General features: G+C 25.3%; 2 protein-coding genes across 2 annotated transcripts; one reads left to right on the forward strand and one right to left on the reverse strand.

Annotated features, from left to right (window-relative positions):
• Positions 1-45,947: 45,947 nt before the first annotated feature.
• On the reverse strand, positions 45,948-46,755 carry LOC135927193 (translation machinery-associated protein 16-like). Its single transcript, XM_065463145.1, has 5 exons — positions 46,704-46,755; positions 46,406-46,659; positions 46,216-46,367; positions 46,119-46,161; positions 45,948-46,075 (listed from the first exon to the last, which is right to left on the reverse strand). Exons 1-5 carry the CDS (start codon positions 46,704-46,706, stop codon positions 46,003-46,005), a joined length of 525 nt encoding a protein of 174 aa, XP_065319217.1. The 5' UTR covers positions 46,707-46,755; the 3' UTR covers positions 45,948-46,002.
• Positions 46,756-47,374: 619 nt separating this feature from the next.
• Positions 47,375-56,497, forward strand: LOC135927090 (small ribosomal subunit protein uS5m-like). The gene is made up of 9 exons (XM_065463027.1): positions 47,375-47,501; positions 47,543-47,668; positions 47,716-47,836; positions 53,254-53,546; positions 53,696-53,800; positions 54,068-54,130; positions 54,307-54,446; positions 55,540-55,665; positions 56,083-56,497. The coding sequence occupies exons 1-9, from the start codon at positions 47,375-47,377 to the stop codon at positions 56,329-56,331; spliced, it is 1,350 nt and encodes a 449-aa protein (XP_065319099.1). The 3' UTR covers positions 56,332-56,497.
• Positions 56,498-62,198: the final 5,701 nt, after the last annotated feature.

A 62,198-nucleotide genomic window follows, 5' to 3' on the forward strand; every position in this document is an offset into this window, starting at 1 on the left:
CTCTCTAAACTTAGTCAAACCAAACTTACTTCTATTGCTTCCTTTTCTATTGTTGAAAATTTTTATTAATACTGTTATACTGTCTTGACAAAAATAAAATAGGCTCTTCTACATTATCAGCCATCTGTAACAAAGCTCCTCCTATACCTTTATTAGACGCATTTATTGCTAAAATAATATATAGTTTCTCATTTAAACAATTCAAAATAGGTTTTTCTATCATCTTTATTTTCAATTTAAATTCAAACTTTTTATTTTTCTTCAATAAAATAATTCATATAACAGTGTAGCTATTTCAGCGAAATTCTGTATAAACCGATGATAATAATTAGAAACTCCTAAAAACGCTTGTAATTCCATCATGTTCAGTGCTCTCATGTTCACATCTTACCTATATTCTTTGCAATCGGAGAAATTTCATTTCCATTTATTATATGTCCTAAATACTTTATTTCTATTACTCCAAAAACACTCTTCTTTATATTAACTCTTAAACCATTTTCTAAAATTATGTCTTACACTTTAATTAATCTAGTATTATTTTCCTCTTCAGCTTTACTTAATATCAAAACATCATCTAAATTATACATTATTCCACTTAATCCTTGAAATAAAGCAGCCATAGTTCTTTGACAAATCGGAGCATATTTCAACCCAAATGATAATCTGCAGAATGCAAACAACCCTCTATGTGTCATAATTGTTAACATTTTACTTGTATTTTCACCTTAATCTATAAATATGCATTAGAAAAATCTATCTTTGAAATGTCGCTCCTTTTAGACTAGCCAATAATTGCTCTATTCTCGGATTTATCGAAATTGTATAATATGTACATAACCTTAAGCTTTCTTATGGAGACTAACGATCTCGCCCAGTCGCTATGAACTATTGGTCGTATTATATCTTCTTTTAACCATTTATTTAATTCCTTATCTATTTCTTCTAGCCAAGAAAATGGTAATCTTCTTAATCCACAAAATTTAGCCTGATAATTTTCTAATAATTTTATATCTAATTCAACATTTCTTAGAGTACTTAATTCTTCATCAAAAACTACCATGTACTGATCTAAAATTATGTTTATTTACTGTAAATTTCCTTTCAACCATCTATTCCTGATGTACTTTATTCTTAATTATCTGTTTGTTGATTTCGACTGGAGTTACCTCTATTAACTTTATATCTCTTAATACATGATTCTCTATCTTGTCTCATATCTAATTAAAATTTCTGGTGTTCAATATCTTATTTTATCGAGAACTAATTCTTGTTTATCTTCTATTCTACGTAAATTAATTTTATCGAAATCACTCTTTATTAATTCACTATTTACCTCCTTAATTTCAGAGATCGTTTCAAAAAATTTTACCAATTATAGAGAGAACCTAGAATCTTTATGTCACACCACCTAAAATTGGCTCAATTTCCAATGTCCATAACATTATATATTTCTTATCCTATAATAACCTAATTTTCACAATGCTATCATCTAATTGTTTGGTTCTTATTTTTTTTACACCAAATTCTTCTTCTGGCCAAAATCTATAAAATCCTTTACACTCATCAGGCTAATTTTAGCTCATGTATCTAAAAAAACATATAGATGTAGGTAAAAAGTTTATAAGGGAATCTGTAGATAAATAACTAAGCGACTGTTTTATCGAGTGATAGATGAATGTCATTATGGCTATTGCAGTATTATCAATACCTATTATTTAAATTAGAAATATGTTTTTGCTTTATTAAATATTTTTTATATCATGTACTCGCTAATATTATTTGTATTACATTTTATACAAATTCCATTTAAGCTACTTTCTATCTTCTTCAACCCACGAATAAATGGAATTCGTATTTTGATATAGCGATTTACATTTTTTTATGTTAAACCTGTTTTTAAACTGTAGTTTATATTTAATTTATTAAATAAAATAAAATTGGAAAAGACATGAAATGCCATAAGAAAACTTTATTTATTAATTAATTAGATTTAAGGGCTATACAAAAATGTTAAAATTTTAAATAATCAATTGCTTAACTTCTAAAATATCGTTTAATATAGATTGATTTCTAAAAATTAATAATTTACTTACATCTCCCAAGAATCACTTTCTTCATCAGAATCAGAGGAAGTAATTATTATGATCATAACTATTTATTTTAAAAATTATTAATATATTTTGAATTGAAAAGTTTTGGAGATCGAAAATAATAAAAAAGATGTGAATCTAAATGATTATCCAACCTTACAAATTTAGTCGTTTATTATAAAACAGCTTCTCTCTATTATATTCTCAGTTTTCAGGCTAATAGCGATATTATCTCGATGTTATGATTTATTTTTTTATCATGAATAAAAAAAGGAATATAAATATATAGCAAAAAATGTATTAAAAATACCGCACCCTTATAATAAAAAATTATTTGTAATATATTAATTATAAATTTTGATTAATAGCAAATTTATATAATGAAAATAATGCTATAATAATTATAATAACAAACGCAAAATATCTAAAGGAGAGTACACAGTCACGTTTATCATATTTTCTTTGTTCTTGAACAAGTGGCGTTTTTTCTTACATGCTATGCTATAAAGTACAAAATCATTTTCATTTTCCAAAACATTAAATGTCATTTCATGATAATAAATTGTCAGAGTAAAGTTTAAACTAGCTTGATAAATAATTGCCTCAGATATTAGTTTATATAAGAGTTTTAAAAGAAAAATGAATATGATTTAATGATTAGTTCATAATAACAAAAATAGATAATTGATTCGTAATAAATTTTATATAGTTGTATAAATACATAGGTTTATTACAAACTGATGATATCCTAAGTCAATTCGATATTCTGAGCCAATATTGATGTCTATAAGCATTATTGAGCAATTAGCAGTTATATTTAGTATTGACTTTTATTACCATCTTAATTTATTTTTAAAATTTGGTATATAAATAAGGTCAAAAATAAAGTAAACTTAAAAGGCTCTACTTTTGATAACCAAAATTATGGCCCATTTTTAGATGTATTATTTTACTTTTTATTATTTATTTTTTTGGGGTGGGGAGGGGGTCTTTGCTAAATAATATTGAAATATAAATGAATGTCTTACTGAAACTAGAATATGATTAAAATGTTATAATCGATTAGATTTTAAAAAGCCAAATATTTAGAAAACTAACTTAGTGATACAAATTTATTAATCTTGCCTTTCATTGGTTATTATAGGATTCTTCATTTGCTAGCAAAATATGGATATGATTTTTAAGATTATATTAACTGTTGGAAGTAAGTATGACCTTTGCAGTTGGTGAAATATAAAAATTATCCCAGTAGTTTAAAGCCAGCTTCATATCTTCAAGCGGTATGTCAAACATTGATAAACTGTAAGAAGATTTGTTCCTATAATATTGGGAATGTATGAGTATATTAAATATATGAATCGTTCGAAGGGATTATGATAACTATCGTAAGGAGACACTAAATGTCACATATCATTTTATATTACATTAACGTGGTGTTAAAAAATATGCAAATTATTTAAATAAATAAATAATTCTTGTATCATCTCCCAAATGAAACCATCCACCAATTTCAATATAGCCTCACTAAAATATCTTAATTTTTATTATACAAAACTTAAAAATATAAGTTTATTGTAATTTTATTAACTTAAATTAAACCGTATATTACATTTATGCATTAACTACAAATTTTACAATTTTTAATTTGTAAATAATGATTCCATAATTGATATATTTTATTAACTGATCTATTCTATGAATTTTATGATAATGCCTAATCTATATTTTAGGGACGATAATAACTTCAAATAACATAGTATAGAATAATTATCTCCATTTCTCCCACCTAAAGAACTAAATTTATTTGACCATTATGAAAATATTTTTAGAAAGTTAATACTAATATTTTTGTTAGGCTAAATTATGGAAACTAAAATTGATATATAATCCAAGGTTTACTCAGATGAGTTAAAGTATTGATTGTAGAGGTAAAGAATCATTGCATATGACAAAAGTTCACTAAAATATATTATGTATTTTTATAATATAATTAGTATTTAAATCATCCAAACCTTTAGAATGTGTTATATCTGTACTACATTAATTATCCATATTAGTAACATCATGTAATTTGGATTTTTATGAAAAACAAAACAATTACTATTCCTATAAGTCTTGTTTGATATATTATTTAAAGATTCATTTTCAAACCTAACAATAATGTTTTTGAGGAAATCCAGCTTGAATAAAGAAGAAAGAATGGCAAAAATATTTATTATTTATGACATAAGGAATTACATCTGCCATACATACAAAAATATTTAAAAAAATATATTTCTGCAACTACCTCAGAATTAAAACAGTGTGATGATAATTATGAATTAAACATATTTTTTTTATCGATATTTATTTCAGATAAGGATTTTACAGCCCCCCTTACCTCATTTTCCTATCAATTAGTAGATTAGATCAAAAAACCTAATTTTTATCCACTTTCATTTGATGTCCTTGTCAGATATTTCTTATAAAAAACATTTAAATCTCTTCAAACCACATGCAGGCTTGTAATTTTAATAGCATTCAAAATTATTTTATTGAATTCCGTTAGTTATCCTTGTCTCCATATTTATTTTAGAAAAATATTTACCCCTCACCCCACTCCTTTATGACATGAACATAAATCAGGTGAAATGAGTAATGGTTGATTATAAAACTCAAAAAATAATTCTTATTATGCACTTAAAAATAAAAAGGATAGTAAAAATTTCTGAGCGATATATTATATTTTCTGAGCGCAAAATCATCTTTTGGGAATTCAGTAAAAATGGTTTTAAGTAGCAATTCTGAGTATGGAAAAAATAATATTTGTTGAATCACCCCCAATTGTAATTAAGAATTATATTCAGGTTTAAGCGTCATAAGGTTGCGTCTATTAGATGCAAATTGCTATCAATCTTTTTCAAAATGTTATTAACATTTTATACCTAAGTAAACAGAAGAGATTTTAAAAAAAATGTCTACAAAAATCATATATAAGATTCAAAAATATTTTTATTGTGGAAAACCTACCTTATCCCCATTCAAAATTGTTAAAAGACAGTCTCTATGAATAATATTATAATTTTTATAACTTATAACTCTGTTTTTAATTTGTGACTGACAAAGCTGATTGCGAGTTTATAAATATTATTAATATTAAGTAGATATCAGACAATAAATATTGGCTTAACACATATATCAATTTCGCTCAAGGATCAAGGTTAAACTAAGAGTCATTAAAGTAAATTTGACAAATATTCTAAAACATTTTTAAAAAGTTCCCATCAAGATAAAAAAAAATAATTATAGGGAATATTTTAAAAATTAATTTTTTGTCAGGAAAATTCTGGTTCCTTTATCGGAACCCAAGGATAAAACCTAAAATGTAAATTATATATGTAGTCTAATATGATATATCTTAAAAAATGTTACATTTTTCAAATTATTGTTATTATTATGTAATTTACATATCATATATGTACAACGTTCTGATATAATATTAACTCTAATTCATAAGAAAATCTCAATTTATAATTATTTTTATTTATTTTTTTGTGATGATTTCTCATATTTCATTAATATATATTCTTTCTCCATGTGATTTGTTATATGATACTATAATATATTTAGTAAAATATATTTGTTTCCTATTTTCTTTTAAATAACCTTTACACTGTACATATATTTTATAATTTTATTTTACTTTAACACAAAAATGTTATTTTTATTTTGGATAATCAAATTATTTTAGGTTATATGTAAAGAAAAGAATTTTTGGATAAGATTTCATTATGTAATTAAGTAATATAAGAATAAAGTTGTTTACACCAAAATATTCAAACTGTATAATTCTTTAAAAATTTACTAGCAATAAGATTATTTATTATGCAACTATCATCTTTATCTCTGAAATCCTTACTGTGATTCGCACTGTTGGCTCAAAATAAATTTATGCTTCTTGATAATATTAATAAATATTATATAAATAATTATAAGATTACCATAAATAATTAACAAATATTGTAATAAATTTTTAAAATATAATTGATTTTATAGAGTTTCCGGTGTTTCAGTATTGGACAGTGAATGTTTAAATTTTAACACAAATTAATATGACAACAAAAAACTATATATAATATAGTCAACTAAATAATATAAAATAAATTTAAATTTTCACCATATATTAAAAATAAATACCAGTTCAATTTAAATAGCAACGTTTATAGAAATAACAACGCTAAACGCTTCTACTCAATTTGTCCTCACTTTTGCTCGATTTTTTATAATAAAATGGTATTAAAATAAATCTCTAAAAAGTTTCAATATGTAAATTAAAGTCCGTTTCATCAAAAGAATAACTTTCCTTAATCCTCCTCCATACACCCCCCCCCCCACCCCAATGAACTTCAAATCCAGATCCAATTCAATAAACATTATTTTTTACTAATATATGTCAGTTCGTTAAATTAAAGTTTAGCCAATTATCTACACTCACGATATCGCTTAAAGAGAGCAAACACTTAATGCCATCCTTTTGCAAGCGTAAATTAAGCTTAGGTAATAGTATCCTCGCCAAATCATAATTTAACAGTTTTTTTAAATAATTGTCTAAATCATTATTTTTAACAACAACCATAATTTATAGATTTATTATAAACCTGATTTTATGTATTATTCTTTAGTTATCAGGCTATAGCTATATTATATCAATTTTATGATAAAAATATTAAAAATATCACACCCTTTATAATAAAAAAATAGATATATTTAATATAACAAATTATTCTAAATTTTGATTAATAAGCACATTACCATAATAAAATAAATGTTATAATTATTATAAGAACGAACGTGTAATATCTAAATTAGAGTACTCATTCACGTCTATCATATTTTCTTTGTCCTCAAACAAGTGGCGTTCTTTATTACATGCTATGCTATAAAGTACAAAATCAGTTTCATTTTCCAAAATATTAAGGGCCATGTCATTGTAATAAATTGTCAGGGTGAAGTTTGAACTGTCTTGTTTAATAATTGCCTTAGATATTAGTGTAAGAGTTTTAAAAGAAAAATGTGATGATTCTATGATTAGTTCATGATTTTAAAAAAAAAAAGAAGTTGATTCCTAATAATTTTATACATGTCTTTATTACAGATTGATGGTGTCCTAGGTCAATTCGATATTCCGAACTATTATTGATGTCTATAAGCACTAACGAGCAAATAGTAGATATATTATTGTTGAGTTTTATTACCATCTTGATTTTTAGTTTAAGAAGCCAAATATTTAGAAAACTAGCTTAGTGATGCAAATTTATTAATTTGTCCCGTGACCCATCATATTAGAAAAGACAGATGAATCACATCTTGACTTCCTTAGGATATTTTAGAATTCCTCACTAAATACAGATATGACTTTTAAGATTATATTAATTGGGAGAGTTAGTATAACCTTTGCAGATAAATATTCCTAAATTTTAACTCTTAAGAATAATTAGTATTCTTAAATTTAAACTCCTAAAAAGGATTATTAATAATAAGTTTTTAGATCTTTACTATATTTATTATAAATATATCATGATGTATTTCTAATTACATGAATTTTAGAATAAAATGTAAATTTTTATTTTAACATAAATTGAAAAATAAATTGTAATATTTTGAACCATAATGAAATATCAAAGTTTGTCATTTTCAGTATAAATATCTTAGCTTGATGATAATCATAGCAGATCCTATAATTCAACTCATAAATAATTTAAGTAAAAGAGTTTAAAAATATTTAGTCACTACATAGAAAAAAATTAATATTTCATTCATTCATTACCACGCCAGAAATTGCACGAAATGCAATTTCATCACCCACCAGGATTTGAAGCGTGCATCATGTATTTTCACTAGTATATAGATCCCATACATGATGTCTACCCGTTTTATTATAGTGGACGGTACCACTATGTAGTCAGTTAGCAAAGTGAAGAAGGAAGAAGTATAATAATGGTGATGTATTAGTTCCGTTACCGGCAGAATAGTGTTAAGGAAAAAAATAAAAATAAAATAATGTCATAATAATAATGTACCTGCATCCTTAAGTAGTATTTAGTGAGGCAACAAAAAATAATAACCCTTATATCTTGGTAAGTATTGAGAGTTTATGTTAAGTTTGCATGAAGAGTCTCTTCCTTGTGTGTTGTTCGGTGTGCCAAATATCGTATGTCCTGTAGATCCTGTATGTGCTGTGCCAATGATATTTGGGTTCGTCCGAGTTATTGCGTTATTATTATAACCAGTTTCTCATTGTCCATTATACAACTAAATAGTCTCGTAATTGTTATCGTTATCGTCGCCGATATCGTGTGTCCAGAAAAGAAAGGTCGTGGGTTAATAAAGGAAGTTAAGTTATGTTGTTGTTCAGGTTATTATCATTATCAAACATACTTTATTCTATTTATTGCACGAAAGTAGAGGAGAAGAACGGTTTCAATATTAATTTAGGCCATATTTTAACATGTATTGTAAATGTTCTTTTAGGTGTTTCTTGTTTTTGCTGAGTGCCATGAAATCTGCAAACGAGAGGTTAATCAGGTCCATATCTTTCAAACATTTCGCCAACCAATAGTATTTAGGAGTTTTCTTCCTATCGTCAGGGCACCATTTCAAGGACGAGAATATCATATTTTCCTGCGAGTGTCTTAAGCTATGGCCTAGTAATTCTAGTCTCCTCAAGGGTATGAGACGATTGATTGGTAGGATGTCGCATCTATTCCAGAGCGTTGTATTTGATGTGTTGTATGGGTAACACATTTTGGTGATTCTTCTAAGGCATTTGTTTATAAATGTCTGAATTTTGTTTATATTACTTTTTGAGTCCTGCCAAGTCTCCAGGCCGTAGGTAAAAATGGGTACAATTAGGGACTTGAAGAGTCTTATTTTTAAATTAGTTGATATTTGGTTGGATGACCATAATTTCGTCAGTTGATGATAGCGGAGTCTAGCATTATTCGTTCTCGATTTCGTATCTAAAAAAGTGAGGCCTAATGATGTTATCCTTTTATAATTTTTTTAAAAATATCGGTTATTGGTCAATATTATGAAATTTTACGAAGCGCTAAAATGGCGCTTTAATTTAAAAAAAATTTATTTCAAACTTCATAATATATTTGTTTGTTAATTATTATGTGAATCATAACATTTCATATAAAATTATCTTTATGTCTATTGAAACATACATCTTTCTTTCAGCATTGTAAATTGCATGGCAAACAGGCAACCATTGGGGATAAAATTTTAATTCAAAACTAATAGTCATTGCCTTTTTCTTAAAAACTTACACTTATGGGCACAATCTTTAGATTTTATAGTGAGGTTACAATTTAGAAAGTGCACAAGCACAGAAGCAATATCCTTCAATTTCTCCGAGTCCGATAAAATATTTTTTTTGAAAGTTTACTTGAAACACATCTTTCGTTATTAAAATTAAGCAGCATATTGGAAATTTTAAAATATTTTTTTTATTTGATACATCAGTTAACAAAGATAACGGATGATTTTCCCTCGAATCCTTTAAGATATTTTCCCTAGTTTCAGGACCTATGATATTTTACATTATTTATTGAGACTTTTATTCTTCTACATTTTACCCTTTCGGCTATTTATTTAAACCAGGAAGAAGTAGGTAATAAGTTTGTAGCGCAATCTGTAGATAAATAACTAATCGAATGTTTTATGAATGTCGTTTTGGCTATTACTGAATTATCATCATATAAATTATTGTTTATGAAGTATGTTTGGATATTATTTGATAATTCATATTATTTAAATTGGAAATATTTTCTTGCTTTGTTGAATGTTTTTTTTTAATCACGTAACCCTCTATGGCTGATATTAAATCTTGTATTACATATTATTCAAATTCCATTTAATCTACTTTCTCTATTTCTCTGACCCACGAATATACGGAATTCCATGTATTTTCATATATAGCAATTTAAAATTTTTTTTTATATTAAACTATAGTTTATTAATGAAAAATACATAAAATGTCATGAGAAAACTTAATTATTAATTAATCAAAAATTATTATTTGGCAATATAAAACTCTTAAAATTTTAAATAATAAATTGCTTACTTATAAAATATCATTTTAATATATAGATTGATTTCAAAAAATTAATAATTTACTTAATTCAAATGATCATCTAACTTTACAATATTACTAAAAGAGGCAAATATTTACTACTATCTTTTGGCGAGCGAACGTTAATAGCCTGAATTGTATTTTAACCAAAATCTTAATTTAGCCCTTTTTTAAAAAAAATTGACAGTCAATATTTTTTATACAGAAACCATATAGATTTATCATATAATAGATTTTCTCTACTATTCTTAGTTTTAAGGCATATAGCGATGTTAAATCAATTTTATAATTTATTTTTGTATCATGAATAAAAAAGAAATATAATTATGAAGCAAAAAAAGTTTTAAAAAATATCCACACCCTTTTAATAAAAAACTATTTAAAATATAGATAATTATTTTAAAAAATTGTAATAAGCACTAATCAAATAAATGTTATAATTATGATAAGAAGGTACGCATAATAGCCCACGTATAGTACTCAGTCACATTTATCATATTTTTACTGTTCTCTAGGAAGTGGAGTTCTTTCTTACATGCTATGCTATAAAGTACAATACCATTTTCCGTAATATTAAAGGCCATATCATTGTAATAAATTATTAGTGTGAAGTTTGAACTATTTTGATCAATAATTGCCTTAGATATTAGTTTATATATAAGTTTTAAAAGAAAAATGAATATAATTTTAGGATTAGTTCATAAAAAAAAGATTAATTGATTCGTAATAAATTTTATATATTTGTATAAATAATGCATGGCTTTATTACAGATTCATGTTTTCCTAAGACAATTCGATATTCAGTGCCATTATTGATGTCTAGAAGCAGTAACGTGCAGATAGCAGATTTATTAGTGTTGACTTTTATTATCATCTTAATTTATTTTTAAAATATGGTATTATAATATCGAAGATGAAATAATTTTAAATGCTATAAATTTTATTAACCAAAAGTATCCTACATATTATTAAGATGTAATATTTTGTATTTTATAAAAAATTTACAATATTATTTTGGGAACTGTACTATATAATATTGGAATATAAATGAATTTCTTATTGAATCCACAGGATGTATAATATTGATTAGTTTTTAAAATGTCAAATAGTTATTTAAAAAACTAACATAGTGATACAAATTAATTAATTTTTTCCGCGACCCATCTATAGTAAAGATAGATGGATCACATTTTAGCTTCCTTTGAATATTTAAATATTCTTCACCTGCTTACTAAAAATATATATATAATCTTTAACAATTCTATTAACAGTGGGGAGTTAGCATAACCTTTGTAGGTGATGAAATAAAAAAATAATCCCAGTAGTTTAAAGCCAGCCTCATATCTTCAAGCGGTATATCGAACATTGATAAACTGTACGTAGATTGGTTCCTGTAATATTGGTGATTGGATCTATATATCAAATCTATGAATCGCTCTAAGGAATTATGTAAATTATCGTAAGGAAACAAGGGAATATTCCTAAAATTAAAAAATTTCCTCTTTAGTTTACATAATCTTATATTTAGAAAAAAAATATTAACTTCATAAAAATCGTCGAATTTCCTTTGGATATAATCAATTGTAAATTCCTTCATGTAACACGTATTGGGAAATATTCTGTATGTCAATGTACATTGCTTATAAATTATAAATATCAATTTAGTATTATTATATAAATAATAAAATAGATTTTTTTTTAAATTTACTTTTTCCGAAAATGGATTTAAAGTTAGCCAACCCAAAGCCTGAAGATAAAATTTCATAATATATATTATAGATTTGAAAAAAATTTACTTCGCTCATTTTTCTTGAAATTTTGTAGTATGACATTAACATTGGGTGTGGACTGGGGAATTGAACTAATTATATTGTTGAACATTTTAAAATTTATGGCTATTAATTTTAAGGGTGGTAATCCCAGCGAACCTTTGTAAATTATATATGATTCGTGAATTTCGTAAACTTCAAGGAATCCCTCGTATGGTTGCACAAACCGTAACTTCAAAAATATTCAATTTACAAAAATTTACATGTTGATACTTACGCTTTTAACAGCATCGTTGGTAGTATGGCTATAACTGTTAATATTATAAATGTCTATATCATTTAAATCGGATGGAATTTCGTAAGTTGAGTTTGAATTTATATCTTTATCCGCGAGGATAGACCATAATAACGAAGGATCCGTATTAATATAATACTAAGCATTAATCGATTTTTATAAAGGTCTATACCAAGATATTTGTCTAATAAATACTTTCCTAAACTCGAAATTTAATCAAAAAAGGGCCAAAACATTTTGTTATCTTGTTAAGATTATTATGCAAAATTGTTGATTTAGCCGTTTCCAATTATTTTAAATTTACTAAATCGAAATTTTTGACAACACTACAATGAAATAATATTATAAAAACTTAGCAATGATAAATAATATCAAATTTTATATTAAGTTATCCACTTTAAACTTTTAAGGACATCAATTCAAGGCTGTATGCTTTAATTTTTAGTTTTAAATGGTATACGCCTTTTGTTTAGTTTCATGCTATGTATTAAAAAATGCATAGCTGCTATATTAATTATTGAAAGTAGTGTCAAATGCGGCTCTAACATATTAATAATATCGTAATAATTTTAAAAATATTTTTTTTCCTAATATTGATCAAATTTTCATAAATTTTTCAACCTCTTTTGAATTTATTTGAATCATTAAAATTTGAGATTATAAAATTAGAAAAAATTTGTGATAATTATACTTTTATTTGGTTTATATTATCATGGTTATCATATATTCATATGATTAACGATTGGTGTTAATACAAATAATAGGGTTGTGTTTAAGACTTTACTTTAATAGCTAGATAATTTGTTGATTAGTTAAAATGTGTTGTTCATCAACTTAGTTTCAACATAGGATTTGAAGTTTTTTAATGATATTTTCTCTCTATAATCATGATTTAATATTAGTAATAATGATTACTAATATATGAGATAACCAATAACAAATCTGACTATATTTAAAGAGTTTCCTCTATACAAAACATATTCCTGTTCTCCCGTTTAAAAATTATTTAGTACGCAATGATGTTTTTGTATATATTTAATAATATTTTATTATATTTGGTGTATAAATAATGTTTACATTACTAATTTTAATTAAAATTCCATATACGATAATAATTATTATATTAAATAAGAACTGCTATATTTATTTATTTATCAGCTAAGCTAATAAAATTGCATTGCTAGATTTAAAAAAATATTAGCTATAGCGTGCTATTTTTAAAAGCGTTAACATAATTGGCAAAATGACATATATATATTTTCTTTATTACCGTGGCGTTAAAAGCAATAGTAATTAATCGCAAATTTTTTGAGCACATTTCATTAAGGTAGTATTTGTACAAAGAATTTAAGGAATCAATAAAGAGCTTTTGTGGCATCTCCCAAATGACTAAACCCACCAATTTCAATGTAGCATTACTAGAATAACTTAATTTTTATAATATAAAACTTATAAATATAGGTTCTCATTTAAATTCTTTTTGAATCGAATGTGAATTATTTAATATTTGTGCACCGCTTTAAAATCTATTTTTAATTTCATTTAATTTACAAATAAGTAATTTATAATTTAAATGATGCTGTTCAATTTTTTGGAACTATTCTATAAATTTAACCTAGCCTATATTCTAACAACTATAATAATTTATATCTCAAAGTATATATAATAAAATAAAATTCTGATAAAAATGATATTATCTCCCCCAACATTCGCAATTATTAAAATGATATTTACAAAATTATTACGATAAGTTTTTCAAAACTAAATAATGTTACAATCTAAAAAATTAAATAAAATCTAAAGTATACTCAGTGGAGTTGAAGTGTTCATTGAAGGAGTAACTAATTGTACATCGCATTTGACAAAAGTCTAACATAATAATACCATGGATATTTATAATATATTTAGTATTTAAATTATTTAAACCTGAAAAAAATGTTGCCTTTACCATAGAAATTAACAACAATAATAGCTTCATGTAATTTAGATTTTTAAAGAGGAATATAAAAAAAATTAAATTATCCGAATAATATTTTTTGATAAATTAATTTTTAACTAAATTTTCAAACTGATCAATAAAAATGTTTTGAGAAATTAATTTTATATAATTATTTTATAGGTAGTACGTTCACTTTACATCATTTGATTAAAATTAGTTTTGATGAAGAAAAATAACTTTACTTAATGTGTATATATATAAAGGCTTAGTTGTTTAACCTTTTTTAATTTATAAATATTAATAATAAATATATAATATTTGAAGCATGATAAATAAAACTTCGATTATTATTATTATTTTATTCTGTAAACAAGCTACATTGGTTGATTCTTAAACTCATCTAAAATTAATTATGAAAGGCATTACATGATGTAGATAGCCTTATAATGCTTTTATTATTTTAAATCTCAAATTTGAAAATTCTTTTTAATTACTTATCCCCATAATATTTGAGTATAACATAAGTTATTCAATATTTTCATCTTTGACGTTTTACACGAGCATAATTACTATGGTCAACGAAAATAGTTCATTAAAAAATTATAGGTTGAAGATTATAAAAATTATAAATTTGTTAGAATAAGATTATTTTTATTTAATAAATTGGATAATGATAAAAAACATATAATAATATAAATATTGAATAAAAATTATGTAAAATAATTTTAAACACATCAAATAAAAAATATTAATATTATAACGAATCTAAAAGTTTAACACGATATATAAATTAAAAAGTTTTGTTATGCTAAAATAGAGTAAAATCTCTTTTGGCACAATAACTGCATGAATGGACGGAGATAAAATCAAGATCTATAATATTTCTTTGATAATATTATCCAAATTTTTTAATATAAATTATCATATCTATTATAAGACGACTATTTTTTAAATTGTTTAAGAATTCTTGAAAGCTTACAGTCAGGTCTACCTGAAGATCATTAAATTAAAATTTAATATTATTATTATTAGTAGAATTTTTTTCTTTGATATCTATGAATAGAATACATTATCATTCCCATGAATATACCTTATTTTGGATTTAGATAAAATTATTCAAATGGATATATAATTACATTGATTATATGCATTTCTTATGCTATCCTGCCACAATATCATAATAAGTTTACTTTAGATATTTTAATAATAAACGATGAATCCTTATTTATAATTAAAATCCTAAAGTCTAAACTATTATAAAGATTTTTTGATATTTAAAATTCATTTGAAAAAAAGCTGCTTTAATGTTAGGGAGGAGCATAGCTTGCAAATGATATTCTATTTCCCAAAGATATATTCTCGTTGTTATATTACTATAACATCTAGCTTTGACAAATTTTTACTTCTATATTTAGAAAAAGTATATTTTATATGAGTGAATTAAAGGAGTTTAAACGTTCATAAAATGTAGAGCTTGTTTACAATAATTTGGGCAGGTCATGAGTAGTTCTAGAAATAATTTATAATATTATAATAATTAAGGTTTTTTTTCCACGTTTATCATGTTTTTATAATGATGGTTTTAAAACAACGTGTATTGAAAAGAAAAAAAAATTTAATAAAAATAATAGTGTAGGTGAACGTACTACAATAATAATAATAAATTTAATATCTCTAAATATTTTGTTTATCAGTTTGCATATTATTTTTAATCAAGTAACATTATAAGAATAGTTTTAAATATTTTTCTAATAATGTGAATAATTACTTTGTAACAGATAACAATTTTATAAATGAGATTTAAATCTCAATTATATTATAAATATACGTTTAATTCCCTTTCCTCTTAGATATCAGACTTTTTAACTCTTTTGTCTGAGTATACCTTAGATTTTTTGATTAATAAATATAAAAAGAAATTGTTTTTTTTAATGACACCTGGTGGGTTATATAATAAGTAAAATTAAGGATCGGAGGTTTGATTCTCATTAATAACTATATATTGAACCCCCACCCCTTTCCTAAGCTAGTTCCACAAGCTATTAGTTAATGATAAGAGAAATCAAAGCAAGACAGTAAGGATATAGGGGTAGGGTTAATAAAAAAATGGATTAATAAATGTTTGATCATTTTTTTTAAAACAAATACTTATTTTTTAATAAATATTTTAAAGTATTTAAATTAGGTAAGAGGCTAGGTTATTGCATATGAACAATACCATGTTTATGCGTTCAATTACCGGCAAATAAATTTTTTGGGACTCCAATTTCTGAAACTAGTTAGCACGAGTAGATCAAATAGGTAAAGATGATAGCTAGCCTAGGGTTGGTTTAATATATATTTTAAAAGGGGGTTTAATATAATTTAACCACCCTTAAAAAAAATTCCTATCTAGATTGTAAACAGTGATTATGAATTAAAAACAACTATACCAATAATTTTATAACCAATAAATTATCATGACGTTGTAAGATATAACTAGGGGTTGAGGGCAGGGTTGTCAAATCAAAATTTTCAAATTATGTGATATTATAGAGGGACAAGTATAAGTAAGTATACACATGTAAATTAACGGTTTCATCTAAAGAAATATATTTCCTTGGCAATATTGAGAATTTTAAAACAATATACAACCTACATCCAACCCCCCCCCCCCCGTACCCCCCATTCCCCCGAGATTCTTGCGCTATTTCGCTCAAATCAAGTATAACCAAATTTAGTCTGACCTAACAATTTCGTTAAAAGAGGGCAAACACACTGCCATCCTTTAGCTAACGAAGGTTAAAAGCTTAGATAATAGTATTTTCGCCAAAATCTTAATTTTGATATTTTTAAAAAATGTAGACTTTTAACATAATCTATATTTATTATAAAACAATTTTTCTAAATTCTTCATAGTTTTTTATTATTTATTTTGATCACAAATAAAAAAAAATGTAATTATATAACAAAAAATGATTTAAAAATACCATACCCTTAAATACTTAAAATATAATTAATTATTAACTTTTGATTAATAAGCAAATAAATGTTATAATTATTATAAATGTAAACAAGTAATACTCAATGTAGAATACTCTGTTACGTTTATCATATTTTATCTGTTCTCTAACAAGTGGTATTCTTTTTTACATGCGATTCAAAAAAATAAAAAAATCAATTTCATTTCCAAAAATATTAAAGGTCATGTTATTGTAAAAACAATTCAGGGTGAAGTTGAAAATTCTTGTTCAATAATTGCCCTAGATATTGTTTATAAAAGAGTTTTAAGAGGAAAATGAATATGATTTTATGATTAGTAAATAATAAAAAAAAAGAAGGTAATAGATTCCTAATAATAATTTTATATAATTGAATAAATAATGTATGTTCATTACATATTAATAATTTCCTAGGCAAATTAGATAGTCTAAGTCATTATTGATATTTATAAACACTAACGAGCAAATAGGAGTTTTATAAGTGTTGACTTTTATTACCATCTTAATTTTTTTTATAAAATTTGGTATATATATAATGTCTAAAATGATGTACTATAATTTTTATTGACCAAAATCCACCATCTTAAAATATATTATTTCTATAAAAATATTTATAATCTAATTTTGGGAACTGTGCTCTATAATATTGGAATATTAAAAAAATCTTACTCAACTCACTTGTTGTATAAAATTTGATTCTCGATTAGTTTTTAGAAACATATTTAGAAAGTAGCATAGTGGTAAAATTTTAATATTTTCCCTATTGGTTTTTTTGGATCATTTGCTTATCTTGCAATTTTGTCGTATGACACATTGGTTCTGGACTAGGGAATAGAACTAATATTATTGCTGAACATTTTGAAATTTATGGCTTAAATTTTAAGGGTGTTAATCCTAGCGAACCTTTGTAAATTATGTATGCTTCATGAATTTCGTAAACTTCAAGTGATCCCTCGTATCGTTGCACAAATCGTAACTACAAAAATATTCGATCAATTAAATTTTATATGTTTAGAAGATTTTGATACTCACACTTGTAACAGCATCCTTAGTATTATATCCATAACTGTTAATATTATAAGTGCCAATATCATTTGAATCAGATGGATTTCCGTATGTTGAGTTTGAATTGATATCTTTATCGACGAGTATATACCATAATAAGGAGGGATCCGTGTCTATTGAGCATTTTTAAAGAGAACTCAATTTATACGATCTTACAAAAAGTCTATACCAAGATTTTACTCTAAGATATATTTCCCAAGCCTAGAAATTTGTCAAAAGAGGCCATAACATAAAAAAATTCAAGGTTAAGATAAATTTTATGACTTAAATGTTGATTTAGACGTTTTAAAAAATTTACTAAATAAAAATTAAAACACTACAAGGGATAATATAGAAATTTAGTAAAAATAGATAATATCAAATTTTATTTTAAAAATAAACTAGGATTATTTCAAGGCTGTAAAATTTGGGTTTGATATTATAATATGCAATGCTGTTAAATTACTTAGTGTAAGTAGCGAGTTATTGATGCAGGGATATATTTTTATATGAGCAATAGCTAAAATGCACAACTTATTTACCCATTAAATATTGAAATCAAAAAATTATAGGAATACTATAATAAAATTAAGATAACTTTTTAATTGGTTGAAATGTTTGATTCATCTTCAACAATAAAGGCTAAGCACCTAACAAAATGGGAACATATCGTTATTTAAGATTTTTGATAATCATGATTTAATAATAAATAATATTGATAACATATATTTGAGATCTTCAATATCAAACCTCACTATATTTAAAGAGTTTCCTCTTTCAAAACTTATTCCAGTTCTATCATTAAGAAACTATTTAGTTCGCGAAGAATGTTTTTATATATATTAAACAATATTTTATTATTACAAAAATCTTTTATATTTTGTATATAATTGATATGTATATGTTCTTAATTTAAATTTAGATTTCAGTTAAGGGCAACTGTAAACAAGCTACAATGGTTGACTCTTAAACTCGTATAATAATTGTGAATACATGATGTAGTAAATAGCCTTATATTGCTTATTTTAGTAAAAAAAAACAATATACGAGCCTCTCAAAATTTTGTTAATAGATGTTTTTACTTCTATGAGCAAAATCTTCAGGCTTGAGTAATAGTTTTTGGCTAAATAATTGGGTTATTATTTGTTTTAAAAAATAGAGCAGTTTAATAAGACTACTTGACCACATTCTATTTAAATGTAAAGTTATAACTTCCTTTATTTAAGAGATGTAATTTTATTTATTTTTATTGGTATTTTTTAAAAAAATTTTTATTATAAACAAAAAATAATATTATATACATTAAATCTTATCAAAAATACACATTGATTATAATTTTTTTCTCTAATATTTATAACTTATATTATAATAAAATAAAAAGTTCTTTCATGTCAACCTTAGATTCGGCAAGTATCACAATATCCTATTTGTGTGGATTGCAATCTTCCAGGCATAAAGCCAAATTTTCGACTATGCCTCATCTTTTCTATTATTTTTTAGTAAAGATGTTACTTATAAAAATTTTTTTAAATAATATCTTCAAACCTTGTGCCAAGGGCCTAAACAGATTGATGAGTAATTTTAATAGCATTAAAAATTATCTTCAATTCCATTTGATACCCTTACCTAAATATTTATTATAAAATTCAAAAAATATCTTTAAAAGAAAAATAGAAAAAAGTTAAAGTAATTTCTTTAAGATCATAAATTTATTTATATTGACTTCATATATTTATTTTCAAATAAAGCAATATAATACTCAAAATGATTTCTTTATATGTGCTGACAGTTGTTACAACTATGATGGCATGTTTACCATTTATTCATTCAATACAAGGTATGATTTATTATTATATGTAATTGAAAATAACGCAAGGAAATATTACCTTAAGATAGAATAATTTATAATAAAATAATAATCTAAGTTATATTTTTCACGCTTTTAATGTTATATATTTTTAATTAATATTTATAAATTTCTTTATTTTTGTATTTAATCAATTATTTTTATTTAAAAACAAATTTTCACAAATTTTTCATTTACAATTTATAATTAAAAAAATATATTAAAAAACAAATAAGCATATATTTAAAATGAATTAAAAAATATATATGTATAAAAAAGAATTGAGAAAAAAAAATATTTAAAAAAAAATCACCCTGGAGAAGAGTGCATGCTTAAAAAATTGGACCTGCTGACGAAGGAAAAATCCTTCATTGTCCCCTGATATCTGCTTCATTTTTTTTCCTATGGTTTTAATGAAATTGAGAACATCACTTCCAAACTTGCCTAGGGTATTGGTAACGATTGAAATAAATAAAAAAGGCTTAACACCTAAGTATATTTATATATACATATTAAGTAAAGTTAATTTTCTTCATCTGTAATAAAATGGTTTAAAGTGAAACTTACTACCTAATAATTTTATTAATTAATTTCTCAAAACATTTTTGTGGATAAGTTTGAAAATTTGGTTAAAAATGAATATGTCAAAAAATATTATAAAGAATAATTTTATTTTATATATATGTTTAAGAATCTAATTTAAATGATGATTTACTATGGTAAAGGCAACATTTTTTACAGGTTTAAATGATTTAAATAATAAATATATTATAAACATACATGCTATATTATAATAGACTTTTCTCAAATGCGATACCCAATAGTTACTACTTCAATCTACACTTCAACTCCTCTGAGTATACTTTAGATTTTAATTTAGAGATTGTGCCATTATTTGGTTTTGAAAAACTAATCGTAGTAATTTTGTAAATGTCATATTTTCATAATGATGTCTGTTAGCGGGAATAATATCATTTTGATCAGGATTTAATTTTTAGGCTAATATTTTGTGAAATAGAGTCATTGCTAAAACATAGGTTAGGAATTACATATTTAAATTTAGAGAATAGTTTTAAAAAATTGAACGGCATCATTTAAATTATATAAAATAATTATTTGTAAATTGAAAATAAAATTAAAAGTAGATTTTAAAGAGGTGCATAAATGATATATAATTCATATTCGATTCAAAACGGTTTAATTTAAGTGAATAAAAATTTTTATAAACCTGTATATATAAGTTTTATATTATAAAAATTAAGATATTTTAGTGATGCTACATTAAAATTGGTGGATGGTTTAGTCATTTGGGAGATGCCACAAAAGATTGATCCCATAAATTCTTTATACAAATTCTACCTTGAATTCAAATATTTTGAGATTGACTACTATTGCTATTTACGCCACGCTAATAAAATTAAAAAATATATATTTCAATTAGGTTAACGCTTTTATAAAATAGCGTTCTTTAGCTACAACTATTTTCGCAATATTTTGCAATTTTTTTAAAAATATAGGGCTCTATATAGCTAATATTTTTAAATCTAGCGTTTGTTTAATTAGCTACTTAGCTTAAATAAAATATCACATTCCAAATTATACATATTTGTAGTGTTGTTAAAAAGTCGAGTTCTTACGACTTGCGACTCGAGTCGTAGTCGTAAAAAACGGCTCCGACTCAAGCCGATCAAGGAGCCGCATGAGTCGGCTCACTTAGTCGGCTCGCTTAGTCGGCTCGCTTAGTCGGCTCACTTAGTCGGCTCGCTTAGTCGGCTCACTTAGTGGGCTCAGAGGGTAGCTTGAGTTTATTTTAAATTTAGAGCCAAAAATTATTTTAAAGTTATTGAGAAATTTTAAATAATAATGTAGAATTTTATTTATTTATTTTTAGTAAAATAATTTATTTTATTTATATTTTATTTAATGCAAATAATATGTTTTGATTTGATTATAATAAAAATGGATTTATTTATTTGATTTTTTTTTAAATAAAAAAAAATTAATATTTTTGAGCTAAAAATTTTAAGAAACAAATATTTTTGAAACATATTTTGCTGATTTTTTGAAGAAATTTTATTCTTTTGTTTTATCATAAAATTTTATTCTTTTTTTAATTATATCATAAATAAATAATCTTTTAGGTCAAATCTTCTATAGTTTTTTTTATATTATTTTTATAAATATATCTATATTTTAAGTTTATTATTAGAGGTGGCTTTTTCTAAATATTTTTTTAATAAATATATTTATATTTTAAGAATATTAAAAGAGGTGGTTTTTCTAAATTATTTTTTTATTAATATTTATGTCAAACTTTTTTTTAATGCCGCAATTGTCATATGCGTTATTTTTTAAGATTTTTGGACACAAAAGGGTTATAATATAATTTATATTGTAAAGATATTATATTATAAATTCAATGAAGATGTTCCCTGGAAAAATGATAATTATCATAATAGGTAGGTATATTTTTGAACATATAAGATTTTTTTTGTGACGCTAATGGGCAAAAATATGTTTCTTTAACAGGTAAAATTTAATGTAGATGTACCCTAGATAAATGACAATTGTCATAATAGTTATTTTTAAAGTTTTTCGAATTTTTTTGACGTAAATGGGCTAAAATAAGCATTGCTAACATGTTAAAATAAAATTTAAGTGAAGATGTACCCTAGATAAGTGACAATTGTCATAATCGTTGTTTTTAAAGTTTTTCGAATTTTTTTGACGTAAATGGGATAAAATAAGCATTGCTAACATGTTTAAATAAAATTTTAGTGAAGATGTACGATAGATAAGTGACAATTGTCATAATCGTTGTTTTTAAAGTTTTTCGAATTTTTTTGACGTAAATGGGCTAAAATAAGCATTGCTAACATGTTTAAATAAAATTTAAGTGAAGATGTACCCTAGATAAGTGACAATTGTCATAATCGTTGTTTTTAAAGTTTTTCGAATTTTTTTGACGTAAATGAGCTAAAATAAGCATTGCTAACATATTTAAATAAAATTTTAGTGAAGATGTACGATAGATAAGTGACAATTGTCATAATCGTTGTTTTTAAAGTTTTTCGAATTTTTTTGACGTAAATGGGCTAAAATAAGCATTGCTAACATGTTTAAATAAAATTTTAGTGGAGATGTACCATAGATAAGTGACAATTGTCATAATCTTTGTCTTTAAAGTTTTTTGAATTTTTTTGTCGTAAATGGGCTAAAATAAGCATTGCTAACATATTTAAATAAAATTTTAGTGAAGATGTACGATAGATAAATGACAATTGTCATAATCGTTGTTTTTAAAGTTTTTCGAATTTTTTTGACGTAAATGCGCTAAAATAAGCATTGCTAACATGTTTAAATAAAATTTTAGTGGAGATGTACCATAGATAAGTGACAATTGTCATAATCTTTGTCTTTAAAGTTTTTTGAATTTTTTTGACGTAAATGGGCTAAAATAAGCATTGCTAATATGTTTAAATAAAATTTTAGTGAAGATGTACCCTAGAGTGACAATTGTCATAATCGTTGTTTTTAAAGTTTTTCGAATTTTTTTGACGTAAATGGGCTAAAATAAGCATTGCTAACATGTTTAAATAAAATTTTAGTGGAGATGTACCATAGATAAGTGACAATTGTCATAATCTTTGTCTTTAAAGTTTTTCGAATTTTTTTGACGTAATTGGGCTAAAATAAGCATTGCTAACATTATTAAATAAAATTTTAGTGGAGATGTACCATAGATAAGTGACAATTGTCATAATCGTTGTTTTTAAAGGAATTTTTTTGACGAAAAGATTATTTATTTATGATAAAATTAACAAAAGTATTTCTTAAAAAAGTTAAAAATTAATAAAAAATCAACAAAATATGTTTCAATATTTTTGTTCAAAAATTATTTTTTGCTTAAAATTTTTAGCTCGACGAAAATATGAATTTTTTTTTATTTAAAAAAAATCAAATAAATAAATCCATTTTTATTATAAGATCAAAACATATTTGAAATAAAAGTTAAAAAATTTTTTTGTTTGATAATAATAAAATATTAACATTAAATATAAATAAAATAAATTATTCACTAAAAATAAATAAATAAAATTCTACATTATTATTTAAAATATCTCAATAACATAAAAATAAATTTTGACTCTAAATTTAAATTAAACTCAAGCTAACCTCTGAGTCCATTAAGTGAGCCGACTAAGCGAGCCGACTAAGCGAGCCGACTAAGCGAGCCGACTAAGCGAGCCGACTAAGCGAGCCGACTAAGCGAGCCGACTAAGCGAGCCGACTAAGCGAGCCGACTAAGCGAGCCGACTAAGCGAGCCGACTAAGCAAGCCGACTAAGCGAGCCGACTAAGTGAGCCGACTAAGCGAGCCGACTAAATGAGCCGACTAAGCGAGCCGACTAAGTGAGCCGACTAAGCGAGCCGACTAAGTGAGCCGACTAAGCGAGCCGACTAAGTGAGCCGACTCGAGTCTGAGCTGTTTTATCGACTAGAAACTAGGCTCGAGTCATAGCTAAGTCGACTCGGCTTAGCCGTTTAACAACACTACATATTTGTATGAGTAATTTTAAAGAATAATTTATAATATGATAGTTTTATTTATCATGCTACAATGTTATATATTTTTGATTAATATTTATAAATTAAAAAAGTTAACACCTCAGCATGTATATTATATAAATATTAAGTAAAGTTATTTTTCTACATCAAAACTATTTGTAATTAATAAAATGGTTCAAAGTGAACGTACTAACTATAAAATATTTTTATAAAATTGTATTCTCAAAACATTTTTATTTATTAGTTTGAAAATTTAGTTTAAAATAAATTTATCAAAAAATATTATATGAATAATTTAATTTTATTTTATATTCCTCTTTAAAAATCTAAATTACATGAAGCTATTATTGTTGATAATTACTATGGTAAAGGTAACATTTTCTACAGGTTAAAATGATTTAAATATTAAAAATATTATAAATATATATTATATTATATAGTAGACTTTTGTTATATGCGATACCCAATTAGTTACCACTTTAATGAACACTTCAACTCCACTGGGTATATTTTAAATTTTTTTAATTATAACATTATTTGGTTAACTAAGCATATTAATTTTGTAAATAAATGTTTGTTAGAGGAGATAATATAATTTTGATCAGTATTAAATTTTTATAAGATTAATACTTTGTGATATAGAGTAATTATAATTGGGAGAATATAGGCTAGGAATTATATATAAATTTATAGAATCGTTTTAAAAAATTGAACGGCATCACTTGAACTATTAATTATAGAATACTTATTTGTAAATTTAAAAATGAAATTAAAAGTAGATTATAAATAGGTGCATAAATGTTATATAATTCACATTTGATTCAACGATTTAGTTTAAATAAAATTTTAATAAACCTATAATTTACAAGTTATATATTATAAAAATTAAGTTATACTAGTAACTTTACATTGAAAATGGTGAATGGTTTGGTCATTTGTGAAATGCCACAAATGCTCTTTGTTGATTCCTTAAATTCTTTGTACAAATTTTACCTTGATGAAATGTACTCAAATAATCTGAGATTAATTACTATTGCTTTTGGCGCCACGGTAATAAAATAAATAAATAAATATGATATTTTACTAATTATGTAAAAGCTTTGAATAATAGCACGCTATAGCTAATATATTTTTCTAACTCTATTGTTGTAATTTAAATATCAATAGCTAATAAATTAAATATCGTTTTTCTTATCGATAATTTTTTTTTGATCATAAATGGAATATTAATTAAATTAGATATATAAACATCAATTATTCACAAATATAGTAATATAGAAATAATTCTTAGCGAACTAAATAGTTTCTCAACTGTAGAACAGGAATAAGTTTTTAATTAGAAAACTCTTTAAATATAGTCAGATCTGATATTAAATATCTCAAATATTAGTTATCAATATTACTTTTATTTATTCGTGATTATACATGGATAATATCTTTAAAAAATGTTAAGCACGATATGTTCATTTTGTAGAGTGTTAGCAGTGGCGTAGCTAGGAATTTTCCTTAGAGAGGGTCTATACATATAAAAGCTGGGAGGCTTCGCCCCCCAGACCCCCTTTAACGGGCCTTAGGCCGGGTTTATCTTACAAATCATCATATCTTCGATAATATATAATAAATATATTTTTTAAATGCATCAATAATATGTTATTATAATTTAGTAGATTATTCTCAATGACTTTATAATAATACTATCCAGAATAGTAATATAATATCCTTCCACAAACATCAAAACCAGAAAAATATAATTCATATAAAATCACTTTTAAGTCTTTTGAACGTATAATCTAAAAAATATTTTGCTCGGGTGGGGTCTAAACCCGAAAACCACCCCCGTAGCTACGCCACTGAGTGTTAGGCTTTTATTGTAGAGACTAATCTCAACTAATTAATAAATTAGCTAGCTATTATTGTAATTCTATTTAATTTCCTGATTTCAAGTTTTAAATGATCAAATAATTTCAAAAGAGGCTAAGATTCGCGCAAATTAGATCAGTTCTTTTTTTAAACATTAATTAAAACATCTAAAATGTGTAAATAAGTTGCGCATTTTAGCTTTTGATGTATCGCTACTACTATGGCCGTTACTTTCAATAACTACTTTAAAAGTATTGCATATTATAATAGTATTATATAGATACGGATCCCAGGTTATTATGGTCTATCCTCGCAGATAAAAATATTAATTCAAACTCATCATATGGAATTCCATCTGACTCATCGGATATCAACATTTATAATATTTACAGTTATGGATATAATACTAACGATGGTGTTAAAAGTGTAAGTAACAAAATCTTCTTAACATGAAATTTATTATTGTTATAATCTTATTTTAGTTACGATTTGTACAACCACACGTGGGATTCCTTGAAGTTTATGAAATTCATGAATCATACATAATTTACAGAGGTTCGCTGAGATTACCACGCATGAAATTAATAGCCATTAATTTCAAAATGTTCAACAATAATAGTAGTTTAATTCCCCAGTCTAGACCCAATGTTAATGTCATACTACAAAATTGCAAGGAAGAGCGAAGTAAATCTTTTTAAATTTATAATAAATATTACGCTATTTTATCTTTAGGCTCTGGGTTAGCTAACTTTAAATCCATTTTCGGAAAAAGTAAATTTTAAAAAATCCTTTCTATCTATAAAATATTAAATTGATATTTATAATTGATAAGCACTGTACATTGACAAACAGAATATTTCCCATCACGTGTTATTTGAAGGAGTTTACAATTTGATTATATCCCAAGGAAATTCTACAATTTTCATGAAGTTATTTTTTCTAAATATAAGAATATTTATCAACTAAAGTGGATATTTATTAATTTTAGGAATCTTCCCTTGTTCCCTTATAGTTTACATCCCATCGAGCGATTCATAGATTTAATATACACATCCATTCCCCAATATTATAGGAACCAATTTACTTACAGTTTATCAATGTTCGAGATACCGATTGAGGATATGAAGCTAGCTTTAAACTACTGGGATAATTTTTTTATTTCATCAACTACAAAGGTTATACTAACTCCCTAGTGTTAGAGTCTTAAAATCATATCTATATTTCGTAAGCAAGCGAGGAATCCTAAAGCCAAGATGTGATCCATCTATCTCTCCTAATTAGATAGATCGCTAGAAAAAATTTATTTATTTTTATCACTAAACTAGTTTTCTAGATATTTGACTTCTTAAAAACTAATCAATTTTAAAATTTTATACATCCTTTGGATTCAGTAAAGCAATTGTTAATATTCCAATATTATAAAGCATAGTAACCCCCCTCCCCCCAAAAAAATAAATAAATAAAAAGTTAAATAATATATTCAAAATGGATGATAATTTTGGATAATTAAAATTAAAGCATTTTAACATTACTTCATATTCGACATTCTTTATATACCATATTTTAAAAATAAATTAAGATGATAATAAAAGTCAATACTAATATATCTGCTAACTGCTCGTTACTGCTTCTAGACATCAATAATGGCTCAGAATATCGAATTTACTTAGGAGAACATGAATCTGTAATAAAGCTATGCATTATTTTAAATAACTATATAAAATTATTGGGAATCAATTATTCTTTTTTTTTATAAAGAACTAATCATAAAATCATATTAATTTTTCTTTTAAAACTCTTATATGAAATAATATCTAAGGCTATTATTGGTCAAAATGGTTCAAACTTCACCCTGATAATTTATTACAATGACATGGCCTTTAATATTAAGGAAAATGGTATTGTACTTTATAGCATAGCATGTAAGAAAGAACGCCATCTGTTAGAGAACAGAAAAAATATGATAAACGTGACTGAGTTCTCTACTTGGTATATTACGCGTTCGATCTTATAATAATTATAACATTTATTTGATTATTGAAAATGTATTATCAAATTAATATTTATAATTTATATATAAATATATAAATATATAATTTTTTATAATAGGGTGTGGTGTTTTTAAAACACTTTGCTATATAATTATATTTCTTTTTTATATATGTTACTAAAATAAATTATATAATTGATATAATATATCACTATAAGCCTAAAAACTAAGAATAATAGAGAAAAGTTGTTTTATATTATCTTAGGGTTTAGTAACAAAGATTACAGATTTATGTTATATTATGAGATATAGTATATTATATTAGCCACTAAACCCATTACAATTAAACTAAAATACATTGACTGCTAGTGCCTGTAAGGTAATAATACCAAAATGGTAAATTGAGTTTAAGGTTAGTTATGTCTATGCTACAGATAAACGTTTATATTAGATGATAAATACTATACTTTATTAGACACAAATCTCTCAATTTAAGTAAAATTTATCTTACCTGAACAAATTATTCTAAAAACCAATGTAAGATCAAATAAAATATATGATAATTTAATTAAAATTAATTTTTATTGAATGTATATGATAAATAATATATTGTTATTTTAAATATAAATACAATTAATTAATTTTTAATAATTATATCAAAAATGATTAATATCTTCTAATATAATGAAATATATATCAGACATTTATATTTCATTTTCCAAAAATTAATATCAATATTTATTTGAATATTTTTGGTTTCATTATTTTTTTGAAATTCTTTTGTGTGTTCATGAATTTATATTTTGAGATGTGCAATATTTACAATTTTTTTCATAAAATTTTGACAAAGAATTACTGTTTATGGGATTGACTTTTATTTTGCTAATTATTTGATATAGATTTTTATGGGATGAATGCTCTAAAAATGATGAGAAAATAATTAATTGAAATTAAATCTAAAATATTAATTGTATATCTTAATATAACACGTAACTTTAAATTAATCATATTAATCTAAACTTTATATTATATAAAATAATTTTTCAACATTTTTATCATATGATCTGTATTTTTAAATAAAAATTCTCCTCCCCCAATGGTCACATTATTGAAACATATATTTGATGTATTAAATTCGCAATAATTCACGATATTGTATTTGAGAAAATACGCCCGTTTACATTCAAAGTTATTTTTTCACGATAACGCATTCGAAGCAATAATTTCACTGTAATATAATTGTATTTAAAACAATCACTATGATATATTCGAGAAAATATTTTCGCGGTTCTATACCAGTAATGCGCGTTCGCGATATTGTTTTCAATGTAATACATTCGCGGATATGTATCCTCCCAATTATCTTTCCACGGTAATCGAAATTCGCGATAATACATTTTAAGATATTTCTCGTTATTGACGTAAAACCTATATAAGGTGGCTCATTATAAAATATTTTTTTAAATTAATATCATCGGGTTGTTTTCCCACAATAAATGGTAGTAACGGGCAGATCTTGAACTTTGTTTTATGGGTATAGGGTAGGGGAAGATAATTAAATCGTGTCCAACGAATTTTTTGTCATATCGACTCTGATTCCAGCTCTCTATTAATTTTCTATATTTCTATTAAAAAAATTTCCATGATGTGAAATACTTGAACGATTTGAGATAATTACCTTCTAACATAATTTTTTAAAATAATCTTTATGCCATTAAAAGTAAATTTGAACAATTATTTTGAAATGCTTATAAATTTTTCGATTTAAGATAAAAAATAATAAAAGCTAAGAATTTTTGCTGATTTTCTCAGATTATTTTTAAAAATCATAGAAGATTTTCATAATTAAATTTTTTTTTAATTGTATCGGAATTATTTTATTCAATTTTCTGAGTTATTAAGGCACAGAGAAATGATTAATTTTAAAACTCAAAAAATCATGCTTACGCACTTAAATAAAATAAATAGTAAATATTTCTGAGTAATATATTATATTTTCTAAGAAATTCAATTCTGAGTAAATTAAAAATTTTTACTTAGCAAAATCATCATTAGAGAATTTAGTTAAAATTACATTAAATAGTTTTAATTTCTGAATAATTAAGAGAAAAAAATAATAAATGCTGTAGCACTAACCTAAATGTATTATAGTTAATAATTATTTTTGTAAGCAATTTTTTCACAATTTTTTGGTACTTTAAATCAAAAAGTTTAAACTAGCGCCAATTTCTCCTATATTTTCCTAATAGGTTTATTATCTTCCTTTTATATCTCATATTTAACACGTTTCAATTTATTTTTTTTACCCATTTGTTAAACAGCTCTAACTAATATCTTCACAAGCGACGAAAACTAATAACATAGGATTTGTATCTATATAAAACTCTTTCATTACAAAATACAAAACTCAATAAAGAAAAATATAGATATTACATGAGCCTTTTTTTCTAAATATATATTTTTAACGTGGCGTTAAGAGGTTTAGTAATTGATCTTAGATCTACAAAGTATAGTTGTTGAAGGAAGTAAGTGGAATGTAAAATGGGATCATGAATATATAAAATTTGTTGCATTTCCCAAAGGACTAAACCTTCGACCAAATTCAATGAAAAGTTAGTTCTATATTTTAAATATTTTTTAATATAAATCAAATTTAAAAATCTAGGCATATATATTAATTTGAAATAAATACTCAGAAGGGTTGAAGTGGCGATTGATGTCGTAAACTTTTGGAAATATCATTTGACAAAAGTCTACTATATGATGTGTATCATTATGACTTAAAATAATGTTACGAGTAGAAGACGTTAAATGTAGCTTAAGAAGTGTCCATAATAGAAGCATAGCATATTTAGATTTTATAATAAATTAAATATTTTAATGAGAACTTAATTTATCTAATAAATTAATTGTTGAGTAAGAAGAATATATATAAAAAAAATTCAAATAACATCATAAATAAATTGCTTAAATTTGTCATAGCAGGTTAACTTTTATTTAAAACCAATAATATTAAAAATTGTTTATTAAAACAAAATGATAGATATATATTTTTATTTCAATATTTATAAATATAAATTAATATAAAATGTTTCAAGATAAACAAAATTCATGAAAATACTGATTAACCGACCATGAGTGAATATAAGACTAAAATGATAAAAAATATTATAGTATATAGTAAATAATAATTGTAAAGAAATATCCTGCAGTTATTTAGAAGGATAATGTAAGAGGGTAGGATCGAAACTGCGATCCCCGCCCCCAACTTACCAACCGTCTTAATATTTGGTATATTATTGAGATAGGATCCATTTAGATACGCTGGTAAATTACACACTGAGATTTTGATATAATTTATATTAAGCATCTTGAATCTATATTATATATACTCTATAAGTGACTTCTAAATTTATTTTATTTTATTTACAATGTATGATATATATTTTTACATAGATTTGAAACGAAATATAAAATAAATTTAGAAAAATGTCTAAAAATATTTTCCATAAAAAAAAAAGACTATGTTCTATACATCACCACTTTGAAAGCGAGAGATAAGATTGAAAGAAAAATTTAGTTATTAGACAAAAATAAATAATTTTCATGTAATTACTAGCTTAAATATTTCATCATCAAATTTTTTGAAATCAAATAAAATTGAGTCACAATTATTCCTACAATATTGGAAATACGATTAGCTGATACATTTTAAAAATAGTTGTGTGAAAGAAATAAATATTTTTTTTCTAAGCACTAAATTTTTTTATATAAACTAAAATTTGAATGAGTCCGTCTATTACAAAATTATTACGATAAAAATTTTTTAACTTAAAATAAAAGATAAAAAATAGTAAAAAAAAATATTATAATATTTTTATAAAAAATCAAAAAATCGTAGGAATACTGAGAGGAAGGAAGGAAGGAAGGAAGGAATGGAAAGAAAGAAAGAAAGAAAGAAAGAAAGAAAGAAAGAAAGAAAGAAAGAAAGAAAGAAAGAAAGAAAGAAAGAAAGAAAGAAAGAAAGAAAGAAAGAAAGAAAGAAAGAAAGAAAGAAAGAAAGAAAGAAAGAAAGAAAGAAAGAAAGAAAGAAAGAAAGAAAGAAAGAAAGAAAGAAAGAAAGAAAGAAAGAAAGAAAGAAAGAAAGAAAGAAAGAAAGAAAGAAAGAAAGAAAGAAAGAAAGAAAGAAAGAAAGAAAGAAAGAAAGAAAGAAAGAAAGAAAGAAAGAAAGAAAGAAAGAAAGAAAGAAAGAAAGAAAGAAAGAAAGAATAAAGGGTCAAAAAAATCTAATGTACAGAAGAAATTATCCATAATAGTGAAAAAATATTTAAAACTATTCTTATAGTGTTAACTATTTATTTTATTTTTTAAAAAAAAGTTATAATTAGACAACTGATTAAAAAAAATTTTGAATAATTAATTTTATTTTTTGTAATTTAGTAGTACGTTCACTTATAAACTCTTTTTTAATTAAAATATCAGTTTTTAAATTTCATTTTTTATAAAAATATAATTAAGCGTTCGAAAATAAAACCTTGATTATTAAATATATTATAAATATTTTATAGATATTATGCCCTCGCCAAACTACTATAAACATGCTACATTTGGTGAAATATTAAATATTCTAATCCTCTAATCTAAGAAATATGTTTTGAAAATTTACAAACAATAGTGCAATAGCCGCTCAAAATGTTTTAACCACTTTACCCTGATGCTTAACCATTTTCGGGAATGGGGTAAAATGGTAAAATTAGCGCATTTAACGTTAATCATATCCCCTAAGGTATTAGAGGTAGAGAGCTATGCATTTTTATCTTGTAGGTAAGGGATTTGGCTACATATATTACAGCTATTATTTTATCTTTTTTTTTTGCTTCAAAATTTTATGATAAAAATACATAATAATACCAATTGTGTTTGTGTTATCACAGTCTCCACTATAACCCAATGTAATTACATATCCATTTGAATAACAATATATCAATAAATCATCCGAAATGAGGGGTTTATATAAGGCAAAGATAATATTGCTATTATTTATCGATATCAAATTTGATTTGACCTTCGTGTGTGTGCGACTGAAGCTTTTCAGAAAATATTTTTATTCACTTTCATTCAATGTCCTTGTCCTATATTTCCTGTAAAAAAAAATATTTAAATCTCTTAAACCCGATAGTCTTGATAGAGTGATGGGTTAATTTTAAAAATTATTTTGTTGAATATGATACCCTTGCCTAGATATTTATTTTGGAAAAAAGTTTACCCTCCCCACACCTCTTCACGACATAAACCAGATGTCATAGAGTTAATGATTAATTATAAAATCTTAATTTTGCATTCTTTTTAAATATGGACTAAATCAAGGCTTATAACGACAACCATAATTTATATTTATTATAAAACCTCTTTTCTCAATTATTACCTAGTTTTCGGGCTTATGGAGACTAAATAATATATCTATTTTATTCATTTATTTTTTTGTATCACGAAATGAAAAAAGAAATATAATTATGTAGTAAAAATGTTTTATAAATATACCACACCCTTACAATAAAAAAAAAATATTTATAATATAGCTAATTATAATAAATTTTGATTAATAAGCATATTCCTAATATTCCTAATATTCAGATAAATGTAATAATTATTGTATGTCCAAACACGTAATATTCCAAGTAGAATACTCAATCACGTTTATCATGTCTTCTCTATTCTCTGATAAGCGACGTTCTTTCTTACATACTACGCTATAAAGTGTAAGATCAATTTCATTTTTGAAAATATTAAGGGTCATATCATTGTGATAAATTATTAGGGTGAAGTTAGAACCGTTTTGTTTAATAATTGCCTTAAATATTAGTTTATAAAATAGTATTAAAAGAAAAATGAATATAATTTTAAGATTAGTTACATATTTAAAAAAAAATAGGTAATTGATTCTTATTAATAATTTTATATAATTGAATAAATAATGCATGTTCATTACAGACTGATGATATCCTAGGTAAATTAAATAATCTAAGCCATTATTGATGTCTACAAGCACTAACGAGCAAATAGCAGATTTATAGGTGTTGACTTTTATTACCATCTTAATTTTATTTTTAATAATTTGGTATACAAATAAATGTCAAAAATGATGTATTTATAATGCTATAATTTTTTCACCATCTTAGAATGTTTTATTTGGCACTTTGTAAAAATAATTTAAAATCTTATTTTGGGAACTGTGTTATATAATATTGGAATATAAAGAATGTCTTACTCAACTCACGGGATATGTGAAATTTGACTAGCGATTAGTGAATCCAAATATTTAGAAATGTAGCTTAGTGGTAAAAAAAAAAAATTCATTAATATTTCCCCTAATAGCTCTTTTTCTTTGGATCATTAGCTTACTAAATTTAGATAAGATTTTTTTTTATATTATATTATCTGTGATAGGTTTTGTATGACCTTTGCAGTTGATGAAATATAAAAATTATCCCAGTAGTTTAAAGCTAGCGTCATATCTTCAAGCGGTATATCGAACATTGTTATACTGTAAGTAGATTGGTTCGCAAAATATTTATTAGTAGATGTGTATATTATATCTATAAATCGATGGAAGGGATGGTGCAAACTATCGTAAAGAAACAAGGGTAGATTTCTAAAAATTAAAAATATGTTCCTTGTTAGTTGATATTAATATTATATTTATTATATTTAACTTCATAAAAATTTTCGAATTTCCTTTGGAGATAATCAAATTGTAAACTCCGTCAAATAAAACGTATTGTGAAATATTCTCTTTGTCTATATACAATGCTAATCAGTTATTATAAATAACAATTGATTATTATAATATAATAAGATAGATTTTTTTTAAAAAAAAAATTTTACTTTTTCCGAAGATGGATTTAAATTTAGCTAACCTAGAGCCTGAAGATAAAATTATACAATATTTAATATAAATTCAAAATATCTTACTTGACTCATTTATCTTGCAATTATGTAGTATGACGTTAACATTGGGTCTGGACGGCGGGATTGAACTAATATTATCGTTGAACATTTTGAAATTTAAGGCTATTAATTTCATGGGCGGTAATCTCAGCGAACCTCTTTTAATTATGTATGATTCGTGAATTTCGTAAACTTCAAAGAATCTCTCGTGCGGTTGCATAAATCGTAACTACAATATGTTTCTATCAATAAAAATTTTCATGTTCAAAAGATTTTGATACTTACACTTGTATCAGCATCGTTAGCATAGCTATAACTGTTTATATTATAAATATCGACATCCGCTGAATCGGATGACATTCCATATGTTGAGTTTGAATTGATGTCTTTATCGGCGAGGACAGACCATAATTGTGTGGGATCCGTATCTATGTAATACTATGTATCATAAAATGCAATACTTTTAACGTAGTTATTGAAAGTAACGAGATATAGCGGTAGCGATACATTTTTATAGACGCAATAGCTAAAAGGCTCTACTTATTTACCCATTTATAAAATTTTAATTAATATTATAAAATGATGAATTTATAGTATGAATTAAAATAAAACTAAATTTGCGCGAATGTTTTAACCTCTTGAATTTATTTCATCATTTAAAACTTGAGATCATAAAATTAGAAAGAAATACAATAATAGCTAGCTAATTTGTTAATTGGTTGAGATATGTGGTTTTCTCAACAATAAAAGCCAAACTCCATACAAAATGGGAACATATCGTGTTTCAAGTTTTTATATGTTATTTTGTATATATAATCACGAATAAATAAAAAATAATATTGATGATTAATATTTGAGATGACCATTTCAAAGCTTATTCCTGTTCTCCAGTTGAGAGATTATTTATTTCCCGAAGGAGGTTTTAATGTATATTTAATAATATTTTGTTTGTGTTTAATTGATGTTAATATTTCTAATTTTAAATTAAGATTCCATTTACGATAAACAAAAATAATATATATAATCGGAACTGCGATATTTTATTTAAACTAAGCAGCTATTTAAATTGTATCACTATAGGTAAAATAAAAAAGTATCCCTATTTTTAAAAGAGTTAAAATTATTTGTAACATGTCATATATGTATATTTTTATATATTTTATTACCGTGGCGTTAAAGGTAGTAGTAATTAATCTTAGTTCATTTGAGTACACTTCATCAAGGTAGTATTTGTACAAAGAATTTGAGGAATCAATCATAAGCTTTTGTGGCATCTCCCAAATGACTAAACCATCCACCAATTTCGTAGCATTACTAAGATAACTTAATTTTTTATAAAATAAGACTTATAAATATAGGTTTAATAAAAAAAATTATACACCTAAATTAAACCTTTTTAAATTAGAATGTGAACTATATAGTATTTATGCACCTATTTAAAATCTACTTTTAATTTCATAAATAATAATTCAACAATTTATAAATTAAATGTTAGCCTTCCATTTTTATGGAACTATTCTATAAATTTAAATATATGTAAAACATAACCTATGTTCCAGCAACATATCACAAAGTAAATCCTGAACAAAATATTATCTGCTAGCATAAAACTTTATGAAAATATGACAGAAATCAAATTTAGAGATCTGCAAAATTAGGCCCGGCCCGGCCCGGCCTGAACTGGCTTCGGGCCGGGCTCGGGCATAATTTTATTTAAAATAATCGGGTTCGGGCCGGGCCGGATCGAATACTTTTATAAAAATATTCAGGCCGGTTCGGGTCGGACCTTGGAATTTTTTTTAAATATATCTAAATTTATTAATTTTATATTGAATTTTTTTATGTAAAATAAAAATATTTGATTTTATTTATTGAAACTAGACGACACATAACATAAGTCTTTTATTTCGAGTAATTATGAAAATTAATTTCTATATTTTAATAATTTCAGGCCGGGCCGGACCGATAAATTTTTTTAAAAAATTCGGGTTCGGGCCGGGTCGCAAACTTTATAAAATATTTCGGGCCGGGCCGGGCTTGATAAACTAGGCCCGATGCTGATCACTAATCAAAATTACTATTCTATTTGATTTCCACCAAAAAAATTAATAAAATCTAAAGTATACTTAGATGAGTTGAAGTGTTGATTGAAGGGATAATGAATTGTGTATTGACATAGGTCTACTGCAATATAACATATATATTTGTGATATATTTAGAATTTAAATTTTTTTTTTTAAACCTGTAGAAAATGTTACCTTTACCACAGAAATTATCCATAATGATAGAATTGTGTAATTTAGATTTTTAAAGAGTAACATGTAGAAGAAAAAAAATTAATTAATATTTTAATTAAATTTTTAAACTGATCAATAAAGATGTTTAGTGAAATTAATTATTTTTTATTATTTTATATGTAGTTCGTTCACTTTAAACCATTTGATTATAATTAGTTATGATTTGTGTATATATATATATGCTGAGGTGTTAATCAATTATTAATTTGTAAATACTAATCTAAAATATATAACATTAGAAGCATGAAAAGATAAAACTGTATTATTACTCTTTATAATATCATTTACTTATCATAAAATATATTCATTATAAATACTAATTTTGGTTAATTCGTAATATTTGTATCGAATAAAACATTAAAATTAAAAGTTATTTTTTTAAAAATCTATAATAATAATTTTCTATGATTGAAATCAAAATATGTTACTGTAATAATAATACATTATAAATGAGTGAATAGGTTATATTGATATAAATTAATTATAAATTTAATGGAAAAATCAATTTAATCCATACAGAAATTAGTATTTGAGAAAAAAAAATTTTTTATGAGAAAAATAGGTAGATATATATTTTAATTTTACGAAGGAAAAAAATATTATAAACAAGGAAGGGACGGAGAACAAGATCTACTCATATGAGATTGAGAATGTCATATTTAAGCGAATGGCCACTGCAAAGCTTAATTCTTGGTTTGACAGCTCGAAGTCAAGACTTTTAAAGGGAATGGTATCTAGGTATTCATATCCAGAACCTTGGTTGAGAGAGACTAATATGGCGTGATCTTCAGATAGCAGGGTTAAAAAAAGGTATTCATTGGAATCCTTTTTCTTATGGGAGGCTGGAGGTTGAATTCATATCAGGCTGAGGCTTTTCATATTATATAATCTTCGTCAAGCAGCGCATCTGGGATAGATAATCAGTTATCATGTTGGAGCTTCCAAACTGGTCAAGATAAAACCACTGATTGATAAAATTATGGGTGATCGTAACGCTATACTTCTCCAAAGCAGGGGAGAGGGCTTGATGCCACGAATTGAAATAGTTAGTTTTCCCATAATGTTTTTTATTAAGGATTTATATTATAGGTTCAGGGTGTTTAAAAATAACCGTGGACCTCAAAGCATAAAGGATCTTAAGTATTTTGTAGAAATTTTTAATTAAAAATATAGATTTATTTTTGTGAAGCTGTATGAGTAGCTCCATATTGTTTAAATTATTAGAAGTCGCCTGAAAAAAGGCTTCTGCTACTAAATAACTTCCAACTGGTGAGCCTAGATGTGTTAGTTCCTCGGCCATAACCTCTATAAAGGGATAACAGTTTGGAAATTGGAAGGTAAGCTGACAGATATCTGTTTTGGGGGCTACCAAGTTTAGGCTATTTTAAGGGTTGTATTTAATTTTATTTTGCAAATATTACAAAATTATGCGTAATTCAATTATTCATTATCAATGTTGTTAACGCTACTCTCAAAAAATATCGCGTTATATCTACAACTACTTTTCCAAAAAAAAAGTAACTTCACTTAGTGATCAGCTATTTTGGAAAAAAAAATAATGCGATTTTTTAAATGTAACATAGCTATTTTAGTAGCCACTTAAAAAAATGTGTCTATCTCTTAAGGGCTAATAAATAAAATATTGCAGCCCCTATTATATATTTTTTTTTTATAGTTGTAGATGAAATCTTTATTAAAATTTAATATATAAATAACACATAATAAAATAATTTTTGCAAAAAAATAATTAATTAATATATTTTAAGAGCAGATGGCTCTCAAAGTTTACCATAGGGCATATTTTATGTCACCAAAAAACATCTTTTGCTAGACTGAATGATCACTAACTGGAGAACTGGGTGGTATCAAGGTTAATTGTATTTCATGAAAGGGGGGGGGTTTAAAAAAAGAGAGCTCTTTATAGAAATCTGATATGGATGATCTCGAAGTTATTTATTATTATAATAAACATTATTTCATATCATTATTTTTCATTATCCTCATTGTGGATTTATCATCAAAATATGTGGAAGAACACGAAATGTCCTCATTTTATTAGGTGATATATATTTTTTTTTAATGTTGAGATTCTGGAGACGAAAAAAATGATGAAACATAAAAGGTCCTGAGTAGTGTTGTTAAACGGCTCGTTTATAGCCGATTTTTGAAAACGACTAACTAAATATTTTATCCAGAAAAATATTATGCAAGCCTGAAGATTTTGCTCATAGAAGGAACAAAGGTCTAGACATATATTTTAGAAATCTCTAGACTTAGGCACTATTATTCTGGCTAAAACATTGAGTTAACCGTTTATCAACACTAGTCCTGAGCTAATCTAAGAATTAATTTATCGTTCTTTATCCTGTTCGACTCCACGTTTCAACCAAGTCTAGTTTTCGTTAAAAAAAAATGGTAGGAGCATAAAGATGCCATCTATATCTATTTCAAATTTTAAATAAATGAATGTAGGAAGTGAAAGATTTAAAATAAATTTAATTTTTCAAAATATGTGAATTTTATTCATTTAAAAATTATAAATCAAAAAATAATCCCTTTTCAAATTCGTATTTCTTAACAATTAAATTGAAAGTTAAAATTTTTTATATCTCTAAGTTAAGTCCCCTTTCCCATTTTGTTTCCCCTCCCCCTATAAATATAAATTTAAACTTCTACACCCATTCCCATTAGAATAAAAAGTTTAAACTGAGGGTTCCCAATCAAAAACAAAACGGGACCCTAAGGACACATGGTTAACGTGGTAATATCAGTCACCCTTCAAAGATACTATCCCCCCCCCCCTTCTTCTCCTATTTCTTTTACATTTAGCATTAAAATCCCCTTTACATATCCCAGCTCTCACCACAATTAATAATTTATCTTTTAATGATGCATCACCTTGTACATTCAATGAGTTACCATCACCCTCCTTCTCCGATGAATTTACAGGAGGATTCAAATTCAAAAGTTCTTATATTTGGATTTTTTTTTTTTTCGAGGAGTTTTTTTTTTTTATTTCTTCCCATTTTTAAAATCTTCTGGGTTTTTAATACCTCCATTTTATCGATTGATATCTTCTTTCTTTTTTTAATTTGTATGAAATTCTAAAGGTGATAATATGCTAATTTTGCTTTTCCCTGTAATCTGGGTCTAGAATAGAATCACGGTCTCCTCGCCGGGGTGTAAAAACTAACTAGGGGTTGATGTCGAAAGGGCATCAGATTGTAAAAAACCTTGCCACAAAATTTCCTAATGATTTAATGAGAGGGAAAACTGGCCAACATGTAAATCGTGGTTTAAACGGAGGAGAAGAAGAAGGAATACGTTGCTTATCCCGTTTTATATCAATTTTAAAAAGTGAAATATTGGGAACTTTGTAGCAGACGGGTAAAAAAGTGCCCTCCCCCCAATGGCAAATTTTCCTGTTTTCGTAAATATCATTTTAAAGCTAATAAAAATCCACTACCCCCCTATCCCTCCCCCCACCTACACAGCCCTCACCCCCAATAAAATGATTATCGAAAGTTCATAAAGCACAAAATTATTGTTATAAAAATTAGCCCAAGGCCTACAATAGTTGGACATAAGGATCTCCAATTAAATTTATACCTAATAATGCACTTACCCCCACTTAACAAAATCTCTGATTCTCCCATGTTTCGTAGTGTAGGCAATAATATTTTATTATAAATGGTAATTAGGGGCAGAGTTGGGCAGTACCGCGAATACTTGTATCTAAGATACAAGATACAAGATCCTTTTTTATCTTGTACTCAGTATCTTATTGACATTTTTAATAAGATACTAGTATCTGTATCTAAGATCCTTTATTTTGAAAAGAATCTTGTATCTTTTTCATTTTCTTTAAACAGATACAGATTCTTTTTAATATTCATGTTTAAAACATTTACATATCACAACACAATGTAACTTTATTTTCTTCGTGAAATCTTGTATTATTTTCTTTATCCTGCTATATTTTATATAATGATAACCAAAATTAGTTGGAAATTTTACAGGTACAAAGAAGATTAAAAACAACACCAAAACTAAATAAGAAAAGGATATATTTTATATGTAATGTTTTTTAATTTGTAGAATGTTTAACATTTATAGTAGTCAATGGAGATAGGTTCTCCTGAGTCAAATCTGAATCTTAAAATTCTAGATGAAAAATTTTATATAGTAATTCATGTGAAAAAGGACAGGGTGCAAGCCGAACGTCAAAATTACACAAGTAAAAAAGTTATTAAAGATTGAACATACTCCTCACAAACTTTGTTAAACATATTAAAGTATAATATACATTTTTTAAAATACTTAAATCCTTCTTAGATAATTGTTATTAAAATTTTTTATAGAAGATAGTTGATTATCAAATTAAAATCATTTTGAATATATATATTTTTTAGGGGTGTACCTATACTACTTTTTAGAGGTCCACCCGATCCGATATTCCCGATATATCTAATTTTGTATTCTGTAAAGATAACAATGGTTTTAATTTTTAATATACTTTTTATTAGTATAACATCTATAATTTAACTGTACCATAACTTATGTCATATAAATATATTTATAATGATCAGTTATAATTTATATTCAATTCAATTACAATTCTAAAAGTATATAAAATATTTTTATTGTTAAATCACTTTTATATAATAAGTAATAACATTAATCTACATACATATTAAATAATAAACAATTAAATTATGCAATTAGAAATAAATATTTAAAATAATATTTAGCATTAATATAGGGAAGATTTCTTTTTAGAAATACCAATATTTCCGATTTATCAGAGGTCAGCTTGCGGCGATAGTACCTGTCAATATCACCAGCTTCACTAAAAACAGATTCTGTAGTGATTATCGCACACTTTTATGAACAGAATGCGCAAAAAAATAACAATATGATAGAATGTTTATTAATTAATTATTATTACTAAAAAAATATACATAATAATGGATTTCGATTTTATTTATAAAAATAAATGATTATAGATATAACTATTTTTTTTTTCATTTTATAACATTTTATTTTTGTTAAAGAAGCCATTTTTATATCGGATCAAATTTTATAATATTGACCTATAATCGATATTTTAAAATGGGTTTAAATATCGGCCCGATCCGATCCGATAAAAATATCGGCATATCCCTAATATATTTTATATTTAATTATTTTAGCAAGTTCTATTTAAGCTACAATTGATATATAATATTAGATAATTTTAAAAGGCTCTTAATAAAATAATTATAATAAGGTAGAATTTAACTTTATTAGTTACTTTTATTTATTTATGATATGAGTAAAATTACATTACTTTATTTACAAAATTTAATCAATTTAAAATGCATTAAAGAAAATTGTTATGTATTAAATAATTAAATAATATAATGTTGTACATTATTTTCATACTTTTTATATATAATTAATGATTTTGCAAGAAATATTTAGAAAAAATTTGAAAAAAGATTTAAAAGATATTTATATATATGATATTACAAAAGCAAGAATTAATAAGTAATATTAGAAAATAAAACTAATTTAAAAAATACATAAGTATCACAAACAAGTAATGATAAATACTTATTAAAGATAATGAATAAAATAAAACTAGTATATTTTTTTAGAGATGCCATTTATCCATATACTCCGAATATAAGCTATATTTAAAACAACACAGAAAATAACCTGCAAATTCTCTAATTTAGTAAAAGATACAATATCTTTTATCTTTTTGATATTTGAAAAGATACTAGTATCTGTATCTAAGATTTATTTTTTTAAAAAGAATCTGTATCTGTATCTAGATTCTTTTTCCGGAGGACCTGCCCATCTCTGATTAGGGGCTACGATGCGACATGCGATTAAAATAAAAACATTTAATATATTAATTAAAAAAATTTTTACTTGTAAATTATGCATATTTATTATTTTATACCCACTATATAAAAAAAATATATATATAAATGGTGTAATTTTTAGTCAAATATTTCTTTATGTTCCCCACCCCGAACCTTTATATAGGTTCGGTTCTCATCACTGTTATCAATTGGCTAATATTTTTTTTTCATAAAAAGATGAAGTCACTACTTAAAAATGGTAGCAGACTGCTTTTAATAGAGCCACTTTAATTAAGAGCATCGTTTATTTAAAATATATTCATAATTTTAATATATAGCATGTATATAATTTCGTAAACAATTGCAATTGAATTTTAAATTGTACATATTTGTGGATAAATTTTAAAACAAAAACGTGGTAAATGAGTTTTTCCTTCTATATATATTTTTCAAAATATAATATAATTTGTAAGTTTTTTTTCCTTATAAAATTTTTCCATCACGCTTTCGTTTCTGACTAGTGAATTCTATTTCATCTAGAGCGGTTATTTTTAATGGTCTTATAGATATCTCTTCCAAAAAGAAACGATAAAAAATAAACTTATAACATTTTGAATCGAAGTTTCAGGAAAAATAATTCTTAAATCTTGTACCCCGCCCCCTCCCAATGATTTAATGGGAAAATCAAAGAGATAAAGAATTGAGTATTGTCTACAGTCTTAGCTGTCAGTTTCGGAAGTATACTGTATTTAGTATCGGTGTCAACTTGCATCAACGTGGGTATGTTCAAGACAGGATCGGGTGCCTAGACACTCCTCCAACCTTCAGCTTCTGCTAAACGCGATTTTATCGTGAAAATTTCTGTTTATACTTTTAAACTGGCTTCCTTGTAGTGTTGTTAAATGGCCAAATTAATATTTTAGACAAAATAATATTATGTAAGCCTCGAGATTTGGCAAATATATGTCCATACCCTTACTGCCATCTATTGAACAAAATCAAAATCTCCAGACCACACATTTTAGTGAATCATACATACCCAAATTTATGACACATGTGTTGATTTTTTTTAAAAAAAAATTAACAATTAATCATTTTGTAAAATCATAAAATAAACTGTTAATCATGTATTTTCTCCTTTATTTTCACTTATTCTTTGAAACAATTTACAATGTTATTTAATTGAAATTTAAAAAAAAATCTATATTAAGTCTAGAAAATAAAAAAATTCAAATTCTGAGCCATAATGGGGCTTAAAATTTTACCTTTGTTTCAGTTCTTTTAAATTTAATATTGTATAACAAATAATTTGAGATTGGTAAAGAAGAATATGGCCACATTGTACTTTGAAAGCTCATATTTCCAGATTAGTGGAGATGTGCAAGGGCTTTAAAAAAAAATATGGGACATAATTATGGTTTTATTAAATCAAGAAAAATGTTTAAGTAATAATCTTTGAAAAATAAATTTTTTTTTGACACATTTTATAGAATTCTGGGTTTCCAGGAAATGATTTATGAGACTGTCCAAATCTTTTTTTTTTTTTATAAAATACAAGAATTTTGACAAATAATTTAACAAAAAATTTGAATAAATTGATTAGAATTATTGAATGTTAGAATTTTAAACCAGTCTCAGCCAGTTTGGTATCCAGCAAACTGTGTGGGAATTTGAGCTAAAAGAAGTAAATTTTTTTTTAGTGTCAGCATGACTGGGCAGGTCATCAATAACAAATTAGGACTGAATCTACCTCTACTAAGGATATATTTAAGACAAAATTTTGAAGTTTTAAGTATTTTTTAAATTTGTATACTATATAGATTTACAAAGTCCAACCCATTTTTGCTGTTAAGAACTTTTGCACAAATAACAGCTACCAGACCCATTAATTTTTTTTACTAATTTTTTGGCTATTACATCTTTAATATCTAATGTCCCCTCAATGTCAAATAAAGCTATTATAAATCTCCTCTAAGTTTCTATTTCTTTCTGCAACACAAATTTTATAATTATATGTTTGATATCTGTATTGTTTAGATCATATTATAAATAATTTGTTTGATTTTTTATGAATTTACTGTATTATTTATATATTTCATTTTTTAGTTAGACAGGTATAGGATTGAAATTCAAAATTCTAAGTTGGCCCATTATATTTTGTAAGGCCCTGCCTGATTTAATAGGTATAATTTATCTTGTCTGGCCCAAATATAATATTTGTCATGGAATTATATATATAATTGTAAAACATATTCTTAATAAAAGAAAGTTATTGAAAATGGATTTGTGTTTTAATTTAGTTATAAATAATATTATTTTTAAATTCCATTTGATTTATATATCTTGTTATATAAATTTTATTCAAAATCATATATGAATTGTTTAAATATTGTTAATTCATGAATTATATAATTTCTTTCTTAATATAACACATTTTTATATTAGGTAACAAATTTTCTTCCCCATTCCATATATTCCTTAAAAATTTTAATAATTATTTATTAATATTTAATAATATACTTGAAATAATGAAGTTGTTTTTGTGAGGTTATATCAGGTACAGCTAAAAAAAATATTTTTATAAAATTTAAATATTGCTTTCTGAGTATTATATTACCTAAACCTCCACCTTCAAATTCATTCATCTCAGAGTTTTTAGTAAGGGTTATTGCTGTTTCTCTTGGAACATGTCTCCTACCTTTTCTATCTTTATTAATGGTATTAATTATGTGTATCTGATCTAATTCATCATCAAATCTATTAATATAACTAAAATGTGTAATGTAAAATAAGTAAGAGATCCTTACTAATTAGCAATTATTTGCCTCAATTCATCTACCGAATAAAATGTTTTATCAATATCTGTAGAAGTTATATGATTTTTAAACCACAATAATTTTTTAATCATTAAATTAGTTTTTTCATTTCTTTGTCGGTGAGATTTTGATGCCTTTTTATAATGACTCGCTTCACCGAGAAGCTTTTGAGCTTTACGGCTTTTGGGGTGAACAATTTTAATCTTTTGATTTTTTTTTGCAATAATTTTTGTTTTGGTTTTTGTCTAAAAATATAATAAATATTCATTCACATGTTATATTTAAGTACCATTTTTGAATGAGTGATATATATGTATGGTCAATATTTAAATTCATTTATTTAATTTGTATTTAATAAATTTAAAAAAAATCTATTTCAAAATTTCATTTATATAATTAACTTTAATAGAATTCTTTTTGCTTTTGGGTAAATGGGTAAAATCAGATTTTCATACACAATGTTGAAATTTCAGGAAACATATTTTTTTAATGTATACTTAAACGAATAAATAAGAAACCCAAATAAATGAAAATAATATTGTTAAATTAAATCAATTATCCTTAATTACTTACCAATTAGTGATTCACTGAAATAGATAATATATTTGATATAAATGGTGAGATTCCAATAGAAAAATCATAAGAATATAAAGTAAAAATTGAAATAAAGCAAAGTCTATAGTGCTTTGCGTTATCTGCAATTATGAAATTCTCTACTCCAATTGATGGTAACTAAATTCCTATTATTGAGTTCCGAATAAACCATTTAATTTATAATATTTTTTAAATAATTTAATAAATAATATATTGTTTAATTGACCAGAGAAGGCATGATCAAAAAATTTAATATCAAGTTACATTAGTTTTCAAAATGTGTATTTTTAACCAGTCAATATATAGCATCGTTAACATGGAGGTAAATTTGAAATCACATATACCATATGAAATTATATGAAAAACATGCTTTCACTTTTTGATAAATTTTGTCGTCTAAATTTATATAATAATTTTATTATAAATGATACTATTACACTTCATAAATTTATACACAGCACAAATATAATAAATGATAATATTTTTACTAGAAGTTTAAAATGTTATTTTTCTAACTTACATTATTGTTTATAGTATCTGCTAGTGAATTATGGAAAGGAGTTACCAGTGTTAGCCCAGCAGGCAAAAAGAGAGGAAGAGGAAAAGGAAAAAATAGGAAAATAGTTAGGGATCTTAATAAAGGTCAAATTTTAGGATTTGGTAATAATGATTATTATTATAAATGAAAGTATTGATATTTATTTAAGGTAAGAAAAACATGTTATGGCCTGGATTAAATGCGCCTGTGTTGGAGCAAGGTAGGCAGATGTTAAAAATTAAATCCTTACCACCTGATCCTGACAGGGAAAAACGTATGCATGAATTGAGGTATAATTGATTTATTTTAACAATTTTATTGAAATAGTGCATTCACTCTTTATATTACATATTTCTATATTGTGTAATTTATACATTCATGATCCTTTTCCTATATTAAAACATTAGAGCCAATTCATGTCAAATCAAACACCTCACCCACCTCGAAACTTTTAATAAACTTTTATTTGTAAATAAAATATTAATTAGATATAAACTTTTATTTGTAAATAAAATATTAATTAGAAAACTCAAAAAGGTAATAATTTCATAATTAGATAATAACTTTAATAAACTTTTATTTGCAAATAAAATATTAATTAGAAAACTCAAAAAGGTAATAATTTCATAATCTATAAAGGTTATGAATATATCTACCATAAGGAAGGTATAAATGCAACATATTATACCTATAGAAAAAGATGTGGAGGTAGAGGTAAATTGATGGCAGATTACAAATTTGTCATAAGTATGAAACATCATATAACTTGCAATCAAGGTACATAAATTTAATGTTAAATATATTTAATAATTTAGGGACAAATTCAATTCAGTCTATTCAGCCAATCTATAATGTAGTAGAAAATCCTGCACAGGCTTTGCTCGCTGCTATTGAAAGTATAACCATAGCTTACTTTATTTATTGTATTATATTTAATAATTTAGGCACAAATTCAATTCAGTTTACCAGCAAATTTCTCATAAGAGATACTCAATCCTTATTTTCATATAATAATATATAATAACCTTCATTAGATGCTTCTCCTGTTCATATATTATCACCCTCTACTACATTATAGGTTGGCTGAATTAAATTTGGACCTAAAATCTTTAAACGTACTAAAAACAATTTGTAAAAAATTTATACTTTAAAGGATTGTGTATCTCTTATGAGAAAGTTGCTTGTAGACTGAATTGAATTTGTGCCTGAATTATTAAATATAATTCAATAAATAAAGTAAACTATGGTTATACTGTCAATAGTAGTGAGCAAAGTCTGTGCATCATTTTCTACTACATTATATGTTGCTGAATTAAATTTGGACCTATAATCTTTAAATGTATAATTGGTGAAAAATTTATATTTTCAGCAGGAAAGGATTGTATATGTCTTATGAGATAGTTGCTTGTAGACTGAATTGAATTTGTGCCTTAATTATTAAATATAATACAATAAATAAAGTAAACTATGGTTATACTGTCAATAGTAGTGAGCAAAGCCTGTGCATCATTTTCTACTACATTATAGGTTGGCTGAATTAAATTTGGACCTATAATCATTAAACATACTAAAAACAACTGGTAAAAAATTTATACTTTCAACAGGAAAAGATTGAGTATCTCTTATGAGAAAGTTGTTTGTTGACTGAATTGAATTTGTCCCTAAGTTATAAAATATATTTACCGCATCACATTAAATTTATGTACCTTGATTTCAAGTTATATGATGTTTCATACTTATGACAAATTTGTAATCTGCCATCAATTTACCTCTACCTCCACATCTTTTTCTACAGGTATAATATGTTGCATTTATACCTTTCTTATGGTAGGTATATTCATAACCTTTATAGATTATGAAATTATTACCTTTTTGAGTTTTCTAATTAATATTTTATTTACAAAATTAAAGTTTATTAAAAGTTATTATCTAATTATGAAATTATTACCTTTTTGAGTTTTCTAATTAATATTTTATTTACAAAATAAAAGTTTATTAAAAGTTATTATCTAATTAATATTTTATTTACAAATAAAAGTTTATTAAAAGTTGTTTTCTAATTAATATTTTATTTACAAATAAAAGTTTATTAAAAATTATTATACCTGAATAATCTAATTCTCTACGCCCAATAATTGTTTTTAAATTTTCAGAGACTGTTGGGATTTTCATTGTAAAACTAATTCTATACTTTTCTCATATCAAAAATTTTTGCCTTACTGGGAAATGTTCCCAAATTTTTTGCTGTTTTAGTCTTCGCCATTTTGTCCCCAGGCCCCCGCTTCTTTCAATTTTGATAAGAATTTAACAGACTTGCACACCCCCCCCCCCCCACTAAGCCAATGAAAATTTTACTCCCTGTCCCCACCCCTCTCCTATAAAATCAAAAATTAACAAATTCCTAACATAAATTATTTATAAAGCTATATAATAGTTTTGGATATTTTTTAAAAAAAGAGCCTTTTATTGCCAAGATATGGATAGGATCATCTACAAGTTTTCTTATAGATTTGTTTGGAATAAATTTTGATTAAACAGCTGTACCAATTATTGAAAATATTATTTTAAAAAATAGTTAATAATTTTGGGAAAATTTTTTATAAGAAAGAATACCACCAAAAGTTTATTTCTTTTTAAAAAAAAATATTTATTTTTACCAAAAATTTTATATATTTTTAAATCTTTTTATTATTTTAAATTTTATGATTTTAACTAGTGTTTCCTGACAATTACCCTTGAAAATATGAGATTTATTATTTATATCTGTTAAGTCTTATATCTCTTCATTTTTTGGCATCACATTTGATGAATTATGCCATCATAATTTCTTACTCCTAAAGATAATCTTTTAAATTTGTGACTATTTGTATATTTTTAACTTTTCTGAAGCTATTATGCCTATAATTTTAACAAATCAATCAATTTTTGAAGATTTAATTAAAAAAAATTTAAAATACTCTCATCAAACGCCCCTTTGGAATATATTCAACTATTAAAAAATTATGACTATACTAATAGTTATGAATGATCGGAAGTTTTGCCAAGTCATTACCTAAATAACCTCTTATCAGATGAACAATTAAGAGTTGCCATAGGCCATCGAATTGGATATAACATAATTCAACCACATACATGCATAAATTATAAATTAGTTGATTCCAAAGGGACACATGGTCTCCTTGAATACATACTCAAGACAGACATGCAAGACACACCACGATTAATTCACTTATTAGCCGTTTTCTTATGAGGACCCAGATACTAAAGATCCTCGAGCCTGCTAATTTATCATCAGAGGTGACCTAAGGCTAGATTTCTGTACCTTGGTCTTTAGGTAAATCCTTAATCTGGAACTTCACACGTGTCTCTTCATTTCTAAAAAAAAAATGTAAATCCTAATCTGGTTGATATAGCCAAGAAGAAAAAAAAAATTATAAATCGTTATTTCTTCCCTTATACATATGTCAATCCTAACTTTAAAATTATATTTCTAATATATAGAGGGTAAAATAAAGAGCCCTTACATCAGAACCCAAGGAATTTCACTTTTTAAAACAAAATATTCAATTTAATTAAAATGTCTTGTTTTTTTGAGGAACTTGTAGTTTTCACTTCCGGTTTTATAGAATTTGTGCGATGATTGGAATATATATTAGTACTGATAGAAAATGTTTATGTATTTTTATTGGTCTATTGTTTATTTCTCCATTGTTGTTTTTACTGAGAAATCGCTTAATGGTAAATAAATAAAAAAAAAATCATGCCAATTTAAATTTCATTAATTAACAAAGGTTATCAATATTTTTTTTTCAATCGACGCTCTTGATTAGGAGTGTTAATGCTCATCTTCGACTGAAAAAATGCCGGCAAATATAAGATCGGATCGGTGCAACCTTAAAGAAAATTAAGATTTTTGGCCCAACACCTTTTAATTTCGATAAAAAATTTGTAGGCATAACAAATATTTACAGATTAATAAACTAAATATTTTAGTTTGTTAGAAATCATTATCATTTGAGTGAGATTATTGGTTATTTAAAGGCAAAATAATACGATTTTTTTTCCTCCCTGTTTTTTGCTTATGTTGAATAACTAGTAAAAAACGAAATCAAATTGGAACATTAACTTTAACTTAATTAATAATTTTTATAAAAAAATATCCGAGCCGGGCTGTATATTTGAAAACCAAATATTTGAAATCGCTCATTATTAGCTATAAAAATCTAAAATAAATATAATATATTTTTTTAAAAATCCGGGCCTGGCCTGAAAATTTTTTTTTAAAAAAAAAATCATCCTGGGTGGGTCATGCAAATGGTACCTTTGCAGGTCTCTGAAAAAATATTTAATAATTTTTTGGAGGTTCCTATAAACCGCACTGGAGAGTGCTGAAGAGTTGAGTTGTTAGAAACGTTCATAAAAATTATAGTCACTCAAGTTTTTTAGGAAACGTATAAAATGATAACATATATAATCAAGGTTTCGAGACGAACACAATTGCATATGACAAATGAAAATATTCGTGAGATTGATGTAGGGATTTTAACCCAGGAAAATAAGTGAAGAATATATATAGTATCAACTATAATTTAACGTTTGCTTGTATGATAAGAAAAATATATATCTAGTATATATGCCGCAGAACAGTAAAATAGACATTTTATATCACAAAGCTAATATATATATCTTTATAAATTGCTCTTGCAAGACGCAGCTATTAATTTCAGTTATTCGCCGTTCTCTTATCAGGGCTTAAATTATTTAACATCCTGGAGCCTGCTAATTTATCATCAGAGGTATCAAAATATATGCAACAGATAATATTATCGATAAAGCCTAAAACATAATAAAAAATCATTCTGGAAGTAATTTGTGTAATATTATGCCTATAATGAAAACCCGGTAGATAAAATTCGTATCTTAAAATGTGAGACAAAAATTTTGATAAAATTCATCTGCAAAATTCCCTTGAAGATATCCTTAGAAGGCAAATTTATCGGGTAAAAGAGCATGTCCCTAGCAATTGATTAGTACTCTCATGCTGTTAAATTTAAACATGGGATGCCCAGATGTCGTCACACGTCGCGCGTTAAAGATCATCGAGCTAAACGTTGAAATTACACGCGCGATTCATTTTGATTCTTTATATTTTTTTTTAAAGGAGTTTATGAATTTAAGAAATTGAACCGGAGAATATAGAATATACGTATTTGATTAACCTTGATTTCGGAGTGGCGCGAATGCCATCGCGGTTTAACAGCTGACAGTTTTTTTTTTAAAAAAAATCTGTTTATGAGATCAATTTGTCTTTATCGAAATCATTGTCTCTCAGATTATTATTATGAATTGAAAATTAAAGATGAAATTAGTATTGATAAATAAAAATTCGATCTCATAAACATATTTTAAAAATCGATCAGCTGTTAAATCGCTCGCCATCGCGCCACTATGAATTCAAGATAATTAAGATCAATTTTACTGGATCGCTCCCCCCCCCACACCCCATAAATCCGAAGCAAAAATATATCTTGACATATTTTTGACAGATAAAACAAATAGATTTCAATTTTGGTTTTTCTAAACTCATCCGAATTGCACCTTTTTTTAATAATAAATTTTTGGATTGTGAACGCCCGACATAACACGATAATAAATGCAAAATAAAGATAGATTTCTAAATCAACAATTATCATAAAAATATAAAAAGGGACAAAATATACAAATTCAAGCCACTCAAACTTTCGAACATGGACAAGGGTTGGTCAGGTGGCATCATGGCTGGGCGTAGACTTGGGCCTCCCGATGCACTCACCCACGGGAATTACTCGGAGGAATATGACGAGAACGAAAAGGAGGAAATATTGGCTACGGAGAAAACGGAACACGGTTTCGATTCGAAGGTTCTCAAGCTCAGGATCGTGTGTCACATGACGGGAAATATGGGAAGGAAGCGCAATTTTAGCTGCATAGTTATAACTGGCAATAAAAAGGGACTCATAGGTCTGTTATTTATATTTTGGTTTTTAATGTTTTTAAAACACTGAAAATATAAGGGAAAAGGGGGACAGTACTAGTTAGTCGATATTTACCAACAACTAAATTATGTCTAACAATATTATAAATAAAACCCATTTATATTTATTTATTAGGATGGGCCTTTAGTAGATCTCCGGAAGCCAAAGTGGCGCTGAGGAAAGCCAAGAATAAAGCTTTCAAACATCTCATATTCGTGGAGCGGCACGACGATCGTACCAGTAATTCTCTTATATATATATGTAAAAGGAAGATGGATTTAGAAAGGAATTAATATTAATTTAAATTGGCGATATAACGTAACTAATTTGGGGTATCCCTTATTTTGGATCCGGCTAAGATTCCGGTGTCAAACCCGGTCGAGTGAATAAGTATTAGTGAAAAATGTTGGGTCTGGTAGATCTCTAAAAAAATGAAAGTAGCATATATATTATATTATTATTTTTTCAAACATTTAATTTAACCTTATTTTTTTGTTTTAAAAACAGTTTATCATACGCTATATGGCAAAGAATTCGGGACTAAAGTGCACATCTTCCGAGCACCGCCGGGTAGAGATTAAATAAACCTTTTTTATAAAACAGATGGATGGATAGATTAGATAGATATAGATAGATAGATAGATAGCTAGATAGATGAGGTAGATTAGATCGGTTAGATAGAAACCAAGAAATTCTAAAACTTATATATTTTATTTGTTATTCATGAAACAAAATTATATATATAGGACACGGAATTATAGCTCACCGGGTCATCAAAACCATATGCGAAATGGTGGGCATCAAGGATCTTTACGCCAAGGTTGAAGGGTCCGTCAAAAATTATCACAATTTAACGCGATGCGCCATTCAAATGCTCGCTAAACAAGTTTGAGTTCTATTAACATAGCCTTAATGTCCTTATCCGATGTCATATATATTTTTTTAATGTAATCAATATAAATTACAAAATACATTAACAGATCGATTTTTAAAAAGTATCGATCCAATATTTTTTAAATTGGAATTAAGATGTGAACGTTTTGAATTGGCTTATTTTTTTACACAAAGGGCAGTTACTTGTAATACATTGTTGCTTTACAAATATTTAAAAAAATAATAAGAACAGTTATGGACCTACAAAATTCAGAATGTATTAGCTAGCGCTTAGAGTTTAACGGGTCCTAACCAAAAGCGATCTAGATTTTTTTTTAAATTGTATCTTCAATTCAGATACAAGAATTTTATTTAAAAAATCTAAAACATACTTGTTTTGCTAAATAGGACTATCTCAGATACAAAATATTTTTTTTTATGAAAAAATTTATTTGATAATTATTTATTAAATTAGCATAAATAGTTAATTAGAGAAGAGAATTTTAATATTCTTCTCTTGACATTCAATAGCAATATTAATGAGACTCATTTTTTTCCTGATTGGCTTAAAATTAAAAGTGAATATTCACACAAAATCCTGATTAAATACAAGATTCATTTAAAAATTAAGTATCTCAGATACAGATCTTTATTAAAAATGTCAAAAGGATATAAGAAGATACAAGTTATTTTTTTCTAAGAAAGTATTCACTGTATTGCCCAGCTCTCCTAGCTTATTATTTCTAAATTTTTATTCCGACTTACTCCAAAACAGATTTTTCCGAGATTTACCAAAAAAAAACAATACGATTTAACTTAGCGGTTTAAGTTAAATTTGCCAGCTGATTTCCCCAATACTCATTGTGGCTTGTAACATTATAAGATCCAAACATTGAGGGCATTTATAAGCTATACATTCTTTGAATCTTATGACGATACAAGATTATGAATCTAAACGATTCGAAATTTTGTCTCCGATTCGAACAATTCATATTCGCATTTATGGAATAGTCTTTTTCTTATTTAGATTTTTTGTAACCTGCACATATATATTTACTGTTGAGTGAATATTAAATTAATAAATAAAATATTACTACATTAAATAGGAAACCTACCAACAGTTAGCGGATCGAACCGGATATAATATTGTAGAATTTTCTCCAGAGACCGAATTTCTACCCACGGTTTTAGCCGCCCCCAAAGATGCCACAATTGTCAATCCTGCTCAGAAAGTTTTGTTTTTTTTATATTGCAAATATTTTTTGGCTAGGCACTCTTAATTGGTTATGGAAGGTTTTTTTTTAATTTTAAGGGATTGGATCTTAAAATTAATGTTTTTTTTTAATGTAAAAAAACGGGGAAAAAACAGCGAAAAGCATGCTTAAAGAACTATTTTATAAAATTTTAAAACGCGCAAAAATTTAACCACATATTTGTGTTTTATATTTTAATATGAGAAATATTGTAAAATTGGTAGATAAGTTTTTTTTATGGATTTTAGTAATAGTAATATAAAAAAAATTGATAACAAAGATAACATTTTGTTAACGCTTTTTTTTAAAATCCCTAAGGATAAAGTAATTATTTTTATTTAAAATCTCTTGGCTCCCAATTTGATGTTACCTAACCTAACAATACTCGTCCGATAGCCCCCTTCCTTCGAAGACCTATACACCGACGGTGGAAAACTCTTTAAGGCCCGCAGGAAACCCGATCCATTGTTTAAAGACTTGCCCAGTTACGCCAAATACCTAGAACTCAGCGATAGGTTTAGGAACATGGAAGAATTAAGGGTTAAGATGGAGGCCGAGAAGGATATAACGGGCCTGCCACCCCACCCGTTGACCGAAGCTGATATGGTGAAATCAATCAAAACGGAAGAAGAAGTGGAAGCCTAAAGAACCGAGCGAGTTTAGGATGAAATATATTGAACATACTTTCTTGTTATGTATAAAAGATCTTTGTGGCTCATTTTATAACACTCTATTTTTTTGTTAAATGCAAATGACCTGAATGCCATATAATTTTATATATATATTTATATATGTTTGTGTAATTCGATTATTTTAAAATCATTATATGAAAATGTACCAGATAATTTATCATAAACGGGAAAAAAAAGAACAGTCCTTTCAAACTGATTTTTTTTTCATATGCATATTCTATATAGTAAATTATTTTTGTATAGAATAAGATATAAGTAGACCTGCGTTCCCATTAAACTATCGGTGACTAGCGCGAATTTTAAAAATATGCAACGACGCGCGTATGACGGAAATCAGTGCACCGATAATAAATTTAAATATAATAGATATATTATAAATTACTGATTGAATTTGTTAGTAAACGAATTATATATTTAAAGCCAATTAGTTATAAGTTATGTCAATATTTTATGCTTTATTAGTACTAATGAGAGTGTTTTAACCTGTATAGTATCTAATATAAAGGAATAATACTATTAATAGCAAAATTTTGTCAAGCCCTACGATTAAAGCAAATCAATTATATCAATATTTTATGCTTTATTGGTACTAATGAGAGTGCTTTAACCAGTATAGTAAGAAAAAAAAACTATTTATAGCAAAAATTTTGTCAAGCCCTATGAGATTAAAGTGACTGAAAGAATTTATTCTAAATATTTTTATAGATATTTATATTATTATAATCTGTTTAATAACCATTATATAAATTTATTAAGGTTGAAAGAAAATTAAATCATTGAATAAATCTTATGCCCATATTTTTTTTAATAAATATTATTCATTTAATTTAAATAGGATCATAAAAATAAGTGCTTCAAAATAAAATAGTGCAATTAGCGAGATATTGACCTCGTGATATTAAATACCCTATTATAATATTCTCGCGATATGTGTTTAGTTGGCCTTCACTATACATTTCGTGATAATGACTTAGCTATAAAGTTTCGCTGTAATGTATTCACTTTTAATGTTTTTGCGATAAGGGTTTCGCTGTGAAAAATTTGTGATAAACGACATGCGCGATAAAAGTTTCGCTAAAATGATATGGAACCGATCGTTAATTATTAAATAAGTTTATGTTATGCAACTTAATTTCTTACTCGGGTCCTAGAATAACGAAGAAATTGGGGTCGTGGCAGCCATATGGCTAGCAGCCCATCTTTTATTTATTCCAAATTGGTTAAAACTTAACAACTATTATAACAATTTATTTTTAAGTTGGTTAATAGTTTGTAAGTGCTTCAATAACACGATGGGACATAATATATAATGTCTCAAATTCCTGCTGTAAATAAAAGACTGTTGTTTTTACCTTTGGAACGCGGAATTCAAAATGTTATATTATATGGGACCCAGGTATACATATGAGAATTAATCCCAGTTTCAACTAAAGGAATATTAACCCCTCCCTACCATGTAATCTGACTCTTGGTCTAAACCAGAATTTTCCCCATAACTACGCCATTTCGCTTAAATTAAGTTCAGGGAAATGACTATTTATCCTCACAATTTCGCTAAAAAGGGTAAACATTTACTGTCATCTTTTGGCCAAAGATAGATATTTTTGTCAAAATCTTGTTTTTCCCCTTTTTTTTAAAAAAAAAAAATCGAATCAAGGTTTTTTAACAACAACCATATTTTATAGATTTCTTATAAAACAGCTTTTCTCAATTGGTTCATAGTTTTAAGGCTTTTCGATAGATATTATATTTGTATCACGAATAAAAAAGCAATATAATTATGTAGCAAAAAAAAAGATTTTAGAAATACCGACACCCTTATAATAAAAAAAAAATTATTTGTAATATATGTAATTTTTATAAAATTTTGACCAATAATCACTAAATCTAATAAACGTTGTAATTAATTATAAACACAACCGCGTAATATCCTTAATGGAATACTCAGTCACTTATTATATTTTTTCTGTTATCTAGCGGGAGGCGTTCTTTCTTATATGTAATGCTATAACGTACAAAATCAATTTCATTTCCCCAAAATGTCAAGGGACAATCTCAGTGTGACAAATTTTCAGGGTGAAGTTTGAACTGTCTTATTCAATAATTGCCATATAGTTATTAGCGTATAAAATTAGTTTTAAAAGAAAAATGAATATGATTTTACGATTAGTTCATAATAAAAAATAAAGGCAATTGATTCTTAATTATACTAAATTTCCCATAATTGAATAAATAATGCACGGCATTATTAGAGATTGATGATTTCCCAGGTGAATTCTATATTCTGAGCCTTTATTGATATCTATAAGCATAACGAGCAAATAGCAGATATATTAGTGTTGACTTTTATTACCATCTAAATTTGTGAAATTTTTTTTTAGTGCGTTCAAAGTTAAATTTTGATTTTAAAATGAAATGAGTCCAAACTCAAAATATAACAATAAAAACAAGAAATCAATAAAATAATAGCTACTAGGTAATAAAATTATTGTTCCTATTGTGAAAAAACCAGCTGATTAAAATATAAAAAAAAAATTTTTTTAAATATTAATAGAGTAGATATTAGCTTCACCATTTTCTCAACTATTAAAATGTCGATTTCTGATGGGGAAAAAAAATTTACTGGTAATTTTTATTATATAAAGAAAAATATATATAATTTAGGGATCCAGCTTAAACGAGAATCAATTCATATTAGAAAACTCATGCCCTAGACTTCTTTAAAGAGCTGGGAAACGGATCTCTGCTGGACCGAAGATTCCAACGAGGGATTCTATTAAAATCTATTTAAAATTTTAATTTTGAAAAAATCATTAATCTTTATAATAATTAAATTCATTTTTATGATAAAATCCTATTCCATCGTGATACAAGGTTCCATACAGATTCATTCATTTTTACGAGAATTTGATATTCTGTGCCGTATTTGATGGAGATCATCCCTAGAGAGCAGATAAATTGTTGTTCACCTCTATAATCATCTTATTTTTTTAAATCGAAATTTAGTTTATTACATATTATAATAAATTTATAGCTCTTAAAATGAATTGTAAAAAAAAATGAAGTAATGTATAATAAAAATTTTAAAAACAAATCTCATTTAAATGTAATAATATTTTGTTAAGGTTTCATATATTTTACGATCCCACATATGCTTATTGAATATATACTATATATTAAATACAAGGGGTTAACATTATGACCTTTTTATTTAAATAAATTTGAAAATCTTCCCAATATTTTATGGCAATCTTTATATCTTCAATCGGGATATCGAACATTGATAAACTATAAGTAGATAGGTCTCTATAATAATAATAAGAGGAAATGTACATTAAATCTATGACGCGCTCGAAAGGAATATAAAGCGTAGGGAAACAAGGGTATATTTCCAAAATTATTGAGAGATTAATCTTATATTTAAAATAAAATATTTAACTTCATAAAAATTGTCAAATTTTCTTGGGATATAATCAAATTGTAAACTCCTTCAAATAACACGTGATGGGAAATATTCTGTATGTCAATATACATTACTTATATAAGTTTTTTTAAATATCAATTTGGTATTACGTACATAATAAAATGAATTTTTTTTAAAATTTACTTTTTCCGAAAATGGATTTAAAGTTAGCTAATCCAAAGTCTGAAGATAAAATTGCATAATATTTACTATATATTAAAAAAATTTTTTTTATATATATCTCATTTTCCTCGCAATTTTGTATTATGACATTAACATTAGGTCTGGAGAGGGGAATTGAACTAATATTATCGTTGGGTATTTGATAAATATTTCTAGTAATTTTAGATCTGGAAATCCCAGTGAACCTCTGTAAAATATGTATGATTCATGAATTTCATAAATTTCAATAGATCCATTGTACGGTTGCACAATTCGTAACTACAAAAAATATTCAATTAATAAAATATTTTCATTTTTATAAGGATATTTACACTTGTAACAGCATCATCGTTAGTAGTATTTCTATAACCTTTAATTTTATATCTGTGTGTATCATTTGAAGAGGTGTACATATTATAGGCTGAGTTTGAATTAATATTTTTATCGGCGCGGATAGACCATAATAACTTGGGATCCGTATTTATGTATTACTAATTATTATTAAGTTAGAAATTTATTGAACCTATTTTTTAAAAAAGCGTTAATATCAAGATTTTAGCTAAATAAATATTTTCTAAGCCTCGAAATGTTATCAAAAAAAAGGTCCAAAACAATATATAAGCTTAGATAAATATTTTGGTTAATATGCTGAATTAGCACTGTTGACCAAATCCAGGTTTCCGACAACACTATAGAAGAAGATAAAGGAAAAAATTTAGGGAAGGATCGATATATCAATACTTTAAAAAAATATCTGCTTTAGAGCTTTTTTTTTTTGAAAAAGGTAACTCTGCTCGATGTTTGAAAAAAAATTTTGGGACCACTCAATTTTTGTATATATTTGATTAATTCCGATATTTCACAGAAGTGTTAATGATAATCATCGAATTACAATGTTTATAATTTAACCACTCCCAAAGATTATAAATAATTGTTTATTTTGTGTTCAACATCATATAATTGGGTTTAGACCTTGTATTTAAAAAAAAAATTTAAACCAAGCCTGGCCGGAAAAATATTAGGTCGGACACGGTATTTACAAAATTTCAACAGCGGTCTGCCTAAATATTTAGCCATTTGCAGACCTCTGTCAGCTATGGCGTGCTATTTTTTTAAAAAAACAGTTAACAGCATTGGTAAAGTATTATACATATATATTTTTTTTTAATTTTTTACCGTGGATTAAAAGCAATCGTAATTAATCTCAGATTATTTGAGTAATATTCATCAAGGTAGTAGTTGTAAAGCAAATTGTACGTATTATTTAAAGGTTTCGAGGTATCACCCAAATGACTAAATAATCGACCAATTTCAATTCAGCATTTCTAAGATAATCTTATTTATTTATTATAAAACTTATAAATATAGCTTCATAAAAATTTATATTAAACCCTTTTGAATCGATAAATTATACAAAATTTATACAGCTCCTTAAAATCTATTTAAAATTTTATTTTTTAATTTTTGAAAAAATCATTAATCTTATAATAATTGAATTCATTTTTATGATAAAATCCTATTCTACCTAGCAACTATAATAACTTTATAAAATTAATTATTTCATCAGAAATTATATTATTACAAATCAATGCTATAAAAGACATCAAATTCACTTGACCATTATGAAAAATTATGATTATTTTTTTAAAAAAATAGAAGTAATTAATGGTTGAGTCTAAAAAAAAGTAATATAATCTATGTAATACTCGGAGGAGTTGAAGTATTGATTGAAGGGGTAAAAAGTTGGGTAGTAAAATTGACAAAAGTCTTTTAAATATATATAATGTGTATTTATAATATATATAAGATTTAAATTATTTTAACCTGTAGAAGATGTTATCTTTATCATAGTAATAATTATCCATAATACTATCATAGTGTAATTTAGATTTTTAAAGAAAAAGATATAAGAATTTTAAGTTATTCTTAATTTATTTTATTTTAATAAATTTTAAAAGTTATAACAATTAAATTGTTTTAAAGAAATTATGTGTTTTTTAAAATTATTTTGTTATATGTGTGTAGTTTGATCTATATTTTTAAAAATTATTTATTATTTTTTTATTAAGCTAAATAATTTAATATAATAATAATATATATGCTGATGTGTTGATCACTTTTATAATTTACAAATACTACATAGAATATTTACCATATATTACATGAAATTATATAACAAAGGTTAATAAACTTCT

Source organism: Gordionus sp. m RMFG-2023, chromosome 3 (assembly GCF_954871325.1).
Source record: "Gordionus sp. m RMFG-2023 chromosome 3, tfGorSpeb1-WG-v2, whole genome shotgun sequence".
NCBI classification, from domain to species: domain Eukaryota; kingdom Metazoa; phylum Nematomorpha; class Gordioida; order Chordodea; family Parachordodidae; genus Gordionus; species Gordionus sp. m RMFG-2023.

Excerpts from the sequence above, each read along its gene's own strand:
- LOC135927193 (XM_065463145.1), bottom strand. Across the intron at positions 46,162-46,215 it reads ATTTGAAGGTGGAGGTTTAG|CTGTACCTGATATAACCTCA; the intron begins GTAATATAATAC and ends TATTTTTTTTAG. Across the intron at positions 46,076-46,118 it reads AAACAACTTCATTATTTCAA|GAATATATGGAATGGGGAAG; the intron begins GTATATTATTAA and ends AAAATTTTTAAG.
- LOC135927090 (XM_065463027.1), top strand. The coding sequence starts at position 47,375 with ATGCTTTCACTTTTTGATAAATTTTGTCGTCTAAATTTATATAATAAT. Across the intron at positions 53,547-53,695 it reads CAATAAAAAGGGACTCATAG|GATGGGCCTTTAGTAGATCT; the intron begins GTCTGTTATTTA and ends TTTATTTATTAG. Across the intron at positions 55,666-56,082 it reads TTGTCAATCCTGCTCAGAAA|CCCCCTTCCTTCGAAGACCT; the intron begins GTTTTGTTTTTT and ends CTCGTCCGATAG.